The sequence below is a fragment of the Podarcis vaucheri genome (assembly GCF_965113315.1).
Source record: "Podarcis vaucheri genome assembly, chromosome: 5".
NCBI lineage: Eukaryota > Metazoa > Chordata > Lepidosauria > Squamata > Lacertidae > Podarcis > Podarcis vaucheri.
Genome location: NC_138763.1, coordinates 18,850,491 through 18,922,579, shown reverse-complemented (window position 1 = coordinate 18,922,579; position 72,089 = coordinate 18,850,491). Strand labels below are relative to the sequence as shown.

At 42.3% G+C, this 72,089-nt stretch overlaps 1 protein-coding gene across 1 annotated transcript; it reads right to left on the bottom strand.

Moving 5' to 3' along the window:
- Positions 1-13,473: 13,473 nt before the first annotated feature.
- On the bottom strand, positions 13,474-65,999 carry BCHE (butyrylcholinesterase). Its single transcript, XM_082224282.1, has 4 exons — positions 65,872-65,999; positions 59,195-60,707; positions 19,761-19,927; positions 13,474-15,416 (listed from the first exon to the last, which is right to left on the bottom strand). Exons 2-4 carry the CDS (start codon positions 60,700-60,702, stop codon positions 15,292-15,294), a joined length of 1,800 nt encoding a protein of 599 aa, XP_082080408.1. The 5' UTR covers positions 60,703-60,707; positions 65,872-65,999; the 3' UTR covers positions 13,474-15,291.
- Between the last annotated feature and the right edge of the window lie 6,090 nt (positions 66,000-72,089).

Below are 72,089 nucleotides of genomic sequence, written 5' to 3'. Positions count from 1 at the left end.
TCTCTAGTTAAATTACATGTCCAAGGTTGCACACAGCTCTCTCTTTAGAATATGGAGAACTTGAGCAGTTCCACCTTCCCTTTGTCACCCATTACTTAGCACTTGTACCTTCCTCTTCCTTTGAGCATACCTGAAAAAGTGCTTTATCTATCTCTCTTTGTGTTCTTAACATCCCTTGCCAAGCTCAGTTCATTCTGAGCTTTAGCTTTCCTGACACATCTCAACATGCCTGGGATACTAGTCTGCAGCCATCCTTTGTTACCTGTCCTTACTTCAATTTCTTATACATGCTCTCTTTGATTTTCAGCTCTTCACAAAGCCTTTTGTGCATCCACTGGGGATGGGCAAATCTGTCAATTCTGGTTTCTCTCAGTTTCTCATTTTCCCCAGTCTTAAGTTCACTTCACCACATTTCTGCATCAGTTTGCAGTTTTTGAAAGTCCTCATAACAGCTCATCAGCATTTTAGTGCCTGTTTTGTCTACTATGCATATAGATTTTTGTATGCAATTCTGCCTAATTGGAACATTTTTTCCCCAGCAGTTTCTCCTAATTTGATGCATGTGTGTGTTCTCAATTTTTTTGTGTTTTCAGAAAGTTTAAAGGCTGAAAAGGTTTGCACACACCATCAGTAAAGGGCATTTAGTGAAACCTTTCCTATAGTGGTTGCAAGAGACAGGTGAGTAATTTGATTCAGTTTGCATTTAAAGGTGACTCTATCAAAGTAGCACTTCTTGAAAGAATTTGAGAACTGAAATGCCACAATCCTTTGAAATTTGTACTTATCTGAATTTTGTTATGCGGTTTGCCCACCAAACAATGTTTTGAAATTTGCATATTCCAGGGAAGTGTGCATAAAATGAATATATTGGGGGGGATAGTATACAATCTTACAAAAATGGGTACATTACTCAAAAAGTGTTTATTAAGAGAAATTTGTACTAAAACTCAAATATTTTTTTATGAAGATTTTTTTTAAAACTGTGAATTGCTGCATGAATTTGAAGAACTGAATTTAAGATTGGAGAAATGAGAAGCAGAGAACCAAAATGGACGGATCCTTCCATACTTAGTGGTGGCCACTAGGGATAAGTGGATTGAGGGGTGAGATGGAAATGCTTTGCTTGCTTTATTGTTCATCTTCATTTAAATCAATCAATCAATCAATCAATAAATGGTTTTCATTGGTTTTTCAAAAGGAACATGAGACTATAGCCATCTTATAAAACATTTGCTTTTGAATTATGGTGCTGGAGGAGACTCTTGAGAGTCCCATGGACTGCAAGAAGATCACACCTCTCCATTCTTAAGGAAATCAGCCCTGAGTGCTCACTGGAAGGACAGATCATGAAGCTGAGGCTCCAATACTTTGGCCACCTCATGAGAAGAGAAGACTCCCTGGAAAAGACCCTGATGCTGGGAAAGATTGAGGGCACAAGGAGAAGGGGACGACAGAGGACAAGATGGTTGGACAATGTTCTTGAAGCTACCAGCATGACTTTGACCAAACTGTGGGAGGCAGTGGAAGACAGGAGTGCCTGGTGTGCTCTGGTCCATGGGGTCATGAAGAGTAGGACACAACTAAATGACTAAACAACAATAAAACATTTTCCCTCCACACACCCCTAATTTCCAAATCCTATGGGAAAATGTTATTCCAAAGTTTCAGGTGGGTACCACTGTATTTGATGTTCTGCTGTGCATGGGATGAAAGGATGCCGTTTCTCATTAAAAAGATCCATTCTTTTGCAGTGCTAAATGGAACTAGCTGCACTTATTTCAAAAGTCAGGTCTGCCAAATGCTTTCCCAGTAAGCCCTCCCCTCCCCAAATGTTCATAGACTTTATCCCAACCCACCAAAATGCACTCCCCAAAAGAATTTGCAGCCTCAATCATGGGACCTCGAATTGAGGAGACGTTTTCTGCACATTGCAGAGCTATGGGAAGCTGAGCCTCCATTTTACATCTCCTCCAATACGACAGGGTGCCTGACAATACTCTGGAGTGATGCGAAATTAGCAGTCTGGGTCACCGTAGGCGACTTAAAATGAAGTTTCATGCCTTCTCAAAGCCTAGCATGAGGTCCAGCATCAGAGCTGGTGGGGCCTGCATGGCGCTGAGATCCCACCAGCTGCCTGAGGTTGTCAAAAGCTGAACCACATAACCTTCGTTCCTGCATGTGGCAGATAAAATAGTCATCTTGTAATAATAATAATAATGATTTATTATTTATACCCTGTCCCTCTAGTTGGGTTTCCCCAGCCACTCTGGGTGCTTCCAACAAAATATTAAAATACAGTAATGCATCAAACATTAAAAGCTTCCCTGAACAGGGCTGCCTTCAGATGTCTTCTAAAAGTCTGGTAGTTGTTGTTCTCTTTGACATCTGGTGGGAGGGCATTCCACAGGGTGGATGCCACTATCAAGAAGGCCCTCTGCCTGGTTCCCTGTAACTTGGCTTCTCACGGCGAGGGAACCATCAGAAGGCCCTCGGCGTTGGACCTCAGTGTCCGGGTAGAATGATGGGAGTGGAGACGCTCCTTCAGATATACCACACCGAGGCTGTTTAGGGCTTTAAAGGTCAGCACCAACACTTTGAATTGTGCTCAGAAATGTACTGGGAGCCAATGTAGGTCTTTCAAGACCGGTGTTGTACTGACTTTTAGTCCTCACTATTGCTTTACAATTGCTCAATTACATCTAGTTATAGTGGCATGCCAGCTCATGCCAATCTCAGTGAGCGATTGTAGTAAATGGGTGCTCATGGGTGCTGCTAAGGCTGAAACTCCTTTTGGGCATTTACATGCTAAATATCTTACTTGTGATGCATTTTGGGACAAAGGGGTGTCAACTCTATGCCTAAATGGGCTTGCCATGCCATCAGGGAGAATTAAGCAGCTGCCTCTGGCAGCAGATGTTGGGGAGCAATGAAGTTTCGGAAGGAAGAGCTGAATGCACCATGTGGCCAGGCCTTCACCCTCTATGCTAGCCTGCTGCCCTCATGTGCAACAGAGGATGTTGTGCTGTCACTGGGATTTGCAAATAAATCCATCATTTCAAAATTTAAAGCTGAGATTCAATACCTGGGTTTTGATAGATGGGAAGTGACTGAGTTTTAATACATCATTTAATGTTTCGGGTTTACACTCCCATATGCAAGATTAGGTTCTCAGAATTATTTACAGCACTGACAAACCTTTAATTGGATTTTTTTTTTTTCCGGTGGCAGTGCATATGGTCATTTCCAACTTCTGGAACATCCTTAAAGGGGAAACTTTAAAATATTGGTATAGAATACTGTACGGAAAAGCTAACACAAACATCATGATGGGCAAGAGGAATAAAACATAAAGGCACTTCTGCTAGCATGTGGTAGAACTTTATTGTCTTTACAAATATGCCAGAAAGCAGAAGACCAGTCTTTAGAGTTTATACTAATGCATGGATTTCATAATAACATTCCTGCCAATATTGTGTGGGAATTGTTATTTTTGCAAGGCTGAAGAGATCGCCAAGGTGGGAGTTGTATTTCTTTGGTTTTGTAACACAGCTGTAAAATGTGGATTTTTTTAAAAAAGTTATTTACAGCACAGATATATTTTCTAAACCTGGAATGACTTGATTGCCTTGTGTATTATTTTTTACACTAGAATTTCTTCTATCAACTCACATCAGTGTACAGATTGTGCCAAATATCTAGGTATCTATTAAAATACTGACCATCATCTGGAAACTAAGCCTTAAGACGAGCACTTGAAGGAGCTGGGTATGTTTAGCCTGGAAAAGAGGAGCCTGAGAGGAGATATGATAGCCATCTTCAAATATCTTAAGGGCTGTCACATGGAGGAGGGAACATACTTGTTTCCTCCTGCTCTGGAGGGTAGGACTCGGACCAATGACTTCAAGTTACAAAAAAATAGATTCTGACTAAACATTCAAAAAAACTTAGACAGTAAGAGCTGTTCAGCAGTAGAACAGTCTCCCTAGGGAAGTGGTGGCCTCTCCTTCCTTGGAGGTTTTTAAGCAGAGGTTGGATGGCCATCTGTCTTGGATGCTTTAGCTGAGATTGCAGAGGGTTGGACTAGATGACTCATGCATCCTTTCCAACTCTAAGATTCTATGAAATCAGATGTGCAAAAGGAGTTCTATAAGTGCAGGAGCTCCCCCCCCCCCCGTTCTCTTCTATGGACAGGAGAGCACTCCATTTTTGCCACAGAGAATTGGCATGTCTGTACAGATTGCATCACTTTGCAGAAATGAACATGGCCGTAACTTAAGGTGATGCCCAACACAGGTAACTTTACTTTAAAATACAGACAAGACCAAAAGGTATATTCTACAGATGAATTATGTGACCCTATAATGAATAATTAGCTGGCATTTCAAGACACTGCAAAGAAAGACAGAAAGATCAAAGGGTATAACGATTATTAAAATATCAAAGGGTGAAAAGCCAGGAGCTGGAAATAAAATAGTAGTAATACAGACTGTGAAGGAGGAGATACTGTACTGCTTTAGGCAACTTTTGCCATGTTAGATCCATTCATTATCATCTACTTTTGTAAATTAGAAGTTGGGAATGGGAGAGGGGGTTGGTTGCAGGAAAAAAAGGAGGCTGCACAGATGCAATTCTGCAGGCTAGCTATTCTGTGCTGCAGTCAACACATAGTTGATTGTGGACCAGTTCGAACTGGTAGCCTGGCCAATGTGTAGATGAGTCACATGACCCACGCCAGAGAACACAAACAATTGTCACAGCAAAGCAGCTCTGACAAAGAGCTGAGCTACCATCACAAGATTATCCCCCCACACACACACACACACTTGGTTTCAGGACCAGCACCTGGATTCAGCATTGTTGGTCAGGGGGCCCATGGGCAATACTTGAAGCTTCCTAGGCTTCCTCATCCTCACTGTTGCTGCCTGTTCACCTGCTGTTTCTGAAGGTGAAAGCAATGACATGAGTGAGGTGAAGCAGCTGTAGTTTCCTCTTAGCTAGCCCTCACTTTCTGAGAGGATGTGGAGATTAGGCTTGTTGGGCTTGAGATGACTAACCTCTGACTCTCCAACACTGTTGGACTATTACTCCCATAATTCCTGACCAGTGGCCACATTGCATTGTCTTGGCTGGATGGATGGGAGTTGTACTTGGACCACATCTAAGAGAGTGCCCCACTAGCTACCCATCCAAAACAGCAACAAAAGCTCCGTCATTTTGTCCCTTCCAAAGTACTTTCTTTTCCACAATCTCACCTTTCTAATTGATCTTACTTCCATATAAGCACCTTGTGTCTCAAAGAAAAGGGAAATGTTCCAGGAGAACAGGAGGGTACAGATTTTTCTTTAACGTGTGATGAAAAATGATCTCTCAGTTCATTTTAATATATTGGTGTTGAGGGTTCATTATAGGTTTTTACAAACATGAAGAGCTTATTCTTTCTATTGAAATCAAATAGCAAATCTTTCATTCATTTAAATGGTACAAATATCCTTACAAAAAGAAACCCTATTGAAATAGTTTGAGGAGATTTGTAGAGATAATGCATAGCTGCTGATCATTATTGCTATATTACAATTAAATATGTAGAAAGATACACTGTCAAAAATATCAGTTTATTTGGGTTTACATCCAATTAAATCATAGAGTATGTGCACTAAAATCAATGGGCTTGACTAACTTAAACGTCTTGATTCCAATGGTTCTACTCTAAGTTGGATGCAATCAATTGTCAGTAATAGTCAAGACACATTTTCTGCAATGTGTTTTCAATATTTCCATGCACCAACATGAAATAAAGGATGACAAGCCATCATAACAGCAAACAGAAAAGGAAATGACATTATTCCTCCTTTGTCACCACTGATTACTTATTAGTATTTCTCCTGATTTGAAACAAATATCTTAATGGTCATGCACCTATCAGTATTACTGAATCACTCCTAGATCTCCAGCTGATAGCGTCTACATAGTGCACTGCTCTATAATTAGTGAGTGGGAGAAGGTTTAATATTTCAGAAATATCACTTTGGATGTTTAATTCGACTGGCTTCCTGCAGCCCTAGATAAAAATCCATGTGAATTACTTTCTAAACAATCTCTGATAGATGATCCATCACATCCCTTGGAGTTATACCAGGTTAACCCCTGATACGCATGTGAGTTGAGATAATAAAATCAGATCAATCTAGGACTCCATTGAAATATACATATCTATTTCTGAACCCAAAATGCAGTTGGTAATAAAGAGATGGGTGATGAGATGCCCTGAAAGTGATTAGCCATGCAGCAAGAATAGATTTAATTTGGGAGATTGAGAGGTGCAGAGATAACTGCTTTCTGCCTACACACTTCTACCAGTGCTCTGTATAACCGAGACTTTAAATACTTTATAAATTGAAAGAATTAACCACCACAGTCCTGAACTGAAAGAACCACCTACATCTTTTGTGCATTTATTCTATTATTAGTGTCTCACACATTAGCTGGTGAAACTCAAGAATAAATTAGATAAAAACGCAAAGGGATGAGCACTTGTCTTCTGCTTGTGCATTTATATATGCTAATGGAGAAGGACCAGCGAGAGGATGGGACACTTTTTCTAGATCTCAGCAATGTGCCCAGGCAATTGAGAAGCTAGTTTGGTTCAGCAGTACTCCCTCCAGTGAAAGATTGCTAAAGAGAAAGAGTTAGGAGGACACTGTCTTATGGCCCTGCAAAGTGGAAACTGACTCAAGATAGTGTGGTCCAGAGGTGGGGAATCTATGACCAGCCTCATCCCCCATTATCCCCAGACACCCTGGGCAATGGTGAGGAAAGATGGAAGAAGAAGAAGAGTTTGGATTTGATATCCCGCTTTATCCGAAGGAGTCTCAAAGTGGCTAACATTCTCCTTTCCCTTCCTCCCCCACAACAAACACTCTGTGAGGTGAGTGGGGCTGAGAGACTTCAAGGAAGTGTGACTAGCCCAAAGTCACCCAGCAGCTGCATGTGGAGGAGCGGAGACGCAAACTCGGTTCCCCAGATTACGAGTCTACCGCTCTCAACCGCTACACCACACTGGAAGCTATAGTTCCGCAATATCTGGAATGCCACAAGTTCTCCACCCCTCTTCTATATACTACCATTCAATTCCGTTGTCCAAGTGTGCAATCCTATATACAGTAAGCCCTGTTATACTCAGTAGGGCTTACTTCTGAGAAGACATGTGAAGGATTGTATGTAGTCAAAATGGCACCATCTATGGTCAAGTATTGGCAAGCTTGCAGTAGTAATCTTTAGAGGGAGGGAATCTAATGTGAAAGGACCAAAAATAGCTCAATGAGGACTGGGTGTTTTCTATTGCCATGGAATGCTAGCTGATTGTTGGAGTGGGGTGAGGGGAAATGGAAGAAAAAGAATGGGATGGTGTTTCCTTGAAGATGACATGGCTGGCTGCTGGCATTCTGAACAGGAGCATAATACCAGTCAGTGTAGACAATACTAGCTATATAGACCAATGCTTTGACTCAGCAAAAGCAGGTTCCTTTGGGGTCATGTGGCTTGAGAAAATCAGGAAGCAGAGGATGTTGTTGAGCACCATGAGACATCATTTAGAGGGAGAGGAGGGGGCAGGATCAGTTTAAAGAAATGTGCACTGTTCAAAACTATATGGTTTGTGCTTAATTGTTCTCAGGTGTCTGATTCTGTGCATAAGCCCCCAAAAGAGCATGAGAATGAAGCCTTTCTGGTGCTACAGTTTTCAGCATGGATGTAATTTACAGCTGTGCTGTATGAATGCACACCTAAGGGGGGGGGAGAGTAAACTGAACCAAATGATCCATTTATTTTATTTATTTTTTAAAGAAATGGTGTCTGGCTTAAATGGAAAAGAAAAATGGAATTAAAAAAAAGCCAAAAGAAAATGTGCTTGACCAAAAATGGAAAGCTTCTAAGAGATAAAATGAATTGGGAGGGGTGAGGGATAAAATATGATGGAGCTTACTTATGTAAACAAAGCTGAATTTAATGCCAGCTGAAAAGGAATTGGGTGAGGCTGAAATATGGAGAGAGAATAGTTGACTGAATGGAAAGATTCCGAACATTTATCTTGGACAAAGAACAGATGAGTGTGGGAAGCTTTAGACGTGGAAGGGAACAGAGAAGCATGTGATGGAATCCATCATTGGAAAGCTGGAGGCTGAATATAAATTAAAAAGTAGAAATAGAGAACAAGCTCATAAAGAGGTATATCTTTGCAACTGAAGCATGTCACTGCAAACTGGGGATATTTCAACCAAAAGATCTGAGATCGTTTTTGCACTTACTTACAAAAGTTCAACATTAAAGACCGGGAGCAAGTGGCCAAGAGCAGAGAAGAGTAATACTTTTCATGAAGCCTGGTTTTGGTTTTTTTGCCTTCTGCAGTGCCTTGAAGATTTTGGGTGGGTGAAATTCAGGGAAGTGAAAATGACTCGGGAGGTGGGGGAAATAAGAACATAAGAAGTGGTCCATCCAGCCCAGCCTCCTGTGGCCACAGCAGCCAACCAGATGCCCAGAGGAAGCCTGCAAGCAGGTCTAAGGTGCAACGACCCCCTCCCCACCTGTGATTCCAGGCAGTCAACATTCAGAGGCATATCACCTCCAACTTGAGGTGGCTTTTAGAAAGTAAACTGGGGGAAAGCAGCAGCTACTACTACTATGAAATAGCCCCCTCCCCCAAACCACTGAAATCTCGTTCACACTGCCTATGGATGTGGATGATTTTTTTTAATTTTTTTTGAGGAGGGCAATGTCACACATCCCTATTTCCAGATTTTCACAAGTCTGAAGGAGTTGGATATGTTGTTTCCTGTCCTTACTCCCCACAATAATGCTTCATAAAGTAATATGTAGATGTTATCAGCTCACTCTCTCACACACAAACACAGGGGTGCCAACTAGAACAAAATATGGGGAGCAGGTAAGCCCCACTCTGCACAATTGGTCAAACACCATTTTAATTGCAATGACCATCAACTTTTTGGGGGGGGCTTGGCCCCCTCAAATATTTTATTGGGGTCCCTGAAGTGACCTTGGACCTTAGGAGTTGGACCCTATGACAAGAAAACTCCTTTATGCCCTGCCTTTGACATTACTCCCACAAGGGATTATCTATTCATTTTTTTTTCCTTTCCATCTTTCCTCCAAGCAGCTCCAGGCAATGTACATGGTTGTCACCTTCCCCATTTTATCCTCTCAAAAACCCTGTGAGGTAAGTTGGGCCGAGAGGCAGTGCCTGTCCCAAGGTTCAATGAGAACTTCATGGAACAGGGATGCCCTCAGGTCTTAGTCCAGCACTCTAACTCCTACAACACATGGTCTGAGAAGGAATGTATTGTTCCAAACTGAGGGCAGAACTAGACGTGACAAATGGCACAGGGCTGCTACTGAAAGTAGTACAGTGACTGACTAGATCCCCTTGGGATCCAGTGTGGGATTCATTGTTCAGCTGACAGGCAGACAAACACCTGGCCACTTTTTTGAGGGTCAGGTGTTTCTCCTCCCTAGTTATTTGGCAACCCCACCCCACAGAATTATGACCTGCAAGGTTCCCCACGGAGAGAAAGAAATAGAAAAATACTGTTGAGCTAATTTAAGGTGCTGTAGATGGTGCACACTTCAGAGTTGGCATGGTACCAACCAACAACAAAACAAAAGACACAGTGTCTGCCACCAGTTAAATTACCCCTTTATCAGCAACTTTCTAGGAACAATTGCATAGCATTATCCCACCCCAAACAAAAGCAGCAACACCCACATATTTAAATGATTGGTTAGAGATAAAAAAATAGAGCATGCACGAGAGAGAGAGGGGGAGATTCTTCTAAATTATGCCAGGGATTTTATCTTATGGATTCAAGTTCCCAGTCCACCCACTGCAAATCCATTGGCATGCAAGCCTTTAATGCAGATGGATCTGGCTTGATAAACATATCCAGCTGCAAATGTCTGTACCACAGGTGCTTGGTTTTTTGTAACTCTGAGCTGGCCAAAAGCAGACAGATTTATTGGCCTCGGGGCTGCTTTTCACTGGCACTGGAAGCGGAAGCATGTTGGTAAAAATAGACATGATATCCTGCTTGGCACGTGCGTCTCCGTGGATGGTGGGAAGTGTTGCACATAGACAAAGGCAGCCACTGTCAGTACATGAGCAAACGTAGTCAACTCAGCCATTTTTAACCCACAGAAAGTGCAACTACCAACTGAAAAGCTATCACAGACATACAGAATTCAGAGTCAAATTCAGAATCACTTTATGCATTGTTTCTGCTGCATTTATATCCTACTTTCCCACCAGTTAATGATCCACAAAATATTTCACAGTCAATATGCAATAAAATAAAATAAATTTAATATTAGAGTAGACCCATTGAAATCAATGAGTTGCACTCCACTAAGTTCTACTGGGAGAAGACCCAGTGAAATTAATACACCCAAGGTAATAATGTCCATTAATTTCAACACTGAATTCAATTCAATGGAATTAAGTCCATAGCTTTCAGTGAGTTAGTTAGACATCATCTATTGTTATTGATGGGTTGTCTGCAAATAAATTCTAAGTAAACCCGCTGAAATTAATGGACCTAAGTTAGTCATGTCCATTAATTTCAAAGGGCATGTTCTAAGACTGATGTTGATACAAATTGTTATTGATATTGTAATTGTTATATTTAGCAGTGCAATCATGTGCAAGGCTCTTCTAGGTATCTTATGCTGAAGTGAGAACAGCTTTTCCCTTGCTAAACATATGACCCTGTTGTTGTCATATGGTTTTATTACATACATGATTGCCATGGAAGGATTTGGAGAACACCAAAAGCAGTGCTAACGGTTAAAGTCTTCTCAGTGTAGGGATTCAAGACCCCCTCCCACGCACAGCATGGTTGAAGGACCTTAAATTGAAATACGGAATCGACAAATGGAAGATCCATCATTATTATGGAAAGAAAGCAAATCAGGGATTTACAGCTAAGGAGCCCCCAAATGGTGTGGTTTTCCATTTTGAATTTCAAAATTTAGTGAACTTTTAAGTGTCATCATTTGGATTTGGATTTCAAAGTTTTGACCTTAGTCATCCCGGAGCTGAAATTTGACCTCCAAATTCAAACTTTGACCATTTTGGCTGATTGAGGCTGCAGGCTACCAAAGAAGTCCCATTCATCTCAGTGGAGCTGAATAAAGGAGCATAAAATTGTACTGCAAATAAACAACAGAAGTTAATAATACAAAAAAAGTACTGAAATCTATTGCAAACCTTACTGCAATCTATCAGTTAAATACTGCCAAAGCTGATAGCTGCTTGCCAGTTTGTGTCAGAAACTAATTGCTACTGCAGATCAGCTGTCAGAGAATATTCGGGAAACGTTTAGCAGAAAACTCACAGGAAATAACATGAAGGGGCAGTTCATTACAAGTCTGTGGGAAGATGGCCTGCAGAAATAGTAGATCACTGGGGAAGATGAAAGTTGATGTTGAATGTTCAACGTCTACCACTCCGAACTTGAAGTCAAGGTTTTCTGCCCCCTGGTCTTGCTATCATCTCCAGACTGCTGTTTCACATTACTGAAAGACACCTCTGAAACACTATACATGTCTATCACAAACTTGATTCTTATAAAGCAGTGAATGCTTAGATCGGCCCTACAATTAGTCAGAGAGAGTTGACTGCCTCCGGCAACAGATTTGGAGTGTCAAGGAAAGTCAACAAATTATTAGTTATTTAGTTCATTATTGCTGTATTTTCACTGGCAAGAAGGGGGAGAGAAGTTTGTATGTTTTTTCTCATGTGCCAAAAATAATCAGTGCTATTTTTCGAGGGGAAAAAGGTGCAGGAACTCACCATGAACACCTCTCTCATAATGGCAATGGTGCCCACCTGAGAGGTGCAGGAACTAAGTTCCGGCTGAAAAAAAGGCCCTGACTTGTATGGCTTTGGATGTCAAGATTTTTATTAAAGGTTTTCACAAAACAGTAAGATATAGAAAACTAATGTAAATAAAAACAAACAAACAAAGACATCTACAAAAATTACAAATAGAATACAGAGTCCTCACTTAGAGGTAGTTCTTAATCCTTACCGCCCCAGAAAGTAGTAGCCCATCCCAGCTTTCACACAGGATATTTCCTTTCTCCTCCCAGCCGCTCACCCTGGGGGACTGATATTTCCCTGCCTCGCATCCAGGGTCCCTCCATCAGCCATCTACTGCAGCCATGGGTGTACAATCCCTGGGCCCCAATCAATGCCCTGATCAGAGGTGTCCAAAGAAGAAAGAGAAGAAAATAAAAAGAAAGAGAAAGACGCAGGAAGGAAATGGGGGAAAGGGAACAGAAACAATAAAGAAGAAAAAAAGGACTTCCAGTTTTCCATATGCCTGTTACATACACAAAAGTTCAGTCCATTATAAAATTGAATTGTGTGTGTGAGAGAGAGGGAGAGGGAGAGAGAGTGCACGAGAGAGAGAGAAAGAAAATGTAGGAAAATATAAAAATGTGTTTGACCAACCTTGGTGTTCATCCCCACCTACTGTATAACAGGGTGGGGAAATCTCAGACTCCAGGGTCAAATGCAGCCCTCCAGGCTAAAATATCTTGCTTCAGGAGTCTTCCCAGGCCAACCACCCTCCTGTGCTACACCTGTCACCAGTTGTTCTTTGCACCCTCCTTGACTGTTTTTGCCTTGGCTGGAATGTGTTCTTGAACTCTGATAATGACTAGATGGAGGATCGCAAGGAGTGGGGGAGTCCATAGAGAAAGTAGGCTAGTGTACAATGGCAAAATGAACATGCATTGTTCTGCTCATGCCTCTCGCCCTGCCCACCCCTGACATACTGCCCTCAGAAGGTTGTTCAGAAAGGAAGGTGGTCATTGAGCTAAAAAAGTAAATGGATGTTGGATATATTCTTGTCCTGTGTACAAGAAGTCCCATTCAACCTTGGGACTGCTGCTGCTCTTCCTAAGCCTGTCGATGGGAAAACAAGCCTTGAAATAGTGTTCTGCACTGAATTTCCAGGTCACATGTCTGAGCTGAACCCACTTAGGATCCAGCCTACATCTCCCGCAGCCCTACCTGCATCACACCCCTTTTTGAGAACTTACACTGGTCTCAGCAAAGCCAGCTGTGGCTCGGTCAACTGATCCTCAGCTGAGCCATGTATCTTAAGTTGAGCTGGAGTTGGGAACTTAATGCTGTCCGAGGCCAGCTGAGCCAGGAATCAACCAGCTGAGCCAAAGATCCAAAGCATCATAAGCTGCCCCACCTGGCAGATCTTCTCCATAAGATTGCCTCTTTAGTGTAGAATGCAACCAAGTAGAATTATTGTATTGAATGGATGGTGCAATATTTGTTATGATTCGTTTCTAAGCATCCCCAGATGTACGTATCTAAAAAACTCCAACCAATAATACTACATCATAGACAGAGATCATCAACACTGACACACCAACATCTCAGCTGAATGGTTTTACAGTGAATTTTATTATGGTTATTTGGTTTGCTTTCGTCCACAACATCTCCTTTTATTATTATTTTTTAAAACACGTGATTGCCTGTAAAATTTGGAGAGTCTTACTCTCAGAATATACTCCTCATTTCAAGGGAAAGGTGAAATGAAAAGTGTGCAACGTTCTAAAGCAGCAATCTGCAATTTGCCGGTCCAAAACCTTGGTAAGGTGCCTGGGGATTCAAAGTTGGTACCAAACTCCATTGTGATTATCCTGGATGGAGAAGAGAGACCCGATGGGATAAACAGACTGTGAGATTTCAGTGAACAGACTGTGAGAGTTAAGTGGCATTAAGGGAGCAATCTTTTACACACAAGAAGCCGGCATAAAGGAAGCTGCTGTAAATTAAGTTGATGGAAAGTTACACCAGATCCAAATCCTGTTCAAAAGTGGGGCTGCTCCTCCTGCTCTGCATAAGCCTGGCAGAAGGAAAACAAGCTTTTAAAAGAGTCTTCTATGCCCAGGTTGCCAGGTCACAGGACTGAGATGAATGGGTTTAGGAACCAGCCTAAGTCCACCCTCTGGTCCTGATTCCATCGTGAAAAAGCCAGATCCCTTTTGGGAAACTTACACTGCTTGCTTCAGTCAGCTGAGCAAGTCACACCAGCATATCTTGGGCTTAGCCATGGTTGGAGGCATAACACAAGCTGAGCTAAGAACCAGCTGCCTGATCCACAGTTCCATTGTATCCTAAGCTGCTCATTCTGGGGGATCTCACCATAGGATTTCCCCCTTATCCACCCATTCCTACCTACTGCAGAAGGATGTTGGGAGACCAGATAAACTGATGATTTCAAAGCACTTTACAAATTAAAAGTGCCAGATAAGCATTTGATAATAGAAAGAGTGCTCTTTCTCAGCAGATGATATGCTCCAGTGGAAGAGGGTGAAGGGGTGAAGAAAGGTTTGCCTGAATAGCTCTCCTTTGATTCATTGACAGTGTCAAAAAATAATTCTGTTCTCTGTAGGGAAAATTGGTATAATTTGACAATGAGCATTTGGGTCTCCAGAATGTTTAGCTTTCAAGGAGCGAGACAGTCAGTTTTAAAAGCCTCTTTTGACTTAACAAGAAAATTGCATCTTTTTTATTTCCTGTAACATTGGCAACTCTTGATATACCCCTAACAAGTAAATTACAGCTGAAGCAGGATTAAAATGTTGTGACATTGCAGTTGGAGATCTGAGCCAATGGAGCTTTTGATGGCAGTGTTCTGGAATACTGATATTTCTGCTGTGTCCTTTACGGTGAAAGAAATGTTGCATTTATCTGTCAACATACCACAAATATTTATTTCCGCTGAAACTTACTTGCTGCAATCCAGCTCAGGAGACACATGTATACAAATAGGCATGTGTGCCACTTCCTGGATTGGGAACAACAGCCATAAATGGGCTGTGTATTCAGAAGGACAGATAGAGTACTGTGTCACTTGGAATGGGTTGCAATTCCTGATGTGCAATCAAATCTCCATCCTCATGCTTGTGCAACTAGCCATGCGGCTAGAGTTGGATCGGGGCCATTAGACATCTAACAATAATCCTCAGGTTTTAATCACACTTGGTCTGATTTTCATTTCTCAAAGCTTCAAAGAGGAGAAGCACTTTATAACGTTTATTGATATAAATAGAAATGGACCTGGGAGACAAGTATATTTGTGACGTGTCACTGAGCCTGCATAACATGCCTTATTGCTGGATATGCTACATTAGCTATCTCTGTGTTTGCCTTGATCTTTGACAATGAAGGCATTCCAGAAAGGCTGGAACTTTTAATTAGAGACCTGCACAGCTTTCCTTCTTACTAGTGTAATCATTAAATTGATTTTTCCAGTCCATCATGTAATTGTTCCAGCGAAGGAATCCTGCTTTCCACTCTCGTTCTGCTTCATCAATATTGCCTGTAAAACATGAAATGGGTGGCATTAATCTAAATTTAAATCTCTTTGTACATTGATTGAAAAATAATTCTGATTACCAATGCCATTTCCCTCTAAATACACTACACAGCACTACACCCTCCCCTTTGTCACCTGATTTATTGCAAATTCGAAAGGGCAACATTTTATCTCTAGATCTTGAGATAATTGGTTGAAGTGAATAATTATTCTTACAGATCAATATAGAGTATCATATGGAATGTCGTTTTCCATATTTACACCCCTTTGACATTTTCCAAGCAGTGTATAGTTCATAACGAATAGGCACCTAGTAACTTGGATCCAGATATTGGCTTCTGATTAGGATGGGGACATTATGGCCTTCCAAATGGTGTTGGACTCCAACTCCCATAAGCCGCAGACAGCACGGTCAGTGGTCAGGGATGATAGGCACTGTAGTCCAACAATACCTGGAAGGTCACAGTTCCCCCATCTTTGAACAAGGGAGACGGAGTGGATTTCCTTCTGGAAACAAAACAAATAAATACATCACCTATTCCCAGTTGCAGAACAGTGTCCTAAATATAGCAACAATGTGTTAAAAACAAACAAAACGGAAGTCAAAATGGACCTGAAAAAGGAAAGTCTTATTTGTTCAGTATGTTTGATAATTAAAACAGGTGGAAACAGACAATCAGGTCCATGTATCCAAAGCAGTGACCAGAGGATGAATAACCGCTGTGAGGAGTATAGGGAGAAGAAACTCCATGGTGCACCTGTGGCAGCAAAACCGGAAAACCTTCATCTGCCTCAGGTGCAACAAAACATGTCTCTTCCATATCGGTTTCTACAGCCACAGCAGGCACTGTAATTCTCCAACAGTTTGACTTAACCCTCAAAGGCTCACTCCTCCATTGTCTCCCGGGACAGACAGATGCCAGCAACAAAGCAGCTGTACAGAGTCACTAAGAATATGCAATAACAAGCCCTGAGAAACAGCCCTGTTATCACAAACAATAGCAAATCAGTTAAAGCACTCACCACACCTGCGAGAATCCTGGGACCTGTAATTTACCCCTCACACAGCACCCTTAACAAACTACAGCTTTCTGGATTATTTTGGAGGGAATGAGCTTTAAATGTATGCTACGTACTCAGCCTTAGTTGTAGGATATGAAATAGGAATAGGGTAAGCATCCATAATATTATCCAGTCAAGAATAGCTCTCTGAGCTGCCTAAACAGGTTGATAATTATCTATTGTTATTGTTCTCTGGTAGCTCTGACGTGGTGTTTTAACCTTAGATCAATGAGAGGTATTGAATTGCAAGTTCATCTTGGTTCTCATGCTCTGTGGAAGTAAGGACATGTAAATGACCTTCTCCAGAGAGTGAATACAGCTCCAGGCAAAATGGAAACTGTAAGGAGAGACAAACTTCTGATTTTAGATCTGTTTGGAGTATTTCATATTTTATTTCTAAGATGATGAGCCTGTGCTAGACTGCACAAGATATTGTATGACATCATTTGGATGTATCTTTGATGCTTTTGTTCTGCTTTGAAGAAAGTTTGACAAGTAAAGTTTTGAACAATCTAATGGGTCAGGGGGTTTTTTTGCATCCAGTCACTTCAAGTTGCCCAATATTGATATCTGCAACATTTAGGGAGCAATCCTATGCACAAGAATCTGGCATAAAGCAAGCCAATGTAGGTTGAGCTGCTATAAAGATCCAAGAACTTGCAATCCAAGGACTGCAGCTACTGTGCCACCTAAGCCTGGCAGATGGAAAACAAGTCTTTAAAGTAGTGTCCTATGCCAGGTTGCCAGATCATGTCACTGAGCCGAATGTGCTCAGGATCCAGCCTAAGGCCCCCTCAGTCCCACTTGCCCAACCCATCCCCAGAACCGCCACCCCTTTGGGGAACTAACACCTGCCTGAATGAGCAAGTTATGCCAAGTACCTTCAGCTCATCTGGGGTTGGGGACATAATGCCATCTGAGCTCGGATGGGAATCAGCCAGTTGAGTTGGAGATCTACTGCAGTCTATGCTGTTCATCTCAGCAGATCTTGTTTTAGGATTGACCCCATCGAGTTAGACCACATTTCATTTTACGTCCCCATTACTGGAGATTATTTTACTGGCCTATTATGTAACACAGAAGCATATCTTACTGATATTGGTTATTTCACAGAACATTTGGTTACATGCAGCACAGTTGCTCATCAGTATCATCTTCCAAACAGATGGCGTCTACAGTTATGATTTCCGTGAGTAATGTCAGATGATCACAAGGAACATTTCGTCAGATTCACGATATACCCACATCTTGCTTGAAACTGGTCCAGGTTCACACATAACACACACACAGGATGCTTGTTTTTGAATGTCTCCCACATCCTACATATGATGGGATGTCATGATGCAAGAGATGATAAAATCTCTCAGACGTCAAATGGAAAACAATGTGTCAGATGAAGATGGCTATGTTCTTTCCCCACTAGGAAGCCTTACGCATAACAGCTATTTGAAAAACCAACCAACCAAAGCCAGCTTATTTGTTAGCTTTCGCTGTCAGAGATACAGACAATCCCAAACACAATATAAAGATATGACATGAGCCACTTGGCTGAGTATAAGTACACAAGAGAATTCAAGCATACAAAAGAGAAATAAGATGAAGATGTTGCAGCAGCTCGTTCACACTTTGTATAAAGTTCTGGGCCCAGGTATAGGTACCTCTCAAACAGATATGCAATACTGAGCACTGCCTCTACTTATGAACGTCCTAACTGGCCTCTCATGGCTAATGTCTAATAACAGATCTATATCCCACAAATTTGTGTAATTCTTTTTTAAAAAACCCAAAATGAAACCTAAACTTGTGGCCAATGTCACTGTTAACTTCTTATAGCTTACTCACTTTTGTAGGCCCAGAGAACTCTTGGAATTGTAGCTCTGTGTAGAGAATAGGTAAAGGGACCCCTGACCATGAAGTCCAGTCACGGACGACTCTGGGGTTGCGGTGCTCATCTCACTTTACTGGCTGAGGGACCGGCGTTTTTCCACAGACAGCTTCCGGGTCATGTGTCCAGCATGACTAAGCTGCTTCTGGCAAACCAGAGCAGCGCATGGAAACGCCGTTTACCTTCCCGCTGGAGCGGTACCTATTTATCTACTTGCACTTCGTGCTTTCGAACTGCTAGGTTGGCAGGATCAGGGACTGAGCAACGGGCGCTCACCCCATCACGGGGATTCAAACCGCCAACCTTCTGATTGGCAAGCCCTAGGCTCTGTGGTTTAACCCACAGCACCACCAGCATCCCTTATGTGCAGAGAATAGGGGTCTCCAAATAACGCTCCACACTCTTAACAAACTAGAGTTCTCAGGACTATTTGGGGGAAGTCATGACTGGTTAAAGTGGTATTATAGTGCTCCAAATATACAGTGCAGATGGGGCCTTAGCTTCAACCCCTTACAACTGGAGACAGTTCATAACTCTATCATTACCCATTACTACAACTTCTGTTTGAGCAATGGAATCTTCTGGGGCAGATCTGTGGAACTGAAGGAGTTAGGAGGCGAGAGGGACAGGAATTTCCATTGTGTGATCCGAAGGTGTTCTCTGACCATAATGGCTTCATTGGATGCAATGACACCCTGTTCTTTATTCTAAAGGTTTTTACCATTGGTGGGTGGATCTTGGATTTCTAGTAGGAAAAAAACCCCTGAAGTAGTCCTGACAAGCCAGAAGTCTGTTCAGCCCATTTTAGAAGGCTCATCATTGCTGCTTCTAAGATTGCACGTCAGCCTAAATTTATTACAAAGTAAAGTCTGCAACTAATCCAAGTTTTGGCTTAATTACTGAAAAAGAAATGACAGATTCCACCTATCCCTGGCTGCAACCTTAAGCACCCTTACTAAGATGAAAGTCCTGCTGATCTTGGTAGGGTTTGATTCCAAGGGACTATCACACTTCCATATTTTGCTTTTGAAATGAATGGAATCTGTGTAGGAATGCAGCTGTTCTTTCACCCTTTCATTTCAACGGGGCTCATGCAGCAGATGTTCTCAGCAGACTGTGTTCATGCAATGGACAACAAATCTTATGTGAATGAAGCTGAAGAGAGCATGTGAAACTTGCACAAAACTATATATTACACAAATTGATTGTGTGTGGGGGAGGAGTGCTAGTTAAGTGAAAGAGGTTGTCTTTTTTGAAGGACCTCTGGATTTAATTTTACACAGATAAGTTCTTGCTCATAAAAGTCTTGAAATTGAAATTGAAATTAAAATTTAGTAGCAGCAAAGTGACCTTGCATTAACCAATTTACTGTACATACATACATTTGCCACCAAAATTACCTGTCATCTCCAGGAGTTTAGGAAAAAATATATTCCAGAATCGGCACTGCTGGGCACGTAATTTTGTACGAATCTTTGAAGCGTCTGTGCTTAATGTTAAGTATTTTTGTTCAGCGGTGGTGAAGACTGGCCATCTTGTTCCATTAATCTGAGTCCCATTGGGTGTTCTAAAGGATTAAAGAGAAGCATTAGATCTCTCATGGGAAATTACCTGTGCACATCAGTAGTTTAAAATTATACTGCTGAAAAGTTATTTTATTTCAAAGTTTGGTAGGGTTGCATGGAATTACCCCAGTACTTTTGAAACTAGATAGGAATAAATATCAACATCCCCAAACTTTAAATGGGAATTTGAAAAAAAAAGTTTAATTAAGAATAGAGAAATATGCATACAGTAATAAAATCACTGTTCATCAGTTCCATGGATGAGCCCAAGAGGTCAGTGAGAAAATGCAATCTCATGGATAACATTAAGGACAATAAATTCACTAGCCTGGATTGCCCAAAGTTCTTAATAAGAATGCTAATGCCTTATTCCAATATGCAAGAATACTATATTGATTTTTTTTTAAGGTAGACATTTTGCAAAGATATGCGCCTATATGGGTGAAATGAACGAAAATTGTATCCTGATTAAAGTATGCTGGAGAAAGAATGAGTTTCCTAATGGGGAAAAAGGCATCTTTCCACTGTTCAAAATAATTAATGTAAGACGATGTGCAGAAGTGCTGTCATATATTGGAATTGATTATCTTAGACATGATGCAGTAATGTAGGGGTGGGTGATGTTGGGACTTGCAGGATCGTTGCATTTGGGGGGGGCACAGGTTCCCTCTTCCTGTTCCTAGCTAAAGAAAGGAAAGTTCCTAGCTAAAGAAATCCTTCCATCCACAGGCACACACATTAAAGGATCACTTAGCACTTGAGTGACAATATAAGAGCAAAAGGTGAATCTATATAGGGCATGTAGGATCACAGCCCTTAATTATGCATGCTCTGTAGACCAGGACTATAAAACCAGTGAAGCATCCAGATGTTGCAGAACTGCATCTGCCGTCATCCTTGACCATTGGCCATGCTGATTACAGCTGATGGAGGGGGACTGACCAACAGTATCTAAAGGTAAAGGTAAAGGGACCCCTGACCATTAGGTCCAGTCGTGACCGACACTGGGGTTGTGGCACTCATCTCGCTTTATTGGCTGAGGGAGCCGGCGTACAGCTTCTGGGTCATGTGGCCAGCATGACTAAGCCACTTCTGGCAAACCAGAGCAGCGCATGGAAATGCCGTTTACCTTACCTATTTATCTACTTGCACTTTGATGTGCTTTTGAACTGCTCGGTTGGCAGGAGCAGGGACCAAGCAACGGGAGCTCACCCCATCACAGGGATTTAAACTGCCAACCTTCTGATCGGCAAGTCCTAGACTCTGTGGCCAAATTCTCCACCTCTGCTCTGGATTGTTTGTACCAGCCTTCTTCAACCTGCTATCTTCCACATGCTGTTGTCTTACAACTCCTGCCATCTTTTATTATTTTCCAAGCTGGCTGAAGCTTGAAGGGTGTGTCCAAAACAAATGGAGGACACCATGTTGGGGAAGGCTGGGCTGTGTAGTGCTGAGGTATGTGCAAAAAGGACACATATAGGTTTCATACATGTGTTGAAACAGTCAAGTGAACAGGCACAAGTGGGAACAGGAATTACTGGTGTGATCCTGCTGCATGTTTGGTCTATGTAGTTCAGTTGTAGAACACACATATCACATGCTGTTGGCCCCAGGTTCCATCTGCAGCTAAAATGAGATTAGGTACAAGTAGGGATGGGAAGCTCTGATCATTTGGCTTTCTCACAGTTTCTCATTTCCCCAAACTGAAGTTCAGTTCTCAACATTTCCGCAACAGTGAACTTCTCCAAACACATTTGTATGCAATTTTCCCTAAAGTACATATTTTTGCAAAGCAATTTCCCCCAATACAATGTATCTTTGTATACTACTTTCACCAGTGTATGCATTTCTATGTATCCTTTACCCTAGGACTGCAGGTGGATTTTGGTACACATTACTAGGCTGGAGAACTGCATGGCAAAATTCTGAGAACTGTGAATTTTGAAGGATAATTGCGTTTCAGTTTGCATATCATTTCAGAAAGTGCGACTTAGATAGTTTTGCCTTTAGATGAATTACATTACCCCCTCATCCAGGAAAGGTCCCTACCCAACATCTTGGAGAGTTGCTCCCAGTGGTAGGGTAGAGGGACCAATAGCCCGATCTGTTTGTTTGTTATTACGTTTGTTTGTTATTGCGTTATTACGAGAAGCGAAGTTACAGGGAGCCAGGCAGAGGGCCTTCTCGGTAGTGTCACCCGCCCTCTGGAATGCCCTCCCACCAGATGTCAAAGAGAAAAAGCTTTAGGGAAGCTTTTAATGTTTGATGGATTACTGTATTTTAATATTTTGTTGGAAGCCACCCAGAGTGGGGTATAAATAAACTATTATTATTATTATTATTATTATTATTATTATTATTATTATTACTATTATTCCTTTCCACCTTTTCTGCAAGGAGCTCTTGGTGATTTACACACTACTCCCCTTCTCCATAGATTAGGCTGAAAGATGGCCCAAAGTCACCTGGTAAGCTTTAGGGCTGAGTGGGGATTTGAACCCTTGTCTCCCAGACCCTAGTCTAGCACTCTAACCACCACATCTACTCTCTCTATGGGGCAGCTTCCCATCCCATTACCAATTAAGAAGCTCGGTATCAGCATGAATCAATAGGAAGAAGGAGCAGAGTTCTCTTTTGTTGACTTCTATTCATGTTTATCAGCCATCTCTCCAGAGAGGGCTCTGTCCAAGCTTGTGCACAGCAAAGAAATTGCAAAGCAAATTCTCCAAAGCAAGGGGAAAGCTACAAAAGCTTCTCTTAAAAGAGGTTTACAAAATGCCGTGAATGATTATTTAAACAACACTCAGAGAGGAAGAAGGCAATAAAAGAACTGAAAAGTGCAAGGGCTGAGAAGAGTAATTGGGTCTCCTTTCCCATGGTCTCCAGCCAGGAAAACCAGCGAGAGAAAGCTAACTCTTTCTGAAGACAGTGGGAGTTTCAGTTTGTTTACCACCGCTGAAGTAGAGGTCAAGAGTGGCCATTTTAGGAAAGAGTGCTGGACTGCAAATGTTTACATCAGGGTGTGCTTTAGAAAAGAAATCTCCTAAGTGGCATGGTTGTTAATGTATGCTACGGTTAGCAGCTGGAGGGCCTCGAGGAAAGAGAACTGGGTTTAAGGTTCATGTTCATCTAAGGAAAAATCACTTTTGCAGGAGGCTGTTGGAAACACATCGCTCGATTTGTACACGGGCTGGGTAGTCATATCGCTGTTTTAAAACAACAAAGGATGCTACAGCTAAATGTGTTAAACAGGTAAACAACCAGCCAATGCAAAAATGAAAAGAACACCAGCTGTTCTTGCTACAGGCCACTGGCTGGATGCCTGGAATATCTCAACTCTGTGAAGTGACTACCCAGATGTAGCAATGGGAAGCAACTTTCCTTGCTGTTGCGATCAGTGAAGCTGGTGAATGTCAGGCTGTGGAGGGAGGGCAGGCTCAAGAATAAGTATGTGCATATTTTGCCCACTCTAAGACCAATCCCATGCCAACACACACACCATCCAAAGTTTGGGTCCCAATCGAAACTGGCATGGACTGTTGCCAGTGCTACCCATTCATCAAATCACAGAATCATAGAGTTGGAAAGGACCCCAAGGGTCATCTAGTCCAACCCCCTGCATTACAGGAATCTCAGCTAAAGCATCCATGACAGATGGCCATCCAACCTCTGTTTAGAAACAGAGAGTCCACCACTTCTTTTGAGAGTCTGTTCCACTGCTGAACAGCTCTTACTGTCAGAATGTTTTTCCAAATATTTAGTCAGAATCTCCTTTCCTACAACTTGAAGCCGTTGGTTCGCGTCCTACCTTCCAGAGCAGGAGAAAACAAGTATGTCCCCTCCTCCATGTGACAGCCCTTAAGATATTTGAAGATGGCTATCATATCTCCTCTCACTCTCCTCTTTTCCAAGCTAATACCCAGCTCCTTCAACTGTTCCTCATAAGGCTTGGTTTCCAGACCCTTGACCATCTTGGTAGCCCTTCTCTGCACACATTCCCTTTGCTAAGCAAAACTCTGCCTGATTGTGAAAGCCACCATGACAAGCATGACTGACAATGGGGCCTCCGCTAGCGATTTTGAGCAGCACAGCCACATAGTTTTCATGATTGGACATATTTTAATGGGTTGGGTAGGACTTGTCTGTCTTAACATATTGCTGGAGGAGCATTTTATGCATTTTGCGTTGTTCGGTGTTTTAAAACTGCTATGGTTTCAAGCTGGTTTTATGTGCTGCATTTTACCTTGTCTAATCACCTTGAGACTTTTTGTTGCATAAAGTGACTGATAAATGTAATGGATAGTCCTTATTCATTTCTTCTAGTCCGGATAATTACTAGAATCCTCCTCACCTACATACAGATACACACAGAGAGAGACATGTATGGAGAGAAGGGAGTAGTAACTATAGCAAACTAGCATCAACTATAACTCATGGGTCGTTTCATAAGCTCTGCTTTTAGTTACTACATTCCGGGCATTTAACTCTTCCTGAAAGCCCACTGGACAGACACTAGTGAATTCAAGCTTTTAGTCTAAAATATCCCTTAATCTGATCTGGCATGGCAATTCCTAGGTTCCTCAGTTGCCCACTTCTTCGCTAATTCTGCTCTGATTAACTTATGGCACCCATTTAATTGCATGTTTATTTGTGGCTCCTGAGAATAGTGACTTAAGCAGAGCTGACTAGTACTTCAGTTCAAGATCAGGACACTAATAGCACTGTCAGAATTCATTTAAGCACTCCTGCGCTATGAAGCAAGTCATGACATTCCAAATTGTACTTTACAGGTGGGAAGGGGGCTATGCTTGAGGATGCAGGTATCAGTTTGTAGGAAGTGATTGAAAACATCATGTGTTTAATATCATGCCCTGTCGCACGAGACTGAGATATATGTATATTCCTTGCATTGCTAGAGAATACTTAGTACTTTAACAGGAGATACACAGAAATTCCCACTTATCAGATTCACCAAAAACATTGCAGAACTTACAACAGAGTTTTTATGCATGTTCAGTGCAGGCTGGTCTGTTCTAATGGGACAACAATCTCCCCTCATCCATCCTACACCTGTCTGTCGTCTTACTGATGTCCAGTCCTTCTCCGTCTAGAATACCTGGATACAGCTAAAGTTTTAATGTTATTGTCTTCTTTTAACTTTGCAACAAAAGGAAGAAGCAAAGGAAAGAAGGAAGCTATGAGATGAAGCAGGCTGACATCTGCCTCGATGAATTTAAATGTAGATTTTGCAGCTCTAAATGCAACACATTGTCCAAGATTTTGTCTGAATTCCCACCAATATTTATCTTCCATCTGTTCTTTGATTTGCATGTCAATTTTTTTACCCTCAGATCTCAGATAGAAATAATCTCAAATCTCATCTGGGTGCCATGTTTACAGAGATTAAATATTTTTAGATGTGGAGCTATTAAATATATTTCATATTTAGTAATCTCTCCATATTTGCTGTGCTCCATTCATGCAGGGTCATATTCCATCAAAAGACAAGTCTCTCTCTCCAAATTGACAAGTTAGAAAAATCTCAGTTAATAGCATTAGGCTGGCATTATGCTAGTGGAGGATCAATATGAGACCTTTGGGACACTGAAAACTCCGAAGAAGCAGTAAAAGTGCCTTTAAAGGTTGCTTTTTAATAAACATTACATTTGTAGGCAATTGCTTATTAGCCACTAATTCCATAAGAAACTGTTTATTGGCAGCTGACTTTCGTAGATTCGCTGCTGACAGATAAATACTTTTTGGTCCAACAAAGTAACCTTAGTGGAAATCTTTACTTGGGAAGTAAATTAAAATGAATTTTTTTGACCATTATCGTTTTTGCACTAATATGATTAATGCAAACTGAAAGCACGATGTAAGCAGACATTAACTTTTTTTTTTATTAAAAGCCACATTGTTATAGATAACTTATCATTCACAGGCAAAAAGGCAGTCAGCTTAATTTTTAATCTCTACAAACAACTTTCACAAGTTTGTTAAGTCCTCTTTTTTGTTACAATTCACTGAGAACCCATTTCACCAAGGAAACTGATGTTAACGTAAGTCAGTGTAACATTTAAACCAGGGGGAGCCAATGTTGTGGCCATTCATATGCTAATCACATCTCTCAACATCCCTGAGCATTGGCCATGTTGTCTGGCGCTGATAAGAGTTGGAGTCCCATACCATACTGAGGGTACCATATTGCCTACCTTTGAGTTAACTACTTTTATTCAAGAATAACATTGTTCAAGTACAGTCATATCTTGGATTACAGATGCTTCAGGTTGCATTTTTTCAGGTTACGGACCTGCCAAAACCCGGAAGTACTGGAACAGGTTACTTCCGGGTTTTGGTGGTCGCACATGCGCAGAAGTGCCAAATCACAACCCGTGCATGCGCAGATGCGCCACTGCAGGTTGCGAGTGCTGCAGGTTGTGAACATGCATCCGGCACGGATCACGTTCGCAACCCAAGCGTCCACTGTACATTGTAGTGCAACACTTGTGTCCACAAAGCTTCACTAAAAGCATTTTTCCCCCATAAGGCTCCATCCAAACAAAACCTTCCCACAACAGAGAGTTATTAATGAACTGTAGTGGCTGCATCTTCTTGACACCTTAAGAAAAGGAAGATTACCAGTGCTTGTCACCTTCAGATACCAGCAAACTATCAACCTTTCCTGAGCACTCCAGGACACCAACAGAATAGGTGAGCTGTCCTGGAATTAACCAACCAGAGAGTCTTTCTTGAAAGCCAAGCGCTGCCTTATCTTCAATGAAGACAATTAGAGTTAATAACAATCGCTCTCACTTAGAGAGGCGTCCCGCTGCATGCTGTTCCTTTTATTTCATTGTCATAAAGGTAAGGTAAAGGGACCCCTGACTGACTCTGGGGTTGCGGTGCTCATCTCGATTGGCCGAGGGAGCCAGCGTACAGCTTCCGTGACACGTGGCCAGCATGACTAAGCTGCTTCCGGTAAAGCAGAGCAGCACACGGAAATGCCGTTTACCTTCCCACCTCAGCGGTACCTATTTATCTACTTGCACTTTGACGTGCTTTCGAACTGCTAGGATGGTAGGAGCAGGGACCGAGCAATGGGAGCTCACCCTGTTGTGGGGATTCGAACTGCCAACCTTCTGATCAGCAAGTCCTAGGCTCTGTGGTTTAACCCACAGCACCACCCATGTCCCTTTCATTGTTATACAAACCACTTTAAAAAGCCCTGCTAGATCAGGCCTAAGGCCCATTTTGTTCAGCATCCAGTGGCCAACTAGATGCTTATGGGGAACCGACAAATGAGACATCAGAGCAATAATGCTCTCCCTATGCTATCTTGCAATACTGAGGCAATCCAGACAACCTAGTGAATGCAGTAAATCAATTCAGAGGTGCCAGCAAACCACTATAATAAGTTCAGGGGAACAATATTTGGGAACCGTGGAAGATGAGCTATAATTGCCATGATCCCACAGCATAAAATGCTGCTGCCATGTTGTGCTTTACTAACATAGGGCTCATGGGAGGGAGAAGAGTCCGTTGTGCCACTGTGACACATCTTTGGGGTATTTTCTGTTGCCTGCTGTGTGGAAAGCCTTCCTCAATAAGAAGAAGAAGAAGAAGAAGAGTTTGGATTTGATATCCCGCCTTTCACTCCCCTTCAGGAGTCTCAAAGCGGCTAACAATCTCCTTTCCCTTCCTCCCCCACAACAAACACTCTGTGAGGTGAGTGGGGCTGAGAGACTTCACAGAAGTGTGACTGGCCCAAGGTCACCCAGCAGCTGCATGTGGAGGAGCGGAGACGCGAACCCGGTTACCCAGATTACGTGACTACCGCTCTTAACCACTACACCACACTGGCTCTCAATAAGCAGTCCTTTGTGCTTAGGGAAGGGGACTGATGCAGCGAGTGGGGGAGGAAATCCAGCCATCAGCAAAGACACTTTGAAAGCTCAGCATCTCCCATCTCCAAGCACAGCAAGCACATCAGATCCCCTTATCCATTTTAGCTGGATTTTGCAGTAAACCTTTGTCAGTTCTCTGGGATAGTGAACTTACTTGAGAGGAAGGTTAACTCTTAGATATAACCATGCATCTTTGTTGAACTGAGCACCACCTTTGCTAGTCTATTGGAGAAGATCGATAAATTTCGCTGTTTATGACTGGAAGTAGAGCCCTCCTCCTTTTTTGTCCATGACAGAAGGATGCTCCTAATTAGTTTGAAAGCTGGAAGAGCAAACCACGTATGATTACTCTGCCCCCAGACAATCAAGTCACACTAGTTGTGTGTGCAAAGTCATCAATCAATCAGAGATGGCAAGAAGTATTTGCGGCATTACAGAGACATAACACATCCAGATGTCTCACATAATTTCTAAAGGCCAGGAGGACACACAATCTTCAATGTAGACCTTCTCCTATTCTGTACTCACAGTGTAACAACTGCAGGGCAAGTACCCATCATGAGCCTTTATGCAATTCCTGGGAGAGAAGTAGAATTCCAGTGACAGAATGCACAACGCTTCCTGCAATTTCCCTGCTCTGAGATGCAGACAGGAATGAGAGGTGCTGAAGATTTACTACTGAGCAGTCTCTTTCTAAACCCCACAAATGGCTTATTTTAGCCCTGAGCTAGTAGGAGAGAAAGGAAAGCTTGTTCGTTTGGAGAGCTGAATCATATTCCCGGGCTGTTATCACCTTATATAAAGGTAAATTGAAGTTGTGCATATGCATGTTTAATTAGCAAGGGAAATCAGCTGTTGCATAGCTGGCATCATTGTTATGTGGTTGCAGCTTCTGAGATTGGCCCAGAAATGGCAGCTAGTGCAAAATGCAACAGCTCGACAGCTCATTGAGGCAGACTATTCACTGCTGGTGAAAGAATTGAAGTAGCTGCCAATAAGCTGCCAGGCTAAATCCAAGGTGCAGGTACGAGCATGCAAAACGTTGTGGAGCTCGGAACCAGGGTATCTTTACCAGCCAGCCAGTTCTTACTGATGTGTTTCAATGTTTATGTAGTTACCGTATTTTTCGCTCTATAGGACGCACCTTTTCCCCTTCAAAAATTAAGGGGAAATGTGTGTGTGTCCTATGGAGTGAATGCAGGCTCCTTGGCTTCAGCGATAGCAACGCGAAGCCTCCGAAGCACAGAGGGAGCACTCCCTCCGCGCTCCGGAGGTTTTGCGTTGGTTTCGCTGAAACCTGGAGAGCGAGAAGGGGTCGGTGTGCACCAACCCCTCTCGGTCTCCAGGCTTCAGGGATAGCCACCTGAAGCCTCCGTAGTGCAGCGGGAACTTGCGCTGTGCTCCGAAGGCTTCGGGTTCCTTTTGCTGAAGCCAGGAGAGCAAGACTCTCCTGGCTTCAGCAGAGAGTGAGAGCTGTGCAGCGCCCCTTCAGCGAAGTGGGAGGAGAAATGGAAGGGGCTCCGTTTCTCCTGCTGCTTCAATGAAGGGGCGTTGAGCAGAGAGAGGGAGAATTTTTTTTTCTTGCTCTCCCCCTTTAAAACAAGGTGCATCCTATAAAGCGAAAAATACGGTATATACCACCTTGTGATATTTTATATGAAAGTGCCATTGATACAGTGGTACCTCGGGTTACAAACGCTTTGGGTTACAAACGCTTCAGGTTGCAGACTCTGCTGACCTGGAAGTAGTACCTTGGGTTAAGAACTTTACCTCAGGATGAGAACAGAAATCGTGTGGCGGCATCACGGTGGCAGTGGGAGGCCCCATTAGCTAAAGTAGTACCTCAGGTTAAGAACAGTTTCAGGTTAAGAACAGACCTCCAGATCAAATTAAGTTCTTAACCAGAGGTACCACTGTATTTATAAATAAATACATCAATAAATAGCACCTCACACCTTATATACGCAACACACCACAACGCTTTTGAGGAGAGGGCCTCCTGCACATCCCAAGCCATCAGCAGATCTGTATTCATGCATGCAGAGGTTACAAATACTTGGAGAGTGTAGGATTTGTGAGGAATATATCTGCTGCTTTTTCATTGCTTTTTCGGAATAAATGATGCTTTTATTAATTGCTTTTTTATAAAGGTCAAAAGGCCTCCAAAGCAGCTGTCTTTCAGAATAATAGCGTGTGTAGATTTTTGACAAGGGTTGTAGTTGCTGAGAATGCTGTAACTGATAAGATAACCACAAACGGCTCCAGGATGATGGATACACATATTTAGCAAAACTCGTGTTTAAAATGCTCGTAAGTCATATAGGTTGTGGTTGGGACCCAGACACGAAGCCTCCTTGTACCTGTGGTACTGGAACAACTGGTGGTAAAAATGCTTGCATTTGGAACAAATGGCGGTTAACACGTGTAACTAGAACAATTTGTGGTTGGATAAGGCTATGCTGCTTACGTCAATAGGTAAATGCTAGGGAGGCTTTGACTAAATAAGGGCAGTAAGGAATGGGCGTTAGGGTTCTGGAAAATGAGTATAATCAGGCGGTCTGGTAGGCTGTAACCTCTGTGCCGCCCTTCAACCAACTGAAGGACAGGGGCGGGATTTTGCACTCAGGGAAAGGATAAAGGCTCCTAGGACTTTAAGCCTTAGGAACCAGTGTTTTATATATCACAGAGAGAAACCATAGCTTCCAAGTTTTTTTCTTGCAGGACCTCGGCAGCCATTTTGGATGCCACATTCTCCTGCGCTTTTGCACTGCACTCTCCCCCTCCCCCACCAGCACTTGGGGGGGGGGGGCAAGAACAAGGTATGGGTCACATAACTCACCGGGGAACACATCCTAGAAGGCGTGCGTCCCAGAAAACGTGTGTCCTGGTTTTGCATTAGGAAATGCTGGATGATACGACATTCTTTCTTTCCATCTTAGCTTCATGGCAAGTAATGGGCCAGCTCAACACATCTGCCTGCCTCAAATGAAGATCAAGAAGAAATTCCTCTCAATTCCACCTGCAGAACTTGAACAGACTGCCATTTGATTCTTACTTCAACAGTGAGGCTGCGACAACTTCCTCCACCTTGCCAAAGGGCAGCATGCTAGTTTAAAGGGTGATGAGCAGGCCATCTTAGGAGACTCTGGGCCAATGGTAAGGGCTATTCTAGCCCCCAGAAACTGCTTCCTAAGTTTCGTTCTGCCTATTGACAGAACCAGACTCAATTCTTAGAGGCTGACATTAGGAGGCTGAACTACTCTTAAAATAGCACTTGTTCGGGAAATAGAATTCCAGCAAGCCAACCACTGTGTGTGTGTGTGTGTGTGTGTGTGTGTCTGTGTGTTTAGAAACTGTGCTGCTTGACAGGTTCGTGAGACACTGAAAATTAACAGGCCCCACTTGATGAAAAACAGTACTTTTTCATACAGCTCATTGTTAAACTATGGAATTCAATCCCACAGGATATAGTGGTGGCTGCAATTAGGATGGCTTTAAAAGGAATGCAAAAGGGATCTAGTATTAGAAGCAGCGGACCTTTGAATGCCAGGAGCAGGAGACCAGAGTGGGAGGCTGCTGTTGCGCTTGTGTTTTCTTTGTTGGCTTTTCAGAGGCGCTGGTTGCTCAATGCTCAACTGAATGGGCCTTTGGTGTGATCTAGCAGGACTCCTTTTATATTCCACAGAAAACACTGATTATTTTGCAGTGTACCATCATAAAAAGTGCCTGCAATCTACATTTGAAGAACACACCGATTGTTATTATTATTTATTATTCTATTATTTCTATACTACCCTTCATCTGACGAACACAGGACACTTCACAACATAAAAACAAAAAAATACAAACAAACCACCGCCCCCAGGTTAAAAGGCCATTGATTGTTTAATGAGCCAAAGGCCTAGGAGAAGAAGGGTGTTTTTGCCTGGTGCCTGAAGATCTGCAACAAAGATGCCACGTGGGCCTCCTTGGGGAGAGAGTGCCACAAGGGGGGCCACCACAGGAAAAATCTACTCTTATGTTGCCATCATCCAAACCTCTCACAGAAGAGGAGTAAGAATTTAAGCCACATCTGATTAAAAACATGAGCTGAACTATTCTGGGCCAAATCAAACACCCATCTATTCTAATTGGGGATGTTTCAGATATTTCCCCCATCTCTTGCTTCACTCCAGATCTTCTATTTCTAAGGCACCTGGTCTTTGCTTCCAAACTAGAATGGATGCAGTAGGAAATCTGCAGTGTTTGGAGTCTCTGCCCACAAACAATTCCACAGTATATAAAGCAAGTTTTCCAAAGTTCAATGACTTCTCCTTGTCTTCTCCTTGTCAACATTACCCATGAGTTTGCCTGTGTGTTTCAAAAAATGAATATAAAATATATAAAATGAATATAAAATAAAAGCAATCTTTCTCCTGCTGCAATCTTTCTCTTGGGTGGTATCATGATTCTTTGGGTATGGTGTTTTATCACTGCATAATGGAGCAGACATGTGGCCATTAACACACTACACAAACCAAATATTGGTGCAAGCGCATCTACGGTCATATCAAAATTGTTTGGTACTGTTTTCTGAACATTGGCAGTACAGTGGTGGTGAGGAGACACAAAAGAATGAGAAAAACTAAGTGCATTGGGGAGATGAAGTACAAAGAACCTCTATGCACAGCCCACACTGTGGAATTTGCCACCACAATACATCTTTAAAACTTTGACTGGGTTGCTGACCATAGCAATTGGCTGTGGTGGTTGGCTCTGGGAGTGTGGGTCTCAGGAGCATACTGGAGGAAGAACCTCTCCCTTTGGGGCAATTCCTGGGCTATCAATTAGGATCCTGACCTGGATTTTGGTATTATCATAACTGATCACCTCCTCCCCCCATTTGCTCTTACCTGGCAGCACTCATCCAGTTCAAAGCTGTCCACCTCCTAAAGACCTAGATGTGCCAATGGAATCTTTGTTGTTTGAACCTAACTCATGGCTAATTCAGCCAGTGATGTGTGGTCCCTTGTCTTTACTACAAAGAAGCAAACCTTGAGAGTGCTACATGAGACAGCTCTCCAGAAGGTGACAGCCAGGAATATGGGTGCATTGCAAATACGTACTTCAGCCAACTGGTGGCTGTAGCAAATTTATATTCCAACCAGCAGATGGCAGCAAAGAGATTCAGCCAATCAGAAGTATAGGCAAGATCCCAGCTACCAGCTCACAAACCTCCCCCCTTAGCAAGTGATTTCCCCAAGGCATGATGCACTCACATATTGGTGATTTCAACTTTTTGCAGCATAGGAGACTTTGCTGAAGAGTTGCACAAATGCATGCTTCATGCACTCAACTCAACAGTAGATCAGCTGTCAGAGATCTAGTTGCAATTCAGACTAAAAGCAAGCAATCAACCTCTTCATTGAAAAGGATTCAAGCGCTGCTAGTGATTTCTTATTTAATGAGAGTGGCAAGGGGGGTGGGGTGGGAAGCCCAGGTGTCCCCGGACCCTTTGCTGGTAAGCATATTGCAGCAGTTCCAATTCAGTGTTGCAGCTCCTACCAACATGGAAAGTGGACTTCTTCACAGCAATGCATCTTGGGTTTCTTACAATAAGGGTACACTACAAGCTTCCACCACTTAGTGACTTCCCTTTTCCTCTATAACCTTATGATTCTCTGTGATGGTACATTAGCACATGTGTTAATATCGTTCATATATGTTTGGTTTACCATATGGAGATCTAGAAGCCTGGAGCTGCAGTTTCTACAAATTGATATGCAAAGTTCAACACACACACACACACAGAGAGAGAGAGAGAGTGTTTTGCTTCACCCAAACCACCCTACACTCACATTGATCACAATGTTGGAGAAATATAACTTACTTTCCTATTACAACTACAATATATACCTGGCCACTTACTTTAGCTACCTTTTCTCCAAACCATCCTCTGTGGCATTCTCCATTTTGCTTTCCTGAAATGTGAGTTCCCAGACTCCTTTCTGTTCAGTCCCTTCTTTCTTCAGTTTTCTCTGTCACCATTGCACTTTCCCTCAGGCTGATTATCCTTCCTTTAGGAGTCATTTCTTACTCCATTGCCTTGACTTACTAGCAGGACATGTGAAAAGGATCTGGGGGTCTTGGTGGACCACAAGCTTCACATGAGTCAACAGTGTGGTGCAGCAGCAAAAAAATAAAATAAAATAAATGCTATCCTAGGCTGCATCAACAGGAGTATAGTGTCCAGATCAAGGGAAGTAATAGTACCACTCTATTCTGCCTTAGTCAGACCACATTTGGAATACTGTGTCCAATTCTGGGCACCACAATTTAAGAAGGATGTTGAGAAGCTGGAACGTGTGCAGAGGAAGGCAACCATGGTGATCAAGGGTCTGGAAACTAAGCCTTATGAGGAACACTTGCAGGAACTGGATATGTTTAGCCTGGAATAGAGGAGAGTGAGAGGAGATATGATAGCCATCTTCAAATATCTTAAGGGCTGTCACATGGAGGAGGGAACATACTTGTTTTCTCCTGCTCTGGAAGGTAGGACTTGAACCAATGTCTTCAAGTTTCAGGAAAGGAGATTCTGACTAAATATTTGGAAAAGCTTTCTGACAGTAAGAGCTGTTCAGCATGGAACAGACTACCATAAGAAGTGGTGGACTCTCTGTTTCTAAACAGAGGTTGGATGGCCATCTGTCATGGATGCTTTAGCTGAGATTCCTGCATTGAAGGGGTTGACTAGATGACCCTTGTGGGTACCTTACAACTCTAAGATTCTATGATGTTATGACTTGGGCCTCTTTGCTTCTAGAGCAGCCTTCTTCAAAGCTGGGTCTACAAATGATATTAGGAATACAGCCCTCATCAGCTCTGACTATTGGCTGAACTGGCAGGGGGTGATGGGAATTGTGTTCCAATATCTGAAGATGCCAGAGTCTTCTGTAGGGTACCCGTCCCCCTGCTACCCAACAGGTTCCATGCATTCTGAAACCTCTTCTCAATCCTCAGCTTTACCAGGCAGGAGGCTTTAATCCCAGCCAAACTGACAACATTCCCTTCCATCTTAGAAGTGTCACTGCTGCTGTTTAGTTGCCTGAGCAGCTGAACATTCCATGCCATCACACCAGCTCAGTCAATCAGTATACAAGCACAACAGAAGAATGATGCAAGGAAATATACAATAGTGGTGCGACCGCAAACTGGAACCACCTATATGATGACTTATAAAGTGAACTCCCTCTCCAAAGGTCTCTAACATCAGTTGTCAGATTGTCACAATCCAATATATTTGAAATGATAGGTTTATTGTGCAGAAAAGTTCCCTTTCAGATACACACTGACTTTAGGGGGGGGGGTAAGAATTTGCTATAGGTGCTACGTTAATGTTCCCATCTGATTTCCTCAGGTTACCAAATGATGTCACTTGAAATAACAAAATTAGAAGAAGCTTCACTCCAGAATGAATAAAATGGGAATCTGACACCCTCACTCTTTATGAATGCTCAGTTTCATTTGAAGTCACTTTTGCTGTCATTGGGGCCCATTGATGTGTGATTTGATATAATGAGCTCTCTCTCTAGATTTCTTTTTAAATTCAGAGCATTTCTCCACTTCAGCTAGTCATTTATCATCTCATCAAATGATGTGAAGGATTCCCTGTGCAATTTCATCATGCCTTATGCCTAATTCACAAAAAAAGTCGATTCAGGGTTTTCATACCTATAAGCCTAAAATAAAAGGCAAATGATAGAAATATTTCATTTTGCAATTTAGATTTTATTCATGATGCTAGTTTGCATCGATAAGACTCCAGGGTTTATGATTTGTGGGGAAAGTAGAAGATTGAGCTCACCAACTTCTCCGCTGCCATCTCATTCTCGCCTAGCCCATTTCCACCCATCTGTCTTGTCCATTTAATGTAAGTTCTGTGAATAAAAGGCTGCACCACTACAATGCAACGCTTCAACTAAAGAAATGTTTGATTTCAGTTCCTTTCACAGGGAAAGTCCAATAACCTCAGAGAATTCAGGGAGATAGACAAAGACTATGCTGAATGGGAAATAAGGACTTGATACCATCTAGTCCAGCATTCTGGTCCCATAGAGGCCAACCACATGCCTACAAGAAGTCCTCATGCAAGACAGGAGGATGAGAGCTTTCTCCCACTTATTTCCCCTAGCAACTGGTAATCTAAGGTAGACTGATGCAAAACTGTTGCCTGGTAAAACCTAAACCTTAAGAAGCTATGCCCCATATCCTGAGATGCCATCAAAACTCAAAATTAGGTGGCTCATATGCTAGAACTATCAGGTTCATAAATGGCTGAATGTGCACCAAGTCCAGATATCTGTCTAACATATCTTAAAATTACCATAATTCAATTAATTCTGAGTTCATTTCCAGAATTTTTTTGTACATGCACTTTCTACATACCGTATTTTTCGTCTTATATGACGCACCGCCCCATAGGACGCATCTAGATTTTTTGGGGGGGGAAATAAAGGGGAAAAAATTATTTCCCCCCCAGGCCCGAGCTTCCCCCGACCCCAGCCCCCAGAACAGGCTGCTGCCTGCAAGCCTTGCGAGCCCGGCGGGACCTCCTGCGGGTGCACGAGGCTTGCAGACACTTGCCCGAAGCACGGGGCATGCTCCGCAGTGCGCCCCGTGCTCCGGGATGCAGGCTGCCGCCTGCAAGCCTTGCAAGCCCGCGGGAACTCCCGTGGGGGTTGCAAGGCTTGCAGATAGCTTCCTGAAGCCTGGAGAACGAGAGGGGTCGGTGCGCACCGATGCCTCTCGCTCTCCAGGCTTCAGTGAAAGCCTGCATTCGCCCCATAGGACGCACACACATTTCCCCTTCATTTTTGGAGTGGAAAAAGTGCATCCTATAGGGCTAAAAATACGGCAACTAATCATCTAAATTCTGCATACTCAGGTGCTTCTGATGAGGTGGTGTTATTTTAACCCTTTTAGCTACTCTTTGCCAAATCAATTAGGTTTAAAGTTTGGATCTGAACTCCATCTGCAGTTGATCACTTTTGAAGCAACAGTCAAACTTGCTGTAAGACAGGAAAACAATTTCTCAGAGAAGGAAGCTTTGTGATGCATGACATCGCAATGTATGCTGTGAGTCTACTGCACTATAAATCACACATTGCCAGGATGAACTAACTTATTTGGTTGCTTATTATTATCCTCTACCTTTCCACCCAAAAGAGCATCCCAAATTGTATATGGTTACAAAATCTGGAAAAAACAGAGAACTCTCATCCAAGTTTTTAATGTGGGATTTGATGAGCTAAGTACAGTTTCTGATGGGTTAAGTTCACACGTCACTTCCCATATTCATTGATAGTAGGGTTATCGCAGCACTGAGTTTTACCCAAAGTGACATTTTGAGATGCATTTGCTCTGTTGACCAACCAGTCTGATAATGTTGAAGAGGAACAACAAGTTTTTCAATAACATTAGCAAACTTTGTGACCTAGTTCAACACGTCTTGAAGGGTTTCACCTAGAGCTCTTTTTAAAAGATCACTTTGTACAAACAACGCATTTGAGGAACAAGATTTCTCAAAGAAGTACCAGATGTTAATACGTCCTGGGGGAGTTTTCCAAGTCTGCTTTTTGTTTCCTATGACTAGCACAATAAAACAGGGCCAAATAAGCACATTTATGTAAATGTTTTTAATGTGTGTGATTCATACAGTCTGAGACCAGGTGGGCTTTTTGGCAAAGAATTAGAGTTACCCTAGTAGAACTTTTTCTCTGTCTGTACATTGCCCTGGCCCGTTACTCTTGCTTTCCTGTTATTGTATGAGTAGCCCTGAAGTGAGTTAAACCTGTTGTTGTTGTTTAGTCATTTAGTCATGTCTGACTCTTCGTGACCCCATGGACCAGAGCATGCCAGGCACTCCTGTCTTCCACTGCCTCCCGCAGTTTGCTCAAACTCATGCTGGTAGCTTTGAGAACACTATCCAACCATCTCGTCCTCTGTCGTCCCCTTCTCCTTGTGCCCTCCATCTTTCCCAACATCAGGGTCTTTTCCAGGGAGTCTTCTCTTCTCATGAGGTGGCCAAAGTATCGGAGCCTCAGCTTCACAATCTGTCCTTCCAATAAGCACTCAGGGCTGATTTCCTTAAAAATGGATAGGTTTGATCTTCTTGCAGTCCATGGGACTCTCAAGAGTCTTCTCCAGCACCATAATTCAAAAGCATTAATTCTTTGGCAATCAGCCTTCTTTATGGTCCAGCTCTCACTTCTAGGTTTGATCTTCTTGCAGTCTAAGGGACTCTCAAGAGTCTCGTCCTCAAACTTAATGTTATCAGTTCAGGTCATTCACTTTTAACCCAGCCTTTTCTAGCTTGGTGCTATCCAGATGTTTAAATCTATATTTCCCATTGCCCCTGGTGACTGGCAATAATGTCCAGGGCTGATGGGAGTTGTAGTCCAAAATATATGGATGGCACTAGGTTGGAGAAGACTGCTTTAACCACTGGCAAATATAGTTGTCTGCCAGGAGGAATTTGCAAACAACTGGTGGAGAAATGTCTCAGCAAGTTCAAACCCAGTATGCTGAACCTGCTGAATAAGCATACAAATGACAGAAGAACCAAAATCTAGGTAACCATTGGCATTCAAGCCCATTGCCCCCCTAAAACTCTTGGCCAGCTGACTGGCAAAGGTCAGAAGAAACTACATTTATATTCCAATCTAGCTCTGAAAATATTTCTAATTGATTCCTAGAATATCATTTTGAATCATACATTTTGTAGAAGAAAAACAAACTGCAATCCCGATAAAGGATATTAAAAGCAAACATTATGCCTTCCTCTGATCCCTTGAGAAATGTCTGTGATCCAGTTGGCTCTCATCCTGGCATCCAGAAACTTGAGAAGCTCTTGAGCATCTCAATTTTCTGATGCCTAGACATGCTAAATAAAGTTCGGACCTCTCCATTGACATTCCTACTAGGTGACAGCAATCTTAGCTGTAAATTCCTTGGGACACTCAATTCAAAATGACATTTAGAGCAGGAAATGAAGTGGCATCAAGTTGCACATTGAGTGTAGTTGCCCAGGTATGATTTAGCTCTAGTCTGCCCTCTTGTAGGTCAGTCCAACTGTGAAGTTACCAGTGCATGAATCACATGTGAGAGCTGATGCAAGCTGAATCCCTGATCTGGACTGTGTGCAGAGTAGAAACGCTTTAGTGAATAGTCTTAAAATAGTTACAAAGAAATGTTACAAAATGCAAAGTAACACATTGCTCTTAAACAGCAAGAAATGTACACCCCTCTTCTTTAGGGAGAGAGATTGCCAATGCAACCTATCATCACCACTGAACTTAGTCATTACTGCTAATGCTGTTGGCTCCACCGACAGGCAAAGATACTGAGTTCTCAGTTTTCATCTTCCCTCTGCTTGACTTTCCATCATGAGTCACCAGTTAGCGTAAAGACTGGAAACATCCAACTTTTTCTGCCACATTTGCTAGAGTGAAACCTCCTGCCCAATGCAAACTTCTCAACTTTCCAAATGTAAATCTTTATATAAGTTTTTCAAAGTTGAATGCATACAAAACATTGCATTTCATGGATATAAAACTTATACCTATAACATCACAGTGACCAAACTATCCCGGAACAGAGAAGGGCATAGTTGGTGTACCAACCTAAGTTGACAATAGGTGCTCCAATGCAATAGGTACATTGATGTGGGGCACCCATTTCTGACTGAAGACCCCTCCATGCTATAAGGGTAGGGCACATCTGTGTTAAGAGGCAGGGCTGAGATCAGTGTATTTTCCCCTACACTTCAAATATGTATAATATATCAATGACAGCAGAGGCAGTTTTAGGCTAATGTGGCTGGTTTGGTCGCACTGGGTGCCATGGTGAAGTGGGCACCAAAACAATACTGTAGAACAGAGCACAAGAAGGTGGTGCCAAATTTTAGCATCACACAGGGCACCACTGAAATATGAGAACCCAAAGTCCACCACTGATGGCAGAAGTTGTACACTGTTGCATTGACCTGAGAACCCAAGCCCTCTTTTTAAACAATGGTCCATTATACTCAGAAATTAAAGAATGCATTGTTCTCATGCCCTCTGTAATGACTGGCCTCATTAAAAACAAACAATTTGCAATAACTCCCAAGGCCAAATGAGTCATTCTGCAACCGCATTTATTTCAGGCCAATTCATTAGTCATGGTTAGCCAAGATAAGGAAGAAGGGTAGTTTTATGAGCAGCTACACTGCCTAAGACAGAAATTAACAGGTCTAGGAATTACGCAGAGCAGTTTTAGGCTATTGCCAAAGGCTGTAAATTGTTTGTTATGGTTGATGATGGAAGAATGTACAACCAGCAGATAAGACACCTGTTTGTATGTCCTGATAAAATTTATATATATATATATATATATATATATATATATATATATATATATATATATGCAGGTTTTGGTGTCTTCGGGTGTCTTCCCGTGTAAGAGTCGGGGTGTCTGTGCGACGTTTCGACGAGGTCTCACTCGTCATCTTCAGGCTGGTGCTTTCGGCTTCTTGTTACTGGAACAGAGCAGAGTCTGGTGTTTGAGTTCCTATAAATACTGTTGAGGGGTGTGGTGTATAGCCTCCAACGTGTGTGTACACCACACCCCTCAACAGTATTTATAGGAACTCAAACACCAGACTCTGCTCTGTTCCAGTAACAAGAAGCCGAAAGCACCAGCCTGAAGATGACGAGTGAGACCTCGTCGAAACGTCGCACAGACACCCCGACTCTTACACGGGAAGACACCCGAAGACACCAAAACCTGCATTCCTGTACCCGTGAAAATCTACGAAAGCAAATATATATATATATATATATATATATATATATATATATATATATATATATATATATATAGCAGGGACATGACTACCACCTGGAACAGTGAAGACCAGGTCATGGTTTGAGTATGCCCATAGCAAAGTGCTCTCTAGTGTGTGTTCTCCTATATTAATAGACCCCTAGTCATGGGGCGCAGGTGGCACTGTGGTCTAAACCACTGAGCCTCTTGGGCTTGCCGATCAGAAGGTTGGCGGTTTGAAACCCCACGACGGGGTGAGCTCCCGTTGCACAGTCCTTGCTCCTGCCAACCTAGCAGTTTGAAAGCATGCCAAAAAGTGCAAGTAGATAAATAGGTACCACTCTGGCGGGAAGGTAAACATTATTTCCATGCACTGCTCTGGTTTCAGTGTTCCGTTGCACCAGAAGCAGCTTAGTTATGCTGGCAACATGACCTGGAAAAATTGTCTGCGGACAAACATCACTCCCTCGGCCTGTAAAGCGAGATGAGCGCCGCAACCCCACAGTCGTCTGTGACTGGACTTAACTGTCAGGGGTCCTTTACCATTTTAGTAATGGGCTTAACTAGCAGTGGCAATGACTGGCAAGAGTAGAATGAGTTTCAGTGTAAAATTTCGCACAATGACCTGCGCCAATGTTATACCAAGGGCTTACCTCCCCCCAGCCCCCAATATTTTATTCAATTTGGTACCCCTAGTACAGAGACATAGAGCAAAACTTTCTTTACTATGGCACCCTGGGTGTAGAAATCCCCACAGGAATTTGACTGTCCTCTGCGTTACTGCTTAGTGTCAGGCCAATGGTATTGGTGGAGAGTTTTGCACAAACTGTTGAACTGTTTGCAATTTCTCATTCTTAATTTAATTATGTCCGCCTCTCTCACTATCTTGATGTTCTATATTGTTATATGGTTTTTATACATTCAGTTGTACCTTGGAAGTTGAACAGCTTAGTTCCAGAATGTTTTGGCCCCTGAACGTTGCAAACCCAGAAGTGACTGTTTCGGTTTGCGAACTACTTTTTGGAAGCTGAACGTCCGACAGGGCTTCAGGAGATATGGAAAAAAAAGGATTATAAATGGGTTGAAGTTTTATGGTAAGGATTTGCTGAACCAACAAACTGAACTGGAATAGAAAGAAGGGAAGTATGAGGAGGTCGGAGGAAATAAGGATATGGAAGTTATATTACTGAAAATTGAAGTGTGTTTTTAATTGTTTATTATTTTGTATGTTTATTTTTGTATGTTTTGTATGTCTTGTATGTTGTATGTTTATATCTTAAAATTTTTCAATAAATATCTTTTTTTTAAAAAAAAAGAACGTCCGACAGGGCTTCCACAGCTTTGTTTTTTTGAACGTTTTCGAAGTCGAACAGACTTCCGGAACTGATTCTGTTTGACTTCCAAGGTGCGGCTGTATTTTACATTTCATATGCAAAAGGTCCCAGGATCAATCCTTGGCTTATCCAGGAAGCGCCTGGATTTCCCTTCCCTGGAATCCTGAAGAGTCATTGCCAGTCTATGTGGACAATATTGTGCTAGATGGACTTTTGGCCTGACTTGGTGTTAGGCAGTTTCCTATTTTGCTATGTACCTCTCAAGGAATTTTAAACAGGAAGCTGTCATATGCCACATCAAACTATTGGCTCATCTAACTCAGTATTGTCTGGCAGCAGCTTTCCAGAATTTCAGGTCTCTTTCACCCTGACTTGGAGATGCCATTGATTGAACCTAGGACTTTCTGCATGCAAAGCAGATGCTCTATCACTGAGCCATGATGCCCTTGTTGGGATTTTGCCTACGTGCAGCTTCAAACAGCAAGTAAGAGTTGGCCAAAGGCCAAGAAGACTGAGCAGAGGGAGTTATTCTGCCTAGAGATATGAGACCTTGGATACAGTTCTACTATTGGTTGAGGTCTCCACACAGGCATGATGACTCATGACCTTCCTTACTGGATAGGGTGTTGGTCAGTGTAGTGTTCTGAGAGTTGTTTGGAGTTTGTTAAGAGAGCTAGTTAAGATCCGTATCTGTTCATGTATATAGTACCTTGTGAGTCTGTTGTAAATAATAAACACCTCTAAGTAACCAAGTTACTGGTAGCAGCATCTCCTTCCTGCCTGCAACTGATTGCTTCTGGAAGTCTGTGTATGCTCTGCTGTATTCAACTGGGTCTGGCTAAGATCTTGCAACAGGTTAAAGTTGCGAAACACCAATAGCCCTTACCTTCAAGCCTTGGGTGGAAGGGTATGTAATGTGTATGGGTTGCTCATGCGTAAGTTGCCACCTCTCCAGGCTTTGTTGCCTTGCTAAACCTTTCAGTCTGGGCAGCCCTTCACTTCGTGGCTGCCTCAGTCGCTAGCAGAATCCGTCAGTGGGCGTTTCTTAAATCTTTTCCAACATAAAAGTTGTTTGACACCCAGTCTCCTCCTACTCTCTCTGCGCGGAAGTCTTCTGCGCAGGGTGGGCGTGGGTAGCGGAGGACCTGTGCTCTCCCCGCTGGTGTCCGGTGAAGAGTCCTGGAGCCCTCTCACCAATTCCCCCATCAGCCCCTATATATCCCTGGTGTTGCGCTGATTTGCTTCCCCATCTGCAGAGCTGCCTCTCTCCCTGCTGGGCCCTTCTCCAGCATCATTTGAGAACCTTCCCTCCGCCTCTAGCTCCAATGTCAGTTCCCTGACAGGGTAGAATACAAATTAAATCAACAATAAAAAGATGATAATATAGAATACCATGAGGGAAAGGCCTAAGTCCTTTGTCAGAGTAGCATACAGTTGGGAAAAAAGGGGAGACAATGAAGGCAGGGTAGAGGAAGAAAATATAGAAAGAGCCAATAAAAGAGAGAAAGGGGGAGAGAGGAGTCATGACAAAGGGTAAGAAAGGGTTGACATGAGAAGATGCAGTTCCAGCAATGAGGGCTGCAGTCAGGACTTCAAACCTGTAGGTGGTCAGTCAACTAAGCCAGTTTGACAAGAAAGGTCTGTGTGTAGGTGAACAGCAAGAAGCACTCTGCATCAAACTGTGGCGATTCTTTGAGGTTACCTGAAATTACTGTGATGGGAAAGAAAGGAGTAGGGTGATGCATATTAATAAAACACTATGAGCACTTGAGGTTCCTCAGTGAGGAGAGATTTAAGTCTGTGCTTAAGGCTACCATGCTAAACACGCTTTCTAGGGAGTAAGTCCCACTGAGCACAGAAAGACCTGCTTTTGGATAAAAATGTGTTTATGCTGCTGCTGTAAATCTCCTATGGAAGCCAATGGGATTTGAAAGTTTCTAACTTATACTCTTTTTACCAAGGAAACCTCTGGGATATTTTTTTCCAACTTTTTTCTTGAAATAAAATAAAATGTTTCTGGGCCAAACTAGGTGATATGCCGCAGATACGACCATAAGAAGTCGAGCATATGGGAATCTCACAAGCAGAACCTGAAGGGAAGAGTAGTAGTAATAATAATAATAATAATAATAATAATAATAATAATAATAATAATTTATTACTTATACCCCACCCATCTGGCTGAGTTTCACCAGCCACTCCGGGTGGCTTCCAATCGAGTGTTAAAAACAATACAGCATTAAATATTAAAAACATCCCTAAACAGGGCTGCCTTCAGATGTCTTTTAAAGATAAGATAGCTGCTTATTTCCTTCATATCTGAAGGGAGGGCATTCCACAGGCCACTACTGAGAAGGCCCTCTGTCTGGTTCTCTGTACCCTCACTTCTTGCAATGAGGGAACCACCAGAAGGCCCTCAGTGCTGGATCTCAGTGTCTGGGCTGAATGATGGGGGTGGAGAGTGGTCTCCTGACTTGCAATTCACAGCCACTGGGTGCCTATGTAGATAAGTGTGCTGTGACGGTGATGTGGATTGGCACCTTGGCAAAGGGGGATAGTGGTCCGAGGAGATGGGACTTATCCCCTTCTCCCTGCATGAATGAGAACCAGTAGGAAAATATTACGAAGAACTGATGCTTTTGAATTATGGTGCTGGAGGAGACTCTTGAGAGTCCCATGGACTGCAAGAAGATCAAACCTATCCATTTTTAAGGAAATCAGCCCTGAGTGCTTATTGGAAGGGCAGATTGTGAAGCTGAGGCTCCAATACTTTGGCCACCTCATGAGAAGAGAAGACTCCCTGGAAAAGACCCTGATGCTGGGAAAGATGGAGGGCACAAGGAGAAGGGGACGACAGAGGACGAGATGGTTGGACAGTGTTCTCAAAGCTACAAACATGAGTCTGACCAAACTGCGGGAGGCAGTGGAAGATAGGAGTGCCTGGTGTGCTCTGGTCCATGGGGTCACGAAGAGTCAGACACGACTAAACGACTAAACAACAATCTTGCCTATGATTGCAAAGACCAGCTTAGGAACAGAGGGTATTTTCATTAGGGAAACAATTAATACCTCATCCCTGTATGCTGTGGTTCCCATTAAAACCACCAGCTCTAACAGGTTGGGGGTAGTGTAGCGCTCCAATATTGTTGGACTCCCATTTCTATCAACACCAGCCAGCATGCCTAGTGGTCAGGGGCAATGGGAGCTGAAAACACTTGTTCTGCAAGCAAGCGTGTCACCAACATCCCCTTTGATAACTGCCTCACTGCAGCAGCCTAGAACTTTCACAGACCAAGAGAGGAAGGTCATTTAAAGGAGCTGAACAATTTGCAGATGCCCGCCCTCCTCCCAGTATCAACAGTCTGGTTCCCAAACTTATTTTGTCAAACAACAGCAGGTTCAAATATGCTTAATTATGAGAGTCTCTGACAGCTTGTCAGTGCGCAAGCCAGAACTTTATAAAATTGTCAAACATTCATCTCCAGTTATGGGTTTTTTGCCTCAAGTCCAAAACACAAATTTATTGAAACAGCTAAGTGGTTTTTGTTACCATTCCACAATATTAAATAGGTGTGGACAGCCATCCTGTTATGATAAGAAAGCCAGCAAATTCCAAGTAAAGCGAAGAAAATATTATTTATAGCAAAATTCAACACCTCTCATTTTCTAGTGTCCCTCCCCCTATAAATACTCACCATCGTAACCGGTCTGAACAGTACTGACCATACTATTATTTTTAGTGGTAGTGGCAAGATATGCTGTGCTGTTTTTATTGTAATTATCTGTATTCTCTCTCTCTCTCTCTCTCTCTCTCTCTCTGTGTGTGTGTGTGTGTGTTCTTTTAACTCTACCAATGTTTATTTTTTATTTTTTATGTTTTAAACTGTTCTTTTTATCTGTAAGCTGCCTTGAGTCTCTGTTATTTTATTATAAAATAATAAAATTCTAAGGGAATTTCAAAAGTCAGCTTCTTCTGGGCCCTATCAACAACACACCCAGAGAGTGAAAGCAAGATAAATAGAGTCTATTTCTACTTGTCCTTAGTCCTGTTACTGCTCCCTTGCTTGGAGAGGACAAGCAGAAACAACGCACAGCAGGCAGTGATGTCAGTGGACTTTGGGATATCGGGTCCTCCCTTAAAGAGGGCACGTATTGCGGTGAGACCTGGAAAACCAACACCCTGTCTTGTGGGTGGGTACAATTGGACAGCCACATCACCCGATTGGTAGGTCCCTCGAAGCTGGGTACAATCTGGCCAATGGGACACAGTCCAAACAGTTCGAGGGACCTATTTATGCCCATGCACGTGACCCAGAGCTTCCTCTTTTGGTGCGTGCATTTGGAACACCCGCCAACCTCTCCCTATATTTAGGACTTTTATGCTTGACCTTGCTATGCCGCCGTGTGTTGTCTGTCGTTGGGACAGGGGCACGGCAGGGATGTTCCCCACTTGGCTGATTGGCTGTTGCCATTTGGGTTTCGCCTGCCGTGTAGCAAATCGTCACAATTTGTAACGTTGCGGATACGCTCTGGTTCAGGTGATAGGGATGGGAGAACGCTCTCACCATCCCTATGTGAAGGGTATTCCGTTACTTGATGGTTTGGTCAACCCCTGAGAGGGGGTTGTGCCTGTGCCTGAGTCCAGGGGGACATTTGGGTGGTGGAGATGGCCCATTCCCGGCTTTCCGCATATCCAGGTGTTCACCCTTGGCTGACCTATGCTGGAACCCAGGGTCAGTGCTATCTGCATGGCAGGGAGCTAGTCGAACCAGAGCCTATGCAACCAGTGACTTTCTGTAATCAATAAAGTTGTGGCCTAAATTCTGCCAAAAACCAAACTAAAATTTGAGCCAAGTGTGAATTTATTTAGGGGGGAGGTTTCTGGGTCTGAACATGCAAATGACAGTGGGCCCCTGTTGGAGTGTGGGCCTTGACAGGTGCTATTTGGTTAGGGGGCTGTCATTCAGATTTTTTAAATTTTAAACTCCAATGCTTAAACTCTAAAGCTTAGATAGGCTAAAAGTAGGTCTATTCATGATGGTCTTTAATAACTCAATGAAGACCTTTTGGATGCCTTCACAACAGAAAGCAATGTGAAGATGTCTTAAAATATAAAAGGAGGAATATTTAAAATACTCAGATCCCAATTAGAGCCTGCAAAGCATTTGTTTCCTAGAATGGAAAAAAGAAAGATGGTATTCTGTCAGTTCGTCTAAATGAAGCATTCCCCAAAAGGCCTAGCAATGGTATTTTTGTGAGTTCCCTTCACTTACTTCTTTGCAGCTTTCATTTCATCTGATTTGTCTATCTTTTTGTCAGGTTTTTTTTTTTTAACTTCACTCATGTCTGGAAAACGGTACTGAATAAAGATAATGAATAAAGTAATGGAAAAGGCATAACCTAGCAACTTCTAGTGTTGGTTGACAAGCATTTTCTTCCATGATAAATAAAGCTTTGCCTTGCAAGGGTTTAGCGGAGCATACCGCTGACTGTGATTGATCGTACCGGTTAGTGTCACTCATTTACTTCCAAAGGCTTTCTGAAGAACACTAAAAGTCAAGAAGAAAAATGAGGATAAAAATGTATTTTAAAATAAATAAAAAAGTAAGTAAGTTGTCATCGTGGATTTAAACTTAAAATAAGTCACATGAGGAAACCACAGACAGAAATAGCCTCGTTCTAAGAAAACATGCCTTGATTAATATTCATATAAATAACTGCAGAGAAGTAAATTGGCCAAGAATCAAAAGTTGTATTGAGATACTGAGAAACTTTTACATGGACAAAATAGCTTTATCAGTCCAAAATCAGCCCACCACTATGATTGCATACAGGGCTAGTCCAACATAGTTGCTGCCTGAGACAGAACAACAAATGTCACCCCCCCACACACACACATCCTAAATCAAAATGGCACAGTAACTGAGACTAGGAATGTTATTTTGCCATCTGAGATAGAAAAGCGCCACAGGCTACTCGCTGTGGGGATATAATTACAATAAAAATACATTAGTTAATAAGTCAATATTGTCTCGTGGATACTCTGACCCTGTGGAATTCTTCTGACAGGCCTTATGTTTTCAGCCAACCAAGAATAAGTCCTCATTGCTACACTTCAGGGCTCAGCTGTCTCCCAAGACTCACTAAAAGTTAAATCTCTGACCAATATAGCATATGAGAATGCTGGTGATAGAGCTTGGTCAGTGTTCCTTGAGTTGAAAATGAGTGTGTTGCTCACCTATCTCATCTAGGAAATGTTGAGTTGTGATTCACCTATGCTGATTTCGTAATGTTTGGGTAGAGGAAGTGTCTAGTGACACTGAAAAGCATTTCCTTGTCTTTAACATGGCCCAAAATGAACACATTAGCTTAAATTCTGTTCCATACAGGAGACACTTGGCTGCTTACAAATATGTATCATTGTCCTAGATTCTGGTTGGAGACTGTGCAGCTAATGAGGTAGCACATCTTGAGGATAGGGTGAGCTAGCCTGACTTTACTCAACTAACCTCTCACATGTGCTTTCAATCTGCAGAGTGGGGTTGTCTGAACCTCTTAATGTTGCAGTGGGAACAAGAAGAACGAGGGACTCAGGTTTTCTTTCCCCTCCAACATCAGAAACAGAACCTTAGCATCTCTCAAATTTGGAAAGAAAGGTAGGAATGGCCAGCACTTTGGGTAGCATTAACAGAGGATTAGACAAATTCATGCAAGATAAAGCTATCCTTAGCCAGTAGTGTAGCTTGGGTTGCCAGTGCCTGGGGATGCACAGAGGATGGGGCTGGGAAAAAGGGGAACAGACGGAGTATACATACACACTCAACTGCCTAACTGCATCCAGGTCACCCAGGAAATCGCAGCCACAGAGATAAGAAGAGTCTGGAGAGGACATTTCCTGGTTTGCATGGAGAAGTCATTTTCAATGGAGCCCCATGACAGAAGCACACAGCTGTATTGAGGCACCACCAGGTGTTGAAATTTTGAGTCCCTAGCAACTTTGCGAGTGGGGTTGTCTGAACCTCTTAATGTTGCAGTGGGAACAAGAAGAACGAGGGACTCAGGTTTTCTTTCCCCTCCAACATCAGAAACAGAACCTTAGCATCTCTCAAATTTGGAAAGAAAGGTAGGAATGGCCAGCACTTTGGGTAGCATTAACAGAGGATTAGACAAATTCATGCAAGATAAAGCTATCCTTAGCCAGTAGTGTAGCTTGGGTTGCCAGTGCCTGGGGATGCACAGAGGATGGGGCTGGGAAAAAGGGGAACAGACGGAGTATACATGCACACTCAACTGCCTAACTGCGTCCAGGTCACCCAGGAAATCGCAGCCACAGAGATAAGAAGAGTCTGGAGATGACATTTCCTGGTTTGCATGGAGAAGTCATTTTCAATGGAGCCCCATGACAGAAGCACACAGCTGTATTGAGGCACCACCAGGTGTTGAAATTTTGAGTCCCTAGCAACTTTGCGCCCGGGGCAACCTTAAAATGCAATACACTACTTTTCTTGGTGACTAGCCACAATTTCTTTGTCCTGTCTCTACCATCAACAGTGAAATGCTTTTGAATACCAGTTGCTGGGAATTGCAAATGAAGAGAATGTTATTGCACTCAAATCCTGCACCTGCAAGCTTCTCACGGGCATCTGGTTGACCACTGTGAGAACAGGATCCTAGCAGACAGGCCTTTGACCTGATCCAGCAGAGCTCTTACGTTCTCATGTAAGAGTGGGGAGGGGGAAATAGGAAATTGATCTTCCTCAAACTACTCTGTAGGATAGCGATTTCTCAGCCATGCAGATTCTGGGACAGTCAGAATCTGTGGAACTTGAAACCCTCCATCCAAATACATTTCCATCTAATGAACTCCAGTTCCATTGACTAAAGGCTAAAGTGACTAATGGAGCAACAGAAACTGGCTATTGGCAAGGCTTTGACGCCCACTCTTTGGAATCTTATTTACAGCTTAGAGGTATTTGCTTTCTTCTGCCCTTTAGGGAATGTAATGTCTGAGCTGCAGGAAATCGTGTAATTATTGAAAAATCAAGACCCCTGAAGCATATCCTGAAGGCCACAAAATAAAATTTAAAAAATTACACCCTCCAAAGCACGAGAAACACTGAGACAGCTGCAGATCAAGAAGGTGTCACATGATATCGCTTCCTATCATCTCTTCATTCATAACCACTTTCCAGGCAGCATTTTTTCTCTGTAATAAAATAAATTCATCAATGAGGCTGACGTCTTATGTTCAACCTTATGGGTCTTCCAAAAAAGGTGTATAGGAATGCACATATTAAGTGGGGAGGGACCAGTTATCAATGAATAGAACCTCTGAATTTATCAGGTAATTGCTTTGCTTATATTATTATACAAAGGTGATGCAAAATGTCAGAATTTATATCCCAAACTTGTTTATATCCCAAACCTTTTCCAAGGAATTCACCCCTCTCTCATCTACAAACTCATAAAAACTTTTTGTGGTGGTCAAGGTACACAGAGTGAACTTTATGACTTTGATTTGAACTTGGGTCTGCCCATTCCTAGTCCAACACCATAATCTAACTTTCCACTACCTGGTGCTCTCTAGATGTTTTCTGACTGCAGATCCCATCTGCCCCAGCAACTGAGGCCAATGGTCAGGCATTTTAACAGAATGAATATAAGAAGAGCCCTGCCTGGATCAGAACAAATGTCTATTAGATTCAGCTTCGTGTTTTCCCACCATAGCCAACCAGATGTACGTATAGGAGGAGCCCACACAGCCAGGGTATAAGCACAGTAGCCTTCTCCCCTTGTGGTTCTTCAGTGACAGGTATTCAGAGACATGTTGTCTCTGGTCTTGGAAGTTGTACACAGCCTTCATGACTAGGCATGGGGGAGACATTTGATTCAATTCACATTGGTTTGCAAAACTACCTACTTCGTAAGAACTAAAACACGGCCTTTGAAATTTTCACTTCATATTTTGCAATGCTATTTTCCAGCTAAGCAATGTGTACCAAAGGAAAAAAGAGAAAAAAGAGAAAGATTATAGTAGGGCAAAGGGAGCATAAAAAGGTAAAGGTACCCCTGACTGTTAGGTCCAGTAGTGGACGTCTCTGGGGTTGCGGCGCTCATCTCACTCTATAGGCCGAGGGAGCCGGTGTTTGTCCACAGACAGCTTCCGGGTCATGTGGCCAGCACGACTAAGCCGCTTCTGGCGAAACCAGAGCAGTGCACAGACATGTCATTTACCTTCCCGCCAGAACGGTACCTATTTATCTACTTGCACTTTGATGTGCTTTCAAACTGCTAGGTTGACAGAAGCAGGGACCGAGCAACGTGAGCTCACCCTGACATGGGGATTTGAACCGCCAACCTTCTGATCGGCAAGCCCTAGGCTCTGTGGTGTATAGTAGGGCAAAGGTAGCATAACTATGCATATATTCATTAAACTGATATGCATTACATTTGGGGAAATTGCTTTGCAAAAAAAAGTGTATATCAGGCAAAATTGCATACAAAATGTGTACATGAGGAGAAATTTGCACTAAAACGCTGGTGATTTTCATGAGGACTCCCCCCCCATATATATATATATATATATATATATATATATATATATATATTCACAAATTGCTGAGGTAATGTGGAAGACTAAACTTAAGATTGGAAAAATACAAAACTGAGAGAAATTGAAACTGACAGTAACATTGACTGCCTTTTCCTCCATGAATTTGTCTGTTCTCTTTATAAACTCTTCTAAATTTGTGGCCATCACCACATATTGTGGTTGCAAATTCTATAGTGTGACTTTGTGAGAAAAATAACTTTCTACAGCACAACACACATAGTTATAAACATGGTGTTATTATCTGTGTTCTTGTGTAAAGGATTTGTGGCCTTCATTGCACTGGATCTCTCCAGGCCAAATGACAGCTTCATTCTATTACCAGATACAAAAGAGTAATTGATTCTACGAACAGCGCTAGAGTAATGTTTTGATGGAGCAATTTGTCTTTTCCATGATGGCTTTTTTGGTCCATTTGTTAATAATATAACTCCAACACTTAAGTGGACATCCTAAAGAATTTATTTACTCTTTTTTTCTCCTTTGAACTCTGAGCATCCCAAATTGCAGCCTACATGTCAAAATGAAATATCTTCTTCATTAGTCTCAAAGCAGGCAACCACATTTTGAAACAATACAAAAGCATTTCAAATAACGCATAATGAAAAATAAGGATTCCCCTTACAGCATTTCCTGCTATTAAGATGAACCAGTTCTAAAAATGCCGTAGCGAGAAAGAAGCTTTATTTTTCCTGGGAAATACTTGGGCTCTGATGATGTCACAACTCCGCAGAAGAGTTTTTTTAAAACCACAACAACACATATTTAATGTAATTCGCACAAAATGTGCATATTCCTTTCAGTTGTAAGAATGGCAAGAATTTTTCCCCTAAACACAAGCAACAAACCATATTATTAGGATTCTAAAGTAATCTAGGATGCTTGACAAATTTGTGGATATCAGGTAAGACTGGTCTGATCCATACTTCCTGAACTGTGTGAAGCAGAACAAAATTATCCATCAGCTTTCATGATACTAACTCGGTTTTTGACTCAAAAAATATAGAGGAATAGGTTTGTGCTGGTTTGGGCCAATGGCCTATCTAGTCCAACGTCCCGTTCTTACAATGGCCAGCCAAATGTCTTTGAGAAGCTTGCAAGCAGAACCTGAGGGAAACATCACTCTTAACACTTCTGGTTCTCAGCAACTGGTATTCAAAGGCTTATTGTCTCTGATAATGGAAGAGAATATAGTCATCATGGCTAGTAGCCACTATCCTCCATAAATTTGTCTAATATCCTTTTAAAGCCATTCAAGTTAGTGGCCATAATGACATCTTGTGAGAGCAAATTCCACCATTTAACTATGTGCTGTGTGACGTACGTTATTTTCTCTTTCTCAACCTACTTACAAAAATCATATTTGAATAGAAAAAAAGTTTGAAATGTATTTGAAGGAAAGATGTTCCAGTATATATTTCAATGTAAATAGATGTGTAAATGAATAAATCCTAGATCATTGCAGAAACAGGATGATGATGATGATGATGATGATAATAATAATAATAATAATAATAATAATACCTTTATTGTCAATGTACAACCTGTGTACAATGAAATTAACCGAGCCTCCCCCCCCCACAAACATTTAAAGATATCTGCATTTAAAGGAATTTGGGGAAGAAATAGATCGATTCACTCATCCCTAATTTAAAACATTAAGAAGTCCAACAATATAGGTCATGTAACTTAATATTACAATTCACATCCAAGTGATTTAGAATTAGCCCAATTACAGATATTCATACCTGGAACAGCTGGAGAGAAGTTGATTCCTACACTATTAACTTAGCTTTCCCAAATCTTGTACCCTGTGGATGTTGATGGACCCCATCTCCCATCATCCCTGACCATTGGCATTGGTGGACTTTGGGCTCTCAGATTTGTATGATGCTAAAACGTGCTAAAACATAAGGCAGGCTTAAGCAGTATGTGGACCGAGAACTCCCAGAAGTGCAAGCTGGATTTTGAAGGGGCAGAAGAACCAGAGACCAAATTGCAAACATGTGCTGGATTATGGAGAAAGCTAGGGAGTTCCAGAAAAACATCTACTTCTGCTTTATTGACTACGTCAACCACAGCAAACTATGGCAAGTTCTTAAAGAAGTGGGAGTGCCTGATCACCTCATCTGTCTCCTGAGAAATCTCTATGTGGGAAAAGAAGCTACAATTAGAACTGAATATGGAACAACTGATTGGTTCAAAATTGGGAAAGGAGTACGGCAAGGCTGTATATTGTTTCACTGCTTATTTAACTTATAAGCAGAATTCATCATGCGAAAGGCTGGGCTGGATGAATCCCAAGCCGGAATTAAGACTGCCGAAAGAAACATCAACAACCTCAAATATTCTGATGACACAACCTTGATGGCAGAAAGTGAGAAGGAATTAAAGAACCTCTTAATGAGGATGAAAGAGGAGAGTGCAAAATATGGTCCGAAGCTCAACATCAAAAAAACGAAGATAATGGCCACTGGTCCCATCACCTCCTGGCAAATAGAAGGGGAAGAAATGGAGGCAATGAGAGATTTTATTTTCTTGGGTTCCATGATCACTGCAGATGGTGACAGCAGTCACGAAATTAAAAGATTCCTGCTTCTTGGGAGAAAAGCAATGACAAACCTAGACAGCATCTTAAAAAGCAGAGACATCACCTTGCCGACAAAAGTCCGTATAGTTAAAGCTATGGTTTTCCCAGTAGTGATGTATGGAAGTGAAAGCTGGACCATAAAGAGGGCTGATCGCCGAAGAATTGATGCTTTTGAATTATGGTGCTGGAGGAGACTCTTGAAAGTCCCATGGACTGCAAGAAGATCAAACCTCTCCATTCTGAAGGAAATCAGCCCTGAGTGCTCACTGGAAGGACAGATCCTGAAGCTGAGGTTCCAATACTTTGGCCACCTCATGAGAAGAGAAGACTCCCTGGAAAAGACCCTGATGTTGGGAAAGATGGAGGGGACAAGAAGAAGGGGACAACAGAGGACAAGATGGTTGGACCATGTTCTCGAAGCCACCAGCATGAGTTTGACCAAACTGCGGGAGGCAGTGGAAGACAGAAGTGCCTGGCGTGCTCTGGTCCATGGAGTCACGAAGAGTCGGACACGACTAAATGACTAAACAACAACAACAAACAACAACAACAAAACTTGGTGCCCCCACCTCTTCCACTTCAATCTACTGCATTGTTTTGGTGCCCACACTGTGCCACCCTAAAACCACCTTTGCCATTGGCTATGCTGGCTGGAACTGAAAGGAGCTGGAATCCAGCAATTTGGAGAAATCTGCTCTAGAGCACAGAAATCTCTATTTAAATGAAGATTGCAGTGAGACGTCACTAAAATGTGAGAAGTGTAGCTAGCATGGTGCCCCCCAGATGCTGTAGCACTCCAAGTCCCATCAGCCCCAACAAGCTTTTAAATTGAATTCTGATTTTTTAAAAGTGTGTGTGGGTTTTTAAATAGTTCTTTTGCATTGGGTCTTCTGCCAGTGACTGTAGAGATGATTGTAAATTAAGCAGTATATGTATTGTTGTCAGGGAACTGCCATCGGCTCAAAGTCAAGAGATAGAAGGGCAGTTGTGTTACAGGGAGCCTCCAAAAATCTTGTGAAGCAGTTCCTCTTCCGGAGAGGAGGAAAGTGGAGAAGAGGTGCAAGGACCAGAGGATGCTAGGAAGAGCCTTAACACCGAGCCTGAGCAAGCCGGAGAGGCGGGGAGCACGCCCTTGCCATCGCCCATCCTGCGCAGTAGTTTGAGGTGCAGGGAGGGGTGGAAAAGGCTGGGGGTGATGAGACTTTTATGCTGGGGGAGGTACAAAAACAGACCACTCCCAGATTCTGCTAGCGATTGAGCCAGACATGAACTTAGGACGCTTTTCACTGTAAATACTTTGCACCCAAATAAAGCCTGCAAAAGACAGGTCGGAGTCTTGCCTGGTTACTCTCGAGCAACCGCAACAGCATCTGACAATTGCTGAAACAAATGCAGAATAAATTATAAAATCAGAACTTTGCGGCAGGGGCTGGGGGGGGTGACAATTACAGAACCATGAAACACGCCACTGCCTTCCCAAGGTTGTTGATCCAAACTTTGACAGCCTATCATCTCAACTGGCTGCCTACTCAAATGCTAGACTCTGCAAGGAAGCAGAAGTTGTGTTTGCAAGGGAAACATAGAACTCCTGAAAGAATGGGAACCTCTTGAAAAATCCGGGTAACCAGAATAATTTTGCTTTCAGAAAAACACACAGCAACAATGAACACACCATTTCTTTTTACTTTGGAAGCGGCAGCGTGGAACAAAAAGAGAACTGTCTTCATTGTGTAAAGAGGGACAACAACCCTGTCATTTACATCTTCTTGACTTGAAGCCAAGTCTTGCCTGCAAATTGACTGTAGGGCTAAGAAATCCCATTTTGCACCACCACTGCTGTTTCTGAAGGCAGATGAGGGGCGGTGGTGGTGAGAATTGTTTTTCTTTTGCTCATTTTAAAGTAGCAAACTCTTCCCCCCTGTTTGAATGGCTGTCTTGCAAATAGGCTGCAGTTATCTGCGCTGAAAGTCTAGCATTAACTAGCAGGGCATTGCAAATGTCAGACACTCACTCCTTTTGCATCCCAGGAAGACAGATAAACACTGTTATTTGAGTTGCCGCTGAATTGGGCCTAAAGCAACATTTTGAGTCAAATGTGGAGGTTCCTGCTTAGGGGAAACCTCCAAAGAATTTTTCTCTCTGTTGTGTGTGTGTGTGTGTGTGTGTGTGTGTGTGTGAGAGAGAGAGAGAGAGAGAGAGAGAGAGAGAGAGAGAGAGAGAGAGAGAATTGAGCTGCTACTGAGTTCTGCCTAAAGTAAAAATTCAACATAAATGTGGATGCTTCTGCTTGGTTGTAATATTGAGGAATTTTCTGCCAAGCAAAAAGAGTATCAGTTCGACAAGCAATAAATATATTTTCTTTCCAAGAGGAAGTTGCAGGTCCCTACTAAAACATTAGGCACATATTACAAATAGGCTTAGTCAGTTAGGTCATCTGGGAAAGTGCTATTACTGCCCCCCCCCATGGAGCAGAACCACAGCTCATATCAACAAGATGTCGTGGCTTGATTGTTGTGGGTCCAGCTCTCCTGAGTTTCCTCCCAATAGAAGTCAGACAGGCACCGTTCCTGATAGGTTTCAGATACCGAATTAAAACTGCTCTATTTCAGAAGGCTTTTTCATTATGAATGCTTCTCTGTTGTTTCAAAATTTTGCGATTTTATTTTTAAAAAGATTTTCAATTTCTGAAGTTTTCAATTTTGTATATTATGTTTAATTTTTTACTACAAGCCACTTTGAGACCTAGATAGTTAAAAGTGGGATTGTTTATTTAAATTTATTAATGCATAGTGTAACCCTTCTTTTTTTCCAAAATGGTAGCCTCCACAATTAAGAAGAGGAATACGAAAGGTGCCCTTCATGATGCCACCACCAGAATAGATGTACAGTAACAAATTTGGGAATTAAAGCTTAGATTATTGGGTGCATCTTATGTTACATTTTATAGATATGGCTTCACCCCATCCTATATATATAGAACGTTGGAGGCTATACACCACACCCCTCAACAGTATTTATAGGAACTCAAACACCAGATTCTGCTCTGTTCCAGTAACAAGAAGCCGAAAGCACCAGCCTGAAGATGACGAGTGAGACCTCGTCGAAACGTCGCCCAGACACCCCGACTCTTACACGGGAAGACACCCGAAGACACCAAAACCTGCATATATATATATATATATATATGCCAATATAATGTGAGAATAGCAATATCAACAGCTAAGTTTGAGAAAATACATGGGGGATTTCTTATCCAATGTTTTCTTTCTCACATCATGCTTTATGGACACTTCCTGAGCACTTGCAAGAATGCAAGGTCATATAACCCAGTCATTATATCTGCCTTTGGGAAGAGTGGAGTTAATTTCTCTGGTTGAGAGAGCCAAAGAGGGTGACAGTGCCAGGGGTCACGGGGCTGTAAATAGAATACTTTTTTTGCAACTCAAAACTGTGGCGTTCATTTGCAACAGCTGTTACTGTGATGAAATAAGGTTCCGCTCACTTGTAAGGTAAAGCAACAAATGATCAAGAACACTGAAACCATATCCTGTCTTGTTATAAACACATCTGATACTGCCAGCTTCTGGAATAATAGGAGACATCTTGCCTTGAGAGGCAATGAACACTTCCTTGCAGCCTTTGTGAAAGTGCATAACCAATCATATTGTTATTAAATGCTGCTCCAACTACCAGTATTCTCTACTACTTCTGCCACAATCTGTATCCTCCTTCTCCTGCTCCACTACTAAATGACCCTGAACAATTCAGTATGATCAGTACACCTGGCCACTTCATTGTTCACCTCTAACTCTAGATCCTTTATGAATAAGTTAAAAATCATGGATCCCAGTACCAATCCTTGGAGGACTGCATTCAGAGAACTGCCAATTTCCCCCATCTCTTTGATTCCTCCTACTGAACCAAATCCTGATCTAAAGAGGACCACTCCTCTTATTCCTTAGCCAGGAGTCTTTGATGAGGTACCTTGTCAAAAGCTTTTTGAAAGTCTAAGTACACTAGGTCAGCTGGATGACCACTGTTTGTATGATTGTTTTTAGAAACTCTGATGGGTTCCTGAGACTTCCCCTTGCAGAAGCCCTGATGGCTCTGCTTCAGCAAGTCTTCTTCTGCATACTTGGTTATTTTACCTTTAACAACACTTCCCACCAGTTTTCCTGAGACAGTTGTTAAGCTAACCAATCTGTAATGTCCAGTATTCCCACAGATTCCCCACTGAATCGCCCTTTAAAAATTGTTGTTGCATTGACTACTTTCCAGTCCTCAGCTATGGAGGCTGTCTTGAGGGACAAGTTACATATTTTTTTGTTAGAAGAACAACAATGTCATATTTTAACTATTTGAGAACCTTTGGGTGAATGTCATCTGGGCCTGGAAGTTGATCAGTTTTTATTTTCTCTGTTAGGCCTAAAACTTCATCTCTCATCACCACTATCTGCCTCTGTTCCTCAGGTTGCTTTACTGCAAAAGTTAGTTCTTGCACTGGAATCTGCTATGAAGACAGATACAAATAATTCATTCAACTTCTCTGTAATCTCCTTATCCTCTTTTGGCACACCTTTGGATCCCTTGTCATCTGAGGGCCTAATCACCTCCCTAGATGGTCTCTTGTTGCTAATGCATTTAAATAACTTCTTGTTGTTGAACTTAATGTTCTTAGGGACGTGCTCCTCAAGTTCTTTTTAGCATCATCTTTTTTCATTACATACTCTCTACTGGCACTTTATTTTTTGCTAGAGTTTTTGTTAAACCATCACTGCCACCATATTAATAGTGGGAATGGAGAAGGAATAATAGGATTCAGAGATTAGCCCCCCCCCCCACTTCTGCAAGTGAGCACTGAAAAAATACTCAATAGCATGGAGGAATTATTCTGAATTTTTGTAGGATGAATAACTAGGAAAGAGACTAAGCTGTAAACACAAAAATATTTTTCCCCAAACACCCACACCTCCACACCCACAACTTACCCAGTTTTTGCAAAACTTGCCCAGTACTTCAGAATAGACCTACTCAGAGTTTCCTCCGCTTTGGTGTAATTAGCTCTTCTCTCTAGAGGTAGTCCAAATACAAATTCTATTTCATAGCCATGTGGTACTCCCATCCACTCTGGCCAAGGTAGTTTTGAAGATCGGTGCTCAAAGAAGTATAAGAAAGCATTGTTCTGTGCCTCGGCAAAATGTTTTACAAACTCCACGGTAGGACATATGAAATTGTAATCTCCAACGATATCATCCATAGCATCACGGTAATTGAAAGGGATCTGCTCTTCCTCCCAGTCTGTATAGTGGAAAGCAATAGATTCCAATCCCACTTCACTTGTTTCTGGGAAGGATAGTGCCAAGCTGGCCCGGAATTCTGTTTCATTGATAAGGCTGTTGTTATCTTTGCTGAAGCCAGGTGCTCCGTACACAAGGAAAGCCGTACCTTCATCTTTGTTCACCCCCAACAAGATCTGTGTTTGTTTAAAATTCCCATTCTTCAACAAGGTTCCAGGGAGATCAGCAAGAAAATCACCATCAACTACTGGAGTGAAGTACAGCTCTAAAAGAGCCCTGTATGGTAAAACAGACACTTCATTGGCAAGTATATCCTGGGGATCTTTGCTCTGAAGACAAATAATGATCTCTGTTTCATTGCTACTCGTACAGTGGAGGAGTTTAGCTAGAGCTAGAGTTCTCCGTGTTGCTTCAGAGGGTAGAAGCGCACCCCAAGGGGCATTCCCACCACCGCTTTGCATGATTGCCCTGGTGAAGAGAGGATGGCTTTGTGGAGAAAGGAGATGGTAGCTGACACCTCCTGCTCCAGCACTCTCTCCAAACAACGTCACACTTTTAGGATTGCCACCAAAAGCTGCTATGTTGTCTTGGACCCACTGAAGTGCCAGTCGTTGATCGAACAACCCTGCATTTCCTGGAGCATCTTCATTCCCCGGCAAAGCCAAGAATCCCAATGCTCCTAACCTATAATTCATTGAAACGACGATGACTCTCTCAACACGGGCTAGAAATCTGCCATCATAGACATTCAATGAGGAGGTCCCAGTCTGGAAGCCGCCACCATAGATCCATACCATGACAGTTGCATTCTTAGGCTTGGGTGAAGGAACCCACACATTGAGGTAGAGGCAATCTTCACTGAGGTTTGTGTTGGGGTTCCACATCTCGGATCCTGAAAACCCAGGGAAAGTATTGTCTATGTTCTGATAGCAAGAGTTTGCATACTTGGTGGCATTCCAGACCCCTCCCCATTCTTCCCGAGGCTGCGGCTTTTTGAAGCGAAGTCGCCCAACAGGTGGAGCTCCATAAGGAATCCCGAGGAAGGCTGAAACTGTTCCACCAAGCACAGGCAACGTCAACCCTTTGACTCTTCCACTCTTAGTAGCAACGACGGTGTCATCTTGAGGGACCACCTTCTTGACAAACATGTACAGCACAAGAAGCCACATGAGAGTGCATGCTCCATTAGGGTATATCATGTTTCCTGAAATGAAATTGGAGGGGGGATATGTTTTCAGTGCAGCAATGCAAGAGGTGACTGCCTTCGGGGGGGGGGGAAATGTGCTATAGCCTTAAAGCATTAAAAATCACAAAATAGTAGGCATACCCTGGGGAGACCAAGAAATGAGCCTTACACAGTAGCTAACTTGAGGACCTAAGACCAAGCTCTCCTAGTGCTTTGAATTACAGATGTAGCCAAACAGGAGTGGAGAAAAAATGAAAAGCATTGTCCTCATCATAAGACCACAGGAAGTTGTTGTACACAGTAGAGGCAGGATATTGGTCTATCTAGCACAATCCTACCTAGAGATGGTGGTGGTGATTGAATTTGGGACCCTGTGCATGCATGGTAGATGTTCTGCTACAGCTATCCTCATCCTCCCTGAATGACCACATATCGGGGGTTCTGTCATAGTGGATTTCCTCCATTGGTAGAGCATGTAACGCTTGAGATCCCTTCCAGCTTAATGAACCAACCATTTTCACTTATAGTCAGCTTCTCCCATTTCTAGTCAAATTCACCAGGAGTGCTTTCCTCAAGGGTGTCTAGCGCCCTTTGAGACTGGTAAGGCAGACCAACACTAGTTGGAGCTTCAGACAGACTGGCAGAGCAACCTAATTCTAGTTTTGCCCACCCTGATGAGGTCTACAAGGACAATACAGAGACTATGGAAGAACAAGGTTACATGTTCATCACTGCTTCCTGTAGAAATGAGTTCCGTAGTTTAGCTGTGTGCTGTATGAGGAAGTACTTTCTTGTATCTGCCCAGCTTGATTCAGACAAAAGAATGCAGAGGGACCTGCAGACTGAACTATTTGGTTACTTCAGAGGATCTAAAAAAATTAGGTTGACACCATTTTGAGGCATTTCATGGAGAGCAAAATATCCATATCTTATGCCAAGTCATATTTTTACACCAAACTCTTTCCTGGAAACTTTGTGTGTGTTTATTCATCACGCCACTAATGATTGCGCTTTCTTTCATATCGAGTTTTCTTTCAGGAGTTATGTTTGAGATTCAGGCCATGATATTGACCTTAGTAAAAAAAACACCTCCAAAATGATATTGCAGTAACTTGGGCGTTGTGAGTAATTTCTCCTTGAGGAGGGTGAAAAGATATGGGGGAAGGAAAGAATTCTGTGTCCTCATTACTGTCATTGTAAACAGTCTGTTCTAGGTTATTGAGTAGTACTTCTATCCTTAAAAGGAGCAGAGTTAATTTCTGTGCAAAATACAGCTGTGTGGCTCATTGAGGGCCATTTTGCTGGCTGTCTGCTTACAGTTGAAAGCTGAGAGTGGAAAATAGGAACATTTTTGCTTGAAGTGCTTCCTAAGTATGCGAGAGCATCAAAGGAACAGAAGGAGAGGGGGATTATCAGAGACAATATTTCACAGATTCAGTCGAATGTGAGAGCAAATAAAAAGCCATGGCGTACAGGCCGAATACTGAAGGAAAGGATTTAAAGTAATAGTAGACTTTATGTAAAGCCTCTTGGGGCGGTTCATAAAGAACTGTAGAGCATGATAAAGGAGCATTAATCTATCCTTAAACTTTGCTCACCTAAGATCTTACGGGAAACTGCACACCTGTGAACTTTGTGCTTGCCAGGTGTTTGGCGATGACACTGGGCTTGCATGCAGAATGCTTGCACAAGGTTTTACATGGAGATCCACAGCCCTGTGGGCATGATATTTTCACAAATATATGCATTTTTTGTACATATTACTTGGCTTGGGAAGATGTTCATTCAATTCTTTGTTCCCCTGGGTGGGTCATGCCATTCCCCTTGCCTTCAGTGTTCCTGAAAGTGTCCTGCTATGCCCATTGACTTCAACATGCCATCACAACATTCCACCAAACAAAGGCTCACAGAGCAGTTTACATATCAATGAAAACATGACCGTCTCTATTCTCAGGCTTACATTTGAAGATACCTGACACAAAAGGGAAATGGATTGGGGCAGAGAAGGAGATAAGAAAACTCAAGTGCCAGTTGTCATTTACAAGTCCTTCTAATGACTGGACACGAGACATGATTTAGAGCACATCCACATGGTGATTTAGATGGATGATGTGTTGACAGAAGTGACCAAAATCTTCTTGGAGATGTTACGTTAAGTAATATGTTTGATTGTTGAATATGTAACTGTATGTCTAGAGGCAATGGTTAAAACAAACACCATTGGCTGCACTGCTGGCTAAGTGTTTAATGGTTATTGTATTCACAGTTGTTTTAAAACCAATAAAAATTATTTTAAAAAGACAAAAGCAGTGACATCGAAGTCAATGGGTACAGTATTACATACACACAGGAGCACAGAAGTCAATGGGCATGGCATGACATACCCATAGGAACGTTATGATCAGAGCACAGGTGGCCAGGCATGTGCTTGTTTAGAGGCACTCATTTAATTAATTAAATAAATAAATAAATAAATACACTGTCCCTTTCTACAACAGATTGGAGCTCATTCCCAAGTAAATGTGTTTAGCATCACGGCAGGAAACACAAATACTTTCCATTCCTAAGTGGGGGAAATAATGGTGAAATATATTATTTTGTTGTACTGCAAATGCCTGAGAGGAGGAAGCAAAGGTAGGATGACACACACACAGTAGTAAAGTGGCTATGTTGGTGAAATTCCGTTTCTTGCTTTTCTGTTTATAAATGGGTACTTTTAAGAAATTATAATATGCATATGAGGGAGAGAAGTAGGTGGATCTCAGCCTTTTCAACATAGTTGGCAAAAGACTGAGTGACTGATGGGGCTTTTTATGACTTGAGAAGAAAGCAAGCTGATTCCTAAGCGTATCAGATTTCAGCTTGCCTGCCTACACCCCACCAGCTTCTTCAGTGAGGCTGCAGTCTTAACCCAACTTATTGGGGAGTAAGCTCCATGGAATTCAACAGGACTTCCTTTACTTCCAGAATGTTGAATTAATGTGGAGGAATCATCAAAAATCTATGAAGAATGTTGCCTGCCCTGGTTTTGATCTCTCTCTCTCTCTCTCTCTCTCTCTCTCTCTCTCTCTCTCTCTGTGTGTGTGTGTGTATGCCTAGAGAGAGAGTGTGGGTTTCAGTTCAGGAGGGGGAGATAGGTGTAAAATGAGTAAGATTACCAGGCTTAAAGGTTGGGCTTTGGTTTCAAACTGCAGAAGGTACAACAGGCAATTTGATTCAAGAATTGATTTGCAAGTTAATTATCAACAGTACACAAGTGAGCACTGCGGAGGCTATCTTCTGAGCAAGATAAGGAGATAAAAAAGTGAAGAATCAGGAAAGGAGGAAAGGAGATTGTGAGAGGTGGGTATGGAGAACTTTGCACTGTATCCAATGTACATTTACTCAGAAGTCAAACCTATCCAGATCTATCTTATTTATTTCCTAGCAAAGCATGCCTATGATTTTCAGGCTGTTTTACCTTGACTTCTTCCAGTCTTCCTGTGGCAAATAATATATACATGATTAAAAAAAGAAAGCAACAATATATCCGGGCAACTCATCCCTTCACACATACTTCTTTTCACAAAGTGGACATGATCCTGTTAAAACTAATTAAAGCAGTGTGTTGTGATGACTTCACATTGCACACACCTCAATACACATTTCATTGTCCCTGTGGGAATGCAAATGGATGGTGATAATGAGCAATTAACAGCCTAACAGCTACACAACTTCCAAATAGTTCTTTGAAGAATCGAAGGCAATGATTTCTGCAAATGGTGAGAACTGATCAAACAGACAAGTTTTTACTAACAATTTTGCCATCAAATCGAATAGGCCATAACAAACTGTAATTCTTTTTCCTTTAACTTTTTGCATTAGTCAGTGATTACAAATCCCATGCCAACAAGGAAGCACCACTGAGGTCAATGGGTTTCTTCTCAAGTAGGCACAAAGAAGCAACACAATTCAGTTCAAATTCTGCCGAATTTGCACTTCCTCAAACCACAGGCGTCATTCAAAATTTGCACTTTTCCGAATTTTGCAACGCAATTCACCAAGCAAGCACTGGATACAAAAGGGTATATATTAGTGAAATGGGCATAAAACGTGTGTGTCAATGAAAATAACATAAAAATGCATTATATTAGGGGAAATTGCTTGCAAACTTGTATACAGCATGCAGAAAATGCTGAAGAGTTTTCATGATGTGGAAATGTGAAGAGCTGAGTTTAAGCTTGGAAAAATCAGAAATTGAAAGAAATCAAAACTAAAAGATTTGTCCATCCTTATTCCCAAGTAAAGGCGAAGGAAGCTGCATCCTAATGGTATTCTAGGACACAGTTAAATATACTTTAGTCCAATTAATTTCCACATGATGCAAGTACATAAAACAATGTTCTGGCTTGCAGCCAAGTGTCAGCTATTAAATATGCACACTGGAACCACACATAATGTTGTGCATGTCACAATTATCCCTATAACAGCTTGTGCTGACTTATTTTTTCCTGCATGATGGAGCAAAGCACTCAAGAGCAGGTACAAAGTTCCCTTTCAAATATTTTCCAAAAGCCAACTCTCAACTAAAAGTTAAACTGCCATTGTTTGGTATGAAATATTTGATCCTGTGCTTAGGTTAACGTGAAACAGACTGAAGAAAATAAAACTCACTTTATTACTTCCAGAACAAAAGAACTCAGAAGATTCTTTTAGGCTGTCATCCAAATGGAGATACATTGGTAGATGCATCTACTTTTCTTTTCTTTTTAAAGTTTTTTTTCCATTAGTCTTTATCCATGAAAGTTCAACAGAACAGACTTCGGTATTCTCATTCAGTGAAGCAATACAATTTATTTCAATGATTGTTTCCTCTCCTTGCAAATCTTTAGCCAACCAAGAAATCTATACACAAGGCTGTGTAATCTCTATTTAAATTCAGCAGATAGTTGAATTAATAAATGATTTTTTTTTTTAGTTCAGTTTAATTTACTTAGCCCAGAATCCATTGAATAATACTATGGTTCGATACACATGCCTGCTTATTTGTTCCATCAGTTCCATTTGCAGAATAGACTTTGTATTCCCAGCAGAGCAACAAATGGACAGAGCATAACGTTTTAGTAGACTGCAATTCCCATACAAATCGAACTTAACTATAACTTATGCTGATAGAGATCAACGTAAATAGAGAATCTCTTACCCCGTTTCGTATTACAGAGATGCCAAAGTGTGTGTGTTTTTTAAGATCCAAGATCTTTAATACTTCAGCAAAAGGCAGTGTTCAGCTGCTTCTTTAATGCTTGCAAATTGGACTGTGCTGACATTATAATGAACTGTTTAAGAGAAAGCTCGCGAGACTTGGCAACAGCAATTTGATCTGAAAGCAGGCGGTCTTAATATCTGACATCTGCTCAAAGGAGAATGCCATCATTGTTGAAAGGCTTTGCAGTTAAGTCAAGTAGGGAATCGGAGCATTCCAATTTTCAGGATTTCGTCAGGGACGGGGAAGTGAAGGAAGTGCACGCATATTTAGAAAAGCCAGTCCATTGGAAATACAAAGTATAAAAGCAATGCAGCTTTTTCCATGCCTCTTTCCATGTTTAGTAACATTCACATGCAGGTCTAGAGGAATCATTGTTATCATATGAGTGGTTGGTGGGACTTCAGACTTTGTTTGGCACCATCACCAGTATGGGGTGGGTGGGAGGAAGAGAGAGACAATAATAATGCAGAAGAGAAATAAATTTAAATTAAATTCAAAATAAAACACACTCCAGTTTTGTTTTGTGTTAGATGATTTTTAAACCGCCCTTCATAGAAGCCCCAGGATGGTTTACAACAAAGTCAAACCAGCTAAAGATAATACATAAAATCCCAGGTGTACAACCTGACATCTGGACCACCTAGCAGAGACTTATTTAGATCCCCCCTGCAATGGTGTTATTTTCCAACTCTCGGGTATGGAGGCTATCATTAAAATCCCCCACAATGTCCAGAAGCAACATTATATAGGGGGCATTGTGAGGAATTAAAAAAGGGAGCTGCAAGCTACCTAGTGCCAATTTCAGTACTGCTGTTGTTCGTCACCGCTACTAATACCACTGAAATTTCCTGCGACCCACCAAAGGCACTTTGCTCATTCGTGGAGCAGACCCTATCCAAATGCTTTTCAGGAATGCACTTTTCAGGAATAATAATAATAATATAATAATATTAATTTATTATTTGTACCCCGCCCATCTGGCTGGGTTTCCCCAGCCACTCTGGGCGGCTTCCAACAAAGATGAAAAATACACTAAAATGTCACATATTAAAAACTTCCCTGAACAGGTGTCTTCTGAATGTCAGGTAGTTGTTTATCGCTTTGACATCTGATGGGAGGGCGTTCCACAGGGAGGGCGCCGCTACCGAGAAGGCCCTCTGCCTGGTTCCCTGTAACCTGGCCTCTCGCAGTGAGGGAACTGCCAGAAGGCCCTCGGAGCTGGACCTCAGTGTCCGGGCAGAATGATGGGGGTGGAGACGCTCCTTCAGATGTACTGGACCGAGGCCGTTTAGGGCTTTAAAGGTCAGCACCAACACTTTGAATTGTGCTCGGAAACGTACTGGGAGCCAATGTAGGTCTTTCAAGACCGGTGTTATATGGTCTTGGCGGCCGCTCCCAGTCACCAGTCTAGCTGCCGCATTCTGGATTAGTTGTAGTTTCCGGGTCACCTTCAAAGGTAGCCCCACGTAGAGCGCATTGCAGTAGTCCAAGCGGGAGATAACCAGAGCATGCACCACTCTGGCGAGACAGTCTGCAGGCAGATAGGGTCTCAGCCTACGTACCAGATGGAGCTGGTAAACAGCTGCCCTGGACACAGATTTGACCTGTGCCTCCATGGACAGCTGTGAGTCCATGGTTAGATTGGTCTCAACTAGGGTAAGGGTCTTTTCAGTACTGGCCCCGGCTTGGTGGAACACTCTATCACAAGAGACTGGAGCCCTATGGCACTTGACATTTTCCCACAGGGCCTGCAAGACAGATCTGTTCTGCCTGGCCTTTGGTTTGGACTCAGTCTGACCCTTATGTTTCCCTCCCCTTATGGTTTTGATCTATGGGCTACTTTTAAAATGAGGCTGCATTTAAAATTGTATTTTAACCTGTATTTTAAATTGTTTCTTTCCCCCCTCCCATTATGTTTTTACTGTAATTTTACTGGCGTTACCGCCCTGAGCCCGGCTCTGGCTGGGGAGGGCGGGGTATAAATACATAAATTTATTTATTTATTTATTTTATTATTAAGCCACTTACATGTGCCTTTTTTGTATGTGTAAAAAGTGTAAGGCAGCATACAAAAGCATGAAAGGCATACAAGACATCATAAAACATTAAAACAGCATAAAATACAATTCTACTACAAAGCGTGTTCACGTGTTACAGTCATTGAGTGTGCCATCTTTGTATATGTGCACACATGGAGTTGATCCTTAAACTCATAGAATCATAGAATTGTAGAGCTGGAACGGACAACCAAGGTCACCTTGTCTAACCTCTGCAATGCAGGAATCTCAGCTAAAGCATCCAAGAGCGATGGCCACCCAACCTCTTCTTTAAAACAAAGAAAGATGCTAGCTTGGCTGGTGTTGTCAGCTGTGACATTGTTATGTACTGAGTTGAATAGGATCCAAAATGCAGCAGTCTGATTGGTCCTAGAACAATAGGATCCAAAATGCAGCAGTCTGATTGGTCCTAGAACAATATGATTCAGAATGCATCAGTCTGATTGGTCCTAGAACAATGCAGCAGTATGATTGGTCTGCAGGAGCCATCCAATCCAGCTCCAGATGGAAGTGAATCCACAACCTGATTGGCCTACAGGAGAATTCCGGAATTAGCCAATCACGTGCAGCCCATTGTGTAAATAAGGTATATAAAGCAGATATTGTGGGGGAACTTCCATTCCTCTTCACCACTATGAGCTGAATAAAGAGCATAAAATCCACTCTTGACTCTGAGTATATTTCAGGCATCATCTCTCTGTGTGTGGGGGGGCGTGTTTGTAGATTGGAGGAGATGGAGGCAGAAAGACAGGAAAGCATTTGATTGGATGCAGCTTTCAGCGGCTGTTCAAGTTGCACCCTATAAAACAGTCTTCTGGCTTAAACGAGTGTCTGTTTCTCTTCACACACTGTGTGCGGGAGGACTACTCTCAATCTGAATTTAAATTTGTGAATTCAAGTCAGGAGAATGAATGTCAAGGAGGAAGAATGGTACAGTCCAAAAAATACTGTGCCATCTTGGAACAAATGTGTCAACATTCTGGACCTTTTTAATTTGCATAAATCTGACATTGTTGGAGTGACATCATTGTGTGAACGCAGCATAGATTTTTAAAAAGCATTTCCTCCTTTCTTGTTAAAACAGCCTGTGCTCCTGCTTCTGTCACTTTAATTGGTCAAGGTGAGGACAGTTTAATTGGGTTTACTCAAAGCTGTTGACAAGGTTTTCTTTTTAGATCTGTCCTTTTTCTCTCTCTTTAGCTCCTAGTTTGTACAAAATTATGCCAGTGCTGTGAAGAAGTGAAAAGTTTGCACTTAAAACACTTTTTTAGCCTCTAGCTGAGTCTTTAGATTTTGTTTGCTGCTCTGAGTGCATCTTTAGTGCATTTAAAAACTCTCCAATGAGTAGTTTAACACTTCCATGCTCCCATGAATGCAAATGATGTTGCAGATAACGTTTTACCTGAATAAAGTAGTAAATGTAAATGCTTGGGAAGGGAGATTGGAACCCACAGTGGGGACTAAGTTGCAATTATTGTTGTGATTATTACTTATTCCTTTGAGCCCAGTAGTGCTGAGAATGGTGGAACTTAAGCTTACAGAAACTGGGAAGAAGAAATCACATGATATACTTCAAAAGAAGCAAGGCACACAGGATTGGCGAGTGTATTTGGAAGTGAGCCCCATTGAGTTCAATTGTATGCTCTCCTAGGTACATATGTATAGGCTTGCAGGCTCAGTTTTTATTAAACCTATGAAGCAGGGATGGGAGTCTGGACCTGGGTGGGCCGCCAGCCCTGTGGGCCAACTTTGACAGGTGGCGAAGGATGCATATCTGTTAAAGTTCAAAGGGGTTCGCTGTAACCACCAATCATAGAATTGTAGAACGGGAGGGGACCCTGAGGATCATCTAGTCCAACCCCCTGTAATGTAGGAATATGCAGCAGTCCCACATGGGGATTGAACTTGTGACCTTGGCGTTATCAGCACCATGCTTGAACCAACTGAGCTACCCATCCGAAGAGGAAAAATGTCTGCAAGCCTCAGAGTCCAAAGGGATCTTCAAAGGGGCTCACAGTCTTCTTTAAATAAATTTATTTATATTTTCAGATTTGCAAACAATCATCAAGCAAACAAGTAAAACGATTTCCATAAGTTCCCTTGGACTTTCCCCCTCCCTTTTGTGGGCCCTTATCTTAACTTTTTCTCATGCATCTTCTCTGTTAGTTCAGTTCCATTAAATCTCCGGGGAAAAACCATAGTCCAATGTTTAACTACAAATGTCATTCCAATCCTACTAATATTTTTAATTGTTTACAATGATTTTTTTAGCCAAATTATATATTTCCCCCATTCCTTATTGAAATTTTGATCATCCTGATTCCTAATTCTTCTGGTCAGTTTTGCCATTTCTGCATGGTCCATCAGTTTAATCTGCCATTCTTCCCTGGTAGGGACTGCGCCTCCTTTCCAGTACAGTCTTGGTAATAGCGATAGTCTTCACTTGAATGCTGTTATTTTAACCAATGTGCATATATGCTCATTCTACGTGCCAATTTTGTAGCTTTGTTTTTCATCTTCTAATTTTCATAAGTTATGATTGCTCTCTCTGTTATATATATGTACATTATAAAATGAAACAAAAGCAAACTTTCCTAAAAGAAAAAAATGAGTTCAAAAAGGGGTGGGGAACAGCATTGTACAGCCAGTCCTATTGGAGCTCATTGACATCAATCAGCTGATTGGTGCCATCCACATAGGGCCATCTTAAGCATATGCAACTCCAGGGTGCAAAGATCCGCCTGCCGCGCCCCCTCCCAGGTTGCCCAGAGTTCTTGACCTTTTTTTAGTGGGGGGAACCCCAAAGTTCTCAACCTTATTTAAGGGTGGGCCGGCGAGGCATGCATGGCAGAGCTGGCCTGGCCGGCCACCTCAGCAACAACAGAGGAGCCTGAGGAGGTGGTGACAGCAGAGTAAGGGCAGACCAGGTGCCGGGGGGGGGGGCAAGCAGAGCCCACCGCAACATCAGTCGAGCTTGAGGCAGCAGCCGCGAATGAGCGAAGCCAGGCACCTGATGTGAGCAGACTCTCGATGACCCGCCAATCTCAGGTGCGCAGGAGGGTGGAGCTGGTTGGCTGCCTCAGCAGCTCGCTCGCCCGCAACAGAAGAGCTGTGGCACTCTGATGGGCTCTGATCCACTTGGCTCTTGTTAGCTGTTGGCTCTTCCCAATCCCTGGACTCCAAATCTCGGCCCAGGACTCTTGGCCTGCCACCCCTGAAAACCCGGCGCCTGGGTGCCCCACACCCCTAGAACCTGTGGGTAAGACAGCCCTTGCAAAGGAAGATTTGGGGGCTTCCTTTGTTCCTCTGTAGCCATGTCTTTACTTGTCCCACACCTCATGTAGGACAGGTGGGTGGTGTGGAAAATGGCCTTGCAGGTCAAATTGAGACCTGTGCCAGGAACCCGTGGCCAGATGTCCCCCACCACTACAATAAGTAAGGCAAAGTTAATATGGTCTAAAATACTTAGGCAGAGCTTTAGCCTTTTTTTTTTTTTTGTACTACATGAAAATTCCCCAATAATTCTCTCACAATGAAAAGATGAAATAGATATATGTTTCTGTAGAATAACTTTCCAATATTAGGAAAGTTCACGCTACTTACCTGCTCATTTCAGCAAATGGGAATATCTTTAACTATATTACAACCAGTGAAAGACTTATTTTTATATATATATATATGTCAGTATATCATGCAGAGCTATAATTTTCTCTTTATTGCTCTAATTATAGCTGGTTGTAAAAAAATTATTCATTAGTAAAATTATAAGTTGCTAGTTTACAGGAAAAAAATCAGGAAAAGACTGTAAATGAAAAAAAATGGTTCTTGGTATAGTTCTTGTCATAGCTTGGTATTTCTTATGAATATATTTTTCTGGTATATTTATTGCACATAAATAAATGTATTATTTTGCTGTTTGCTGGGCACTTCTAAAAAGCTTCCTGGTTAGCCTGCATAGTCTTAAAATGTACTAAAAATGAACAAAGCAAAATAGAAGCAACTTCAGAGTACAAACTCCTTTCGGAACAGAAGGCTCTGTCAGTCTGTGAAAATGCAATTGGTGTGTGATCATGAAGATCTCATTATAAACATCTGTGA

Bases quoted from the DNA above. Each gene is read 5' to 3' on its own strand.
- BCHE (XM_082224282.1), bottom strand. From the start codon at position 60,702: ATGATATACCCTAATGGAGCATGCACTCTCATGTGGCTTCTTGTGCTG. The intron at 19,928-59,194 runs GTAAGTTGTGGG...TTAATCCTTTAG, and splicing joins GCAAGTTTTGCAAAAACTGG to AACACCCAATGGGACTCAGA. The intron at 15,417-19,760 runs GTAATTTTGGTG...CATGTTTTACAG, and splicing joins TAAACTCCTGGAGATGACAG to GCAATATTGATGAAGCAGAA.